Source organism: Amia ocellicauda, chromosome 4 (genome assembly GCF_036373705.1).
Source record: "Amia ocellicauda isolate fAmiCal2 chromosome 4, fAmiCal2.hap1, whole genome shotgun sequence".
In the NCBI taxonomy this organism is placed as follows: domain Eukaryota; kingdom Metazoa; phylum Chordata; class Actinopteri; order Amiiformes; family Amiidae; genus Amia; species Amia ocellicauda.
Genome location: NC_089853.1, coordinates 51,848,427 through 51,920,515, shown reverse-complemented (window position 1 = coordinate 51,920,515; position 72,089 = coordinate 51,848,427). Strand labels below are relative to the sequence as shown.

The following is a 72,089-nucleotide window of genomic DNA, read 5'->3' as shown; positions in this document are numbered from 1 at the left end:
TATTTTCTGTCTTCACAGGAGCCATCAACAATGAACGAGCTTATGACAGGCCATGCAATACAACTTCCTGCTGATCTTTGGGGCCCTACCGACTCCTCTGCCCTGTTTAAAGACTACCTCCGTGACTATGCCCGTGCCCTCTCTACGCACCTCTCTTCCCTTCTTCAAGATGCTCGGGACCAACTATGTATTCGTGATCTAGAATCCTCTCTTTCATCTTCTCGCACCCTCCCTCCCCTTGGGATCCTTTTATGGTTGACACTCTTCTTCCCCATCCCGGCTTGTGCCCCCTGTGGAAACACTGGTTTCAAGTAAAGCTACATGAAATGAATGCTAACCCTGTCTTTTCTTCCCGCTGACCTGCGACCAGTGCTGACCTGAAGCATATAACCACTTCCTCTTAAGATTTTAAAGGTGTTTTATTTTTATACTTCAGCACCCTTCTATGGCTGTCCACATCGGACAGCCAAACCAACAGCACATCTTCCCCAGATGATCTGCACGACAGACATAGTTCACAGGACGAACGGAACTCCTTCCATCAGATCACTGCAGCATATGGACAAGCATTACATGTGTCAAAATGTTGGGTTTGTATGTATTACATACAATTTAGGAGGGACAGGGAAAATTGAAGAGGGGGTGGGGTAGCATTATATGTCAGAAATGACATTGAGGCAGAAGAACTCAAATTAGATACCAGTAATGGAACAGAATCTTTGTGGGTTAAACTTTTGAATAAAAGATCTGGAGGATTAGTGGTAGGAGTGTGTTACAGGCCACCCAATTCAGATATTCAGAAAGATGTTGCATTGTACAGTGTAATCAGGACTGCATGTAGCAAGGATGTGGCTGTTATCATGGGGGATTTCAATTTCTCAGACTACAGAAGCAGAAATAGAAATGGTTGAGATGGTAAATGACTGCTTTCTAACTCAATTTGTCAGGGAACCAACCAGAGAGAGCACATGCATTGGCTTGATCTTTTCAAATGACCAAGATATAGTCAGAGGGACACTAGTTAGAGAACCAATGGCAAACTGTGATCACAATATGGTTAGCTTTGAGGCATTCTTTCAGAAAAAAAGGAGCAAGTCTAAAACAATGATCTACAACTTTGAAGGTATGAGGCGGCACTTAGAAGAGGTAGACTGGAGCACACTAGATACAGATTCAGTTGAAAATGGATGGTTATATTTTAAGAATATACTACTTGAGGATCAGGAGGAATTTGTACCAAATTGAGGACCAAAAAACATTGGCCAAAATGGTTTAATAGAGGTATGCAAAATAAAATAAATAGAAAGAAAAAGTTGTATAGCACATACAAAAAGGATAGAGATGAAACTACATACAAAGAATATGTTGAACTGCAAAGAGACCTCAAGAAAGGGATCAGGAGAGCAAAGAGGGAAATAGAAACAGCTCTTAGAGCTATAACTAATGCATTGAGCTGTTTTCAATTCTACAGCAGCAAGAGGTCAATAAAGGCAGAAGTGAAACAGATAAAGGGCAAAAATGGAAAGTATCTTGGAAAATGAACAAGATGTGGCAAATGTTCTAAATAAGTATTTCACAGAGGTTTTTGCAAAAGAAAAAACATAACATGCCACAGGTTAACAATCAGTCCAGTCAAACCTTAAGAGAGATCAGGATAAATGAGGAGGAGGTACTAAAGGGACTAGCAGAATTAAAAACAAACAAATCACCCGGGCCAGATGGTATATTTCCTACAGTACATAAAGAAATGAAGGAAGTTATTTTTAGGCTGCTAACTCAAATATTCCAATTGACACTTAGAACAGGGGATGTGCCAACTGACTGGAAGACAGTAAATGTCATACCAATCCACAAGAAAGGGGACAAAACTGAGCCAGGAAATTACAGACCAATCAGTCTCACCTGTAAAATGTTGGAAAAAATGATTAGACAGAAAATAGAGGAGCATATTCTTGGAGATAGTCAACATGGGTTTAGACGAGGCAGATCATGTCTTACTAATTTATTGGAGTTTTTTGAACATGCAACTGCAGCTGTAGATCACGTGAAGGCATATGATATGATATACTTAGATTTTCAAAAAGCTTTTGATAAGGTTCCACACCAAAGACTAATCCTCAAATTGGAAGCTGTAGGCATTCAGGGTAATGTAAGTAGATGGATTATGAACTGGTTGATGTATAGGAAACAGAGGGTGTCGATTAGAGGAGTTGCTTCTAACTGGAGTGAGGTTGTTAGTGGAGTTCCACAGGGATCAGTACTAGGGCCTTTGCTATTTCTAATCTATATTAATGATCTGGACTCTGGGCTAGTTAGCAAACTTGTCAAATTTGCAGATGATACTAAAATAGGTGGCTCAGCAGATACAATCTTGGCAGCACAGGCTATTCAAAGGGACTTTGATAATATTCAGTTGTGGGCTGACACCTGGCAGATGAAATTCAATGTGGAAAAGTGCAAGGTAATACATGCAGGTAACAGAAATGTCCACTATAATTACACTATGGGAGGAATAGACCTAGATGAAGTAACACAGGAGAAAGACCTAGGAGTCTATGTGGACTCCTCACTTTCTCCATCCAAGCAATGTGGGGAAGCAATAAAAAGGCAAACAGAATGTTATTATTATTATTATTATTATTATTATTATTATTATTATTATTATTATTATTATTATTATTATTTATTTCTTGGCAGACGCCCTTATCCAGGGCGACTTACAACATAAGTGCAAACAGTGCAAAAATGCATCAATCATTACAAATTCAATTTAACTAAAACATAGCAATTCAAAATAATACATTTTACAAATTCCAATTTACAGTTTACACAAAAGGTTATAGGGTGTTAGGGTATATTTTCAAAAGTGTAGACTTTAAAACAAGGGAAGTAACGTTAAGACTGTACAATGCACTAGTTAGACCTCATCTGGAATATTGTGTACAGTTCTGGGCACCACACTTCAAGAAAGATATCGCTGCTCTAGAGGCAGTTCAGAGAAGAGCAACCAGACTTATTCCAGGTCTGAAGGGAATGTCCTAATTGGAGAGACTGAGGGAACTGAACCTTTTCACCCTGGAACAGAGGAGACTATGTGGGGATTTGATTCAAGTCTTCAATATAAGGAAAGGCATCGACCACATCAAACCAGAGGAGCTTTTCCAGATCAGCATGGACACATGCACCCGGGGACACAAATGGAAATTGGGCTTTAAGGCATTCAAAACAGAAAACAGGAGACTTCTTCACACAGAGAGTAGTCACAATCTGGAACAAACTCCCCAGTTATGTGGTTGAAGCTGAATATTTGGGAACGTTTAAAAATAGACTGGATAGGACCCTTTGATCACTTAGTTATTAATGTACACCAGATGAGCACAATGGGTCGAATGGCCTCCTCTCATTTGTAAACTTTCTTATGTTTTTATGTTCTTATGTATGAACCTGCAGCGGTTGACAGTGGTGCCCATTAATAGCACAACCTGTTGAGTGTGGCTTTACATGGGTCAACACAGCATTTGGAGGACTTAGAGACAATCTTCCCAACGACACCATATGTAAAACCACAAGAAATTAAACTTGGCCCGTCCGCATAACCAAATCTAGGACCGAATTGGGGAGGCGGTACACCCCCAAAGAGGAGAAGTACTCTCTGAAGTTAGCATATTCTCTCCCCTCTGAAACCTGTATATGTCAGAATGCTTCCTGTAAGTGGATGCTAGGCTTTAGCAACTGTTCTATCATTGGCATCCTAGGTCCTCGCAACATGTCACACATAACTTTCCAGAATAGCTTCCGCCCACGTACCACATCCCATAGTCACATGGTGCCCTTTTACTCATCCATCCCTGCCACCAATGGCACATATTGGATTTGCGGCATCAGAGCCTATTGGGTCCTTCCAGCAAATTTTACAGTTTGCTGCAACATCTCCATACTCCCAGGTATCCCTGTCAGCCACGTGCATGTTTCTACACGAGAAATTTATGAAAGTACTAGATTCTTTATGATTTTGTATCCTAATTTTGGTGTTGCCCGAAATACTAAAGAAATTTGCTTGGTTTCATTTGTATTGGAATCTGTTGCTAATAATACTGCTGCAGCACTGTCTAATATCACTACCAAAATGATGGCTATACGTACTGTTGCCCTCCAGAATCGCATGGCCCTCGATTATTTACTCGCTGCCCAAAGGGGGACTTGTGCTATTATAGGCAAACAATGTTGTACATACATACCTGATTCCTCTGAACATGTCTATGACTTAGCAGATCATATACAGAAGGAAGCTCAAAAACTCTGGGACTCATCCACCACCACAGGAGGGTGGTGGTCCTGGTTAACTAATACTTTCGGAAGCTCTGTATTGTCTTTTGTTGTTTATATTGTAGTACTCCTCATCTGTATCTATATTGTTATTCAATAGTCTGTGCCTGTTTCGAAAAGTCTCTGATACCCTCTTTCCTGTCTCCTCTGCTTTGGCCCAACCACTTTCCAGCACCCCTGGGAATTGCAAGGACAAAAACAAGTATCCAGACTGTATGTACCATATAAGGAGTTGTTTTTGTCTATGGTTACTCAAGAGAAACCGTCAAAATGTTCTCGGACCCTTCTTGTGTTATATGTTATGATAACGGACAAATTCCCTGTCTGCCTAGCAACAAGATCTGTAATATGCCCTAAAGAGACTGGCATGTCTGAAGAGATTGAAGAAGAGTCTGTCACACCATTACCCATTTTGTTTAAATATGTGTGTCTGTGGAAAGTGCCTTTGAGAATCTGCTATCATAGAGACTGCCTCTGTGACCACATTCTTCCGATCTTCACGTACTTCTGGTTCATCGGTCTGACTTATTGGGGAAAATCCATGAACAGATAAGAGTTGGATTCAACAGAGAGTGTCGTAGATTCCAAGTGGATTTAGATGGAGAGTTCAGCAGAAGGTGAGGAATAGGGTGGGGGGGGGGGAGGTCAGATTTGGAGAGGTTGAGCTTGAGGTGGTGCGAGTGCATCCAGGCAGAGATAGCAGACAAGCAGAAAGAGATGTGAGAGGGGATGAGGGTGTTGGATGAGGGAAAAGACAGGAAGATCTGGGCATTATCTGCATAAAAATGGTAAGAGAAACCATGAGATGCGATGAGGGGGCCCAGGGAGCGAGTGTAGAGAGAGAACAGTAGGGGGCCCAGCACAGAGCCTTGGTGGATGCCTGTGAGGAGAGGTTGGGTGGTGGATGGAATGGATGGAGAAGGTGAGGAATCCACATAGACTCCTAGGTCTTTCTCATGTGTTACTTCATCTAGATCTGTACCTCCCATAGTGTAATTATAGTGGACATTTCTGTTACCTGCATGTATTACCTTGCACTTGTCCACATTGAATTTCATCTGCCAGGTGTCAGCCCACAACTGAATATTATCTAAGTCCCTTTGCATAGTCTGTGCTGCCAAGATTGTATCTGCTGAGCCACCTATTTTAGTATCATCTGCAAATTTGACAAGTTTGCTAACTATTCCAGAGTCCAGATCATTAATATAGATTAGAAAAAGCAAAGGCCCTAGTACTGATCCCTGTGGAACTCCACTAACAACCTCACTCCAGTTAGAAGCAACTCCTCTAATCAACATCCTCTGTTTCCTGTTCATAACCCATCTACTTACATTACCCTGAATGCCTACAGCTTCCAATTTGAGGATTAGTCTTTGGTGTGGAACCTTATAAAAATTTGGAAATCTAAGTATATCATATAATATGCTTTCACCTGATGTACAGCTGCAGTTGCATGTAAAAAAAAATCTAATAAATTAGTAAGACATGATCTGCCTCGTCTAAACCCATGTTGACTATCTCCAAGAATATGGTTTCATTAAGATGCTCCTCTATTTTCTGTCTAATCATTTTTTTCAACATTTTACAAGTGATGCAGGTGAGACTGATTGGTCTGTAATCTCCTGGCTCAGTTTTGTCCCCTTTCTTGTGGATTGGTATGACATTTGCTGTCTTCCAGTCAGTTGGCACATCCCCTGTTCTAAGTGTCATTTGGAATATTTGAGTTAGCGGCCTATAAATAATTTCCCTCATTTCTTTAAGTACTGTTGGAAATATCTCATCTGGCCCAGGTGATTTGTTTGTTTTTAATTCTGCTAGTCCCTTAAGTACCTCCTCCTCATTTATCCTGATCTCTCTTAGGATTTGACTGGACTGATTGTCAACCTATGGCATGTTATCTGTCTTTTCTTTTGTGAAAACCTCTGTGAAATACTCATTTAGAACATTTGCCACATCTTGTTCATTTTCCAAGATACTTCAATTTTTGCCCTTAAGCTGTTTCACTTCCTCCTTTATTGACCTCTTTGCAGCTCAACATATTCTATGTATTTTGTTTCGTCTCTGTCCCTTTTGTATGCACTATACGACATTTTCTTTCTCTTGATATTTTTTTGCATTTTGGCCAATGTTTTTTGGTCCTCAATTTGCTAAGTTTTGGTACAAATTGCTCCTGAGCCTCAAGTAGTATATTCTTAAAAAATACCCATCCATTTTCAACGGACTCTGTATCCAATGTGCTCCAGTCTACCTCTTCTAAGTGCCGCCTCATACCTTCAAGGTTTACTTTTCTAAAATTGTAGACCATTGTTTTAGACTTGGACTTTGTTTTTTGAAAGAATGCCTCAAAGCTAACCATATTGTGATCACAATTTGCCATTGGTTCTCTAACTACTGTCCCTCTGACTCTGTCTTGGTCATTTGAAAAGATCAAGTCAATGCATGCACTCTCCCTGGTTGGTTCCCTGACAAATTGAGTTAGAAAGCAATCATTTACCATCTCAACCATTTCTATTTCTGCTTCTGTATTCCCAACTGGGCTTTCCCAGTCTAAGTTTGGGAAATTGAAATCCCCCATTATAACAGCGACATCCTTGCTACACGCAGTCCTGATTACACTGTAAAATGCAACATCTTTCTGAATATCTGAGTTGGGTGGTCTGTAACACACTCCTACCACTAATCCTCCAGATCTCTTGTTCAAAAGTTTCACCCACAAAGATTCTGTTCCGTTACTGGGATCTAATTTGAGTTCTTCTGCCTCAATGTCATTTTTCACATATAATGCTACCCCACCCCCTCTTCGATTTTGCCTGTCTCTCCTAAACTGTGTGTATCCTTCCAACTTGTATTAATAAAACAAAGGTACACTGACTATGCTAAATTACTAAAATACTAGATGAAATAGGCAGTTAGATCAATTGTATGACAAAAGGGATAAAAGTTATTTTAAGGAATTTTAATAACCATGACAATATTGTACTTAAGAGGCAGGTTACCTCCTAATATGCAATATTGTTACTCCAACCTTTCTGATAATCAAAATAGAAACTGAATCACTGAACATTCCCATAAAGTATCAAGGGTTAGAAAACTGCTGGTAGTCATTGTCTTCCCAGCTGTACTCCTAGACATCATCTTGTTACCTTAAAAAGCAGCCCTGAAGCAGGTTTAAATGTAAATGTGGTTAATACAGTATGACTGTCCATGGAGGTATAACCAGTCTATAAACTGGAAACAAGAGTCAACTTTGAACATGAGAATCAAATTAAGCAATCTGTTTAGTTTTAATATATTCCATGATTTAAAAGTTAAATTCCAACACCCAATGTTATAAGATCAAGTATTTGTATTTGAATGTGCTCTTAAAATATACAACTTTAGTCGTGATTATAATAAAATATTCTATCTTCTTGCTCTTACTGTAATATGTTTCTTGAAATGTGTATATTGTGTGACAACTATGAGCCACCCTGTATAAGAGCATCTGTGAAGATGTAAATCTGACTAATACATTATTATTAGGGGGCCAAGCAATGAAGTGGCTGGACCACCTTTTGTAATTGTTCTGATTACTGCTGGAACCCTATTGTTTTTGTTAGGATTTTTCTTCTTCTTATTATTTTTTTCATTACTCAGTAACTTCAAATGCCCCTAAAACGCTCAGATATGCATGAAAACTCACGAAACTCGCAAGTGTTGTAGATACCACTTATAGCTACAAATGCAATGAAAACTACACGTCGGTCACATGGTGCTGCCGCCATATTGCGTTTAGTGGCAAAATTGTGAAATGCTACAAAAATCTTCTTCTCCAAAACCAAATGACACATGCACATGCCACTTCATACTCATGCATACCTTATGCTGCACTATTACGCTTGTTAAAGAGAATTACATATTTCCAGCACACTGGAATGCACTACACACATGAAACTCTGCACCTATGTCTATGCCTGTGCCTTGAACATAAAACCAGAGAATTATGTTTGTGGGGTACACGGTTAAGCTGCAATGTTAGATTTAACATGAGTCCGTGTGAGAATATGAAAATGGCTACTGCTCCGGAACTCTAAAGTCCAGTGTTCTGAAACATTGCATATCTTACATAGATACTGCTATTTATCACATGTGTAAGAGGCAAGTGACTGCGTGCAAAAACATGGCAGCCACAAGCAAATGACTGTGCACATATGCAAAATACGCATATTTATAAAAGCATGAAATTTGACCCCAGAAAAAAACAACGAGCCATATTCAAAAACTCACCAAACTTGGTACAATAATAAATGACAATTTTATGCTTGATTGTGATGAGTTTTGTCACCAACGGTGACACAGCGCGGTGGCCATGATGCTTAAGGCCAAGTCACATCCAGCAGCAAATATCCACAGAACAGTCAAGCCTAAGGTGTTCATATTTTCAGGGATTAACACTAGTACAAACATCTGTCAATGTTGAAGCCAAGTTGATAGGCCACAAATCATGGCTGCTGTACACCAATGAAAATGACAGCTTCACGTTTCAGACTTATACTGACATTCCTTTTGTAGACCTCTATCTCCATCATGTGGCCAAACTGGGAAACATGCATTTAAACTACAAATGCCTGCTAAAATCTTGGAAGCCTTAAAAGTTGCATGTAACTTCTAGTTATTATTCTGCCATATATTTCAAATGGACATAAAATGAAAACTACTGGACAGAATCTCACCTTGGTATGCTGGTAGATGCCTATATGATGTTGTCCCTCAAGAAATTTGGAGGTCATACGTCATATCGTTTGGTGCCAATATTGGATTAATGACAATTATTAGACAATATTCAATCATCTTCTTCTCCAAAACCGCTAATGGGACAGATTTGAATTATGTTATGACCTATGTTCAGATTTGTTCAAAACAAGTCAATCCGTCACATGGTTTGGCGGCCATATTGGATTGGTCAAAAATATTCAATCATCTTCTTCTCTGAAACCGTTAGGTGGACTGAAGTGAAATTTTGCTCACATAACCTTGGCTTGGACTCATTAAATAACATGTCTGCTATGACCAAATCAATTTATAATTTTTTGTCCCTAAATTTCAAACGACCATGAAATTAAAACATCATAACAGAAACTTACCAAAATTGAGACATTATTCAAGCCTCTTCTCCTTCCGAACTGCTAATGGAACAGATGTGAAACTTGGTGCATGACACTTCATGCTATGACCTATATTCAGATTTGTAAATGTAAATTCATAAAAAAAGGATAAACCTAAACTAAACCTACATTTGTACTTTCACAAACTTTTATCTACTTCAATTACATACCACACTGAATGTACAGCTGCTCTTGAGACAGAGCACATCTATCAATCACAGACAATACCACCACTGACATAGACTTCCAGTACAGACCACATACTCTGAATCTCAACCATCATGCCAAGCTTGCAGGGGGATTCAATCACAGGAACTCAGACACATGCAAGTGTTGACATATACAAGATACAAGAACATCTCCACTAGGGAGCTTGATAATAAGGTTTGGATTTATGATAGGGTACATTTATGAAGCGATACATGTTATACATTCATGTGGACCTGAAAAAGAGAGGGTGCTGTACTACCAATACAACTTTAACCAATAGTAATCTTTACAAATATTGAAATAGTTAACAATTTTGTATTGTCTATGTATTCATTGTAAGAATAAAAAAGACTTTAGTTTAGTAGTATATTGCAGGGTACAAAAAATATCTGTGTAATATATCACACTCATTATAAATAGTGACTCATATTACAAGCGATGAAGATATGATCTAATTACTTCCTTTCACAGGCATAGGATAGTTTGGTGAGACATAGACTAAGCTGAGTATGGCACAGACGTTAAGATCATTACACTATGGCATAGCAGACCTGGGTGCGAATCCCGCCATGGCCAGAACCCAAAAGTATGTTAAACATGATATGTCCCTACACATATCTTTGGGTGCTTATAACTTTATTAGTTTCAATATTCATGTACTAACATTATCATATTGTAGCAGTTCTGAAGGCATACTATGAAGCAGGGGCCATTTAGTGTTGGGTGTTGGAGACCTGGGTTTGAGTCTCATCATGGCTTAAACCCTAAAGTATGTTATATATGCCATATTCCTACATATATGCTTGGCCCCCTACATTGCTGCTTGCAGCTATTTTTATTATTATTATTAACAAATAAAGTTAAATTAGACATATATAGGCTTGATGGAACTTGGAGATATCGCCTGAAGAATCCAATCCAACAAGGCAAAACTTCATGGATTTTCACATGAATATATGGTTATTTAATTTTAATGAGAAGATTATTATTAATTGTTATTAATTAATCATTATTAATTATTTTAATATTAGATTATTAAACAGTGCTATGAAGATTTAGAGCTGTGAGCATACAGCACTGACTGAACCACTGAATGGGGATATCAGCTCACCCTACTTGACAACACTTCAGATCCCCCCCCACCCTGTAGATAATGGTGTGTGGCATTGCAACCAGGTAATTTATAGTGGTTTCAGTAAATCTCAGGATGCACCGCTGAATAAGTAACAAGTTTATTATACAAAATAAGAAATACAAGTTAACTCGGAGCCCTCTTTTCACATGAAGTGGCGAAAATAACTAGAGATGTGAACTGGAAGAAGCCCTTTTGTATCTCTGACAGACAATAGGTTACAGCAAATCCAGCTCAATCCAGCTGTATGAGTTCAATTTACCCCATGGATACCGACAGTTGTTGATCAGGTATTCAAAAGACAATAGCTGTAGGCGTATATATTCAAGAAACAGTGAGTCTTGAGGCAGAGGCAGAGTGACTTGGAGACAATTGTTTTGTATACAATCCAAGAAACAATTAACTATGAGGGGGAGGCAGGGTAACATGATTTTGGTAGATTTCTGTAGCATTCTTGCATGAAAACTAATATTTAAAGTAGTTCCCATGAAGGGGTAAATACAAACAAATGATTGCTTCATAGACAAAACTGAAACAATTAGTACTATAACAACATGAAACAATTAATAATATAGAAATAATATACAGAACATTATAAAAGTAAATTTTTCCACTACACCCCCATCCAACACCCTCAACTATCGGTCTCACAATGAAAGTTGATCCCCTTCTGGATCGAAAGTAATGCCATTACTTTGCACTCTCAACCTTTGCTCTTTTGCTCTTTTGCTCTCTGTTCTGTGTTCCAAATAAGTTGTTTATGTTCTTAACCAAATGTCCCAGCTATAGAAAACAGTCATAATAGAAACTTCCTCCCCAGATTGCTATTTCTTTTAAAGAAACAAAAAAAAAACATTAATTTTCTGAATCTGCCTAAACATTGACTTAAATAATTAAAAACTAAACAAAGATGATGTCACAATGTATGTGAATGTCAACATGTACATTGCTTTACATTGTGTGTGCAATGTTCATACGCCACTAGCAGTGTAGGTATCGATTTCAATAATTAAGTATGTAAGGTACTTTTGCTGTTCCTTCATGGCAAGAGGAAAGAAACCCTGTTGCTGGAAACACACATCCTTCTCTATTGATGCCCAAGCATTAGGGATAAAAAATAGCTTTAAAATGCTTCTTGTGTAAGTCACCCTTGATAAGGGGCATCTACTAAGAAAAGTAAATAATAATAGTTAGGATACGCTTACATCACAGGAATAGACTTGTGCAATAGGGTGGAAGGTTAGGCATAATTTGAGAGACCACCAAAGTGGTTCTTTGACATGTGCAGCAGTGATTTGGTCCCCCCAAGGCATTAAAGAAGAGACGTGGACACCTAACAGGATCAGAAATAAGTGAAGTTGCCCAAAAAAAGGTTGCTCTTTTGTGACACCATTTTATCTAACTATAAATGCCTTATAAATATGCACAAAGGAAGGGGAGGAAAGTGGGCTTCTTGTAAAAAGCAGTGTCCTTAGTGCATATTTTGCAGTTTTTTTCCATCTGTGTGGGAGGGAAGGAAGTTCATGGTTTCTCAGATTTTAAACTCTACACATGTCAGACAGCCCTGCAGCCCCAGATAACATTGTGTAGCACAGTATAGAGCATTATATAAGTTATTACCATAACTGTTTTTGTGGTAGATGATACCACCTTTATTTGGGGGTTGGGGGGGAGGAGGAGTTACCAGAACCATTTAACACCTATGTCAGTTTGCCCAGTGCTTGCTAGTCATGCAGTAAAGGTCAAGTGACATTGGAAAGCTTATATTTTTAAATGGCTTTCTTCAATCAAAATTTATTCAATCCTTCTTTGCAAAAGTAACCCTCTTAGTCTGTTATTATTATTTCAATATTTTATTTACACCACCGGTATATGTGTGTGCTTCATACATACCTCCCTAAGTCATATATCATAACATTTTACAGTTGATTAAATAAGGTATTAGTGCTGCTGTCTGCCTGTTGATGGATAGTTATAATATTGTGGTGCATTAAAGGGCTTTGTAAACGGTCATGTTTACAAATGGAAAATGTAAAATACACACTATTATATAATAAAACAAAGAGAACATGGAAAGTAACACATTTCAAAATAATATGTAACAAAGACAATATATTTAAGATTGTGTAACTGCTATTCATTCTTATAGAATTGATCTATAAACGCCACAGAACTACAACATTAATACTTTATGTACTTCATCTGAGTTCTGCTGTTAGTCACACAAGGTTACAGACTAGCGTTGGAGTAATGGTGTATACATGTGGTCAACATCAGAACTCAGTGGAAGTTCATGAGGCATTCATAAATTATTCTTAAGGGATTCACACATTAAATAATTAAGGTTCGCCACCCATTATTCTAAAATGTTACCAATAAATGCCATGTTTCTTGATTTATTTGTATAATTAGTTTAGTTATTTTCCCTTCACATTTAAATGGCACTTTTACTCGGAGACTTGTAGCCTAGAGCTTATTTTGAGATTATGGCTCCTAAATGTATCCATTCCATTATGTGGTTTAATTAAACCAATGAGGTTATGGCTGTATTGGTGTGAGAAACTTCCTCGACCCTATTTATATATTGCAAGTGGAAGCATTACACAAACAGCGTATATTTCCTCAATTAAAGGTTTTCTTCTTCTTCTTGACTATTATTAGATTTGCTTTTGGATAATTTGTACAATGCATCTTTTTATGTATCCTTATGTAGCCTATTATTTACATTTTTTAAATGGCATATCTCACCAATATTAAGTGCCTAAGAATGAAATACATTCTGATCCCAAACAACAACAACAACAAAAAACATTACACTTACCAAAATCTTTTAAACCTAAAAACTTTTGTTGAAACTCACGTTAATATTGTTCCCGTTTTAACTTTCACAGCTTGCAAACAAGTGCACTATGAGGTTGTCTTCATTTTGAAGTGCAATAGGACAGAATAACAAACTATTTATAAGCAGAACTGCCAGGGTGTATATTTATGTTTGCAGGTTATACGGCATCAAACAATTGTTGCAGCGGCACACATATTAACATAGTTATTTAATAAATTAAAAAGTATTTACAAAGGTTTTTTTTTTTTTTTTTTACGCCGAGTTGTATTGCTTGCATTCACTTCATTTGCCGAATATGATGATTCCTGATTCCCCGGTGACCTTGGAAACACAGAAAAGGTTTTCATTATACCAATGTGTTATTAATAATAAACTTTGATAATCAATTGCCTTTACACCATTAATTTAAAGCTAATTGTTATAGACGAAACACTACATGTTTGAAGGAGAATCGAAACCTAAAGCTGAGGTGTCACATTGGGAGGTATGGTTACGAAAATGCAAGTGAACTTTTCAACAGAGTATCTGTTTGACCATCAGAAGTATAGGAGGTCGTGTCCTCGCTGTTCAAATGAGTTCAACACTGTCACTGTGTTACTGGGGTGAGTATTCACACGTATACGTAAAATGTATATACATTAATAATTAATAAATTAACAATGAATTATGCTAAGTTTAAAGCTTTGTCTGTGTTTTGTTTTTTTTCCTTCCTTAGATATAACTGTTTAATGCCCAGCTAACACACAACGTTGTGGCAACGTTGTGTGTTAGCAGGGGTGCAGCCCAACAGTGTAATAAATATGACAAATTATTCTTCTTTTTATTGAAACGTGAACTGTGCTGAAATTTAATTGATTTCTTGACATTTTATAGACCATGGTCCGTATTTAATTAAAACATTGACACACCCGCTAATAGACAACTACAACACTGTATTCAGTTGCGGCTTCATTTTTAATAAGATGCCACTTTCTTCTAATCATACATGTAACCGCTACTATGTATAGATTTGTAATTTAATATACTGATCAAAAAATTAATGGAACATTTAACATTGATTTCTGAACTTGGAGTGTTCCCTTGCCCCATGTCTTGTTTAGGCAGAAGCTGTGTAGTCAAGATTTCCAATGGAATCCGTGACAAAAAACTAGACTTGATTGTACCTTATGTTTGCTTTTTTCTTATCCAGTTCATATTGTGAAAATAGTTTGATATTTGTTTTTGTAAATGTGGTTTCCTGCATCTTGATGAATGTAACCTGCTATTCAGAATTTTTTAACCACTAAAAGTTATTTTGAAAATTGTTACATGAAAATATAAATCAGCACTCCCGTAAAACTGACATTTGTGAAAGCTGCGTACTATACTTCAAATGAAAGATTATTTGATAGTCAGAATTTACATTTGGAAAATTATAACGATTAAAACATATTCTCTAACAACAAGCGAGATTAAATAAATCCTTTCCATTTTTGGTTTTACCTTAATTCACATTACTGTGTGTAATTTAAGACCTCACACTTTAATTTTGTTCTCATTATATATATATATATATATATATATATATATATATATAGAGAGAGAGAGAGAGAGAGAGAGAGGACGGACAGCATCATATATAGTGTGCAAAAAAAAAGTACACAAATGTCAGTATTCACTGTGAGTAGAACACATCAGTTTAAAAAGTGAAGATATGAATCTGGTATACAGATACATTATTATTATTATTATTATTATTATTATTATTATTATTATTATTATTATTATTATTATGTATTTATTGGCAGACTAGCTAATACATCTTAAGTTGTTAATGGTGCCTTGTCCACAGTCACTATGATATGTATCCTTTTCAAGTTTGTCCTGTAATGTAATTAATAAGCTTTGATTTTGTGGTCATAGTGGCAGAAACTTACATATCATTATATGTTTGCTATCAGGTTGTGAGAGTATGTTTGGTCCAGAGGACTTTCATACCTTGATATGGTTTTATTTATAAGATGTATGTAGAAATGTGAAAGGTATCTTTTCTCCTTTCACATTTTTTATGAGCAACTAGTGTGTTTCAAGCTTTCTTTGCCGCTTGTTTGGGTTTCCATTGCTCAATAAATCTCACAGGATGAATAATATCAAACCTGATACTCCAATGACTGCAGCCAGGTTTTCTCTTCTGCTCGTATGTTGTGTAACTAAATTAATGAGATCAAAAGTTTAAATATCTATCCATCTATCTATCTATCTATCTATCTATCTATCTATATATATATATATATATATGAGATAACACCATAATACAAGAGACAATATCCCTGTATGATTTTTTGCTGTAAAGTGTGTAAATGATCAGGTTAATAGTGTAATTTGACCATGCACATAACAGGTTTAAAACATTGTATAGCATATATAGTGGATAACTATTGAAACATATATGTTCTAGGCTTTTCACACGCATTATGATGCATTTTATAGCTATCTTCCTATGTTTAGGATTTGGTTGACACACATCAGATTTTAAATATTTTTGTTAGTAATTGTTATAAAAGGACAAAGGAAGCAGGGGCAGAGGAGGGAAGTTCAGGGGATGGGGCCACTGGGGAGAGGTCAAGGGCAACAGAGGGTGGAGAAGGGGCGGCATAGGAGATACAAGGGGCAACAGGGAATGGACGAAGGGGAAAGGGTGTGGGCCGAGGGTCAGCACGTGGAGGGTCCAGGAAGCTGGGGCGGGCCCGGCCGCGATAGGGAGCAAGGCGGTCCCGGAGCAAAACCACCGCCTTGCCTTGGGGGGGGAGGCGAACCCGGTACACCACCTCCCCAACCACCAGCCTCCAACTGCTAGCTAGCGAACTGGTGGGCCATCTCGAGCCGGTCCTGCAGCTTTCGGGCGTACTCAGGTCTGGCGTCGGCCGTTGGTGCGTCTGGGGTTTGTCCAAATTTGATAGCCGTGGGGGTCCGCAGTTCCAGTCCCAGCATGAGGAGTGCTGGGGTGCAGGCCGTGGACTCTTGTACGGCTGTGCGACAGGCCAGGAGGACCCGGGGCAGATGGAGGTCCCAGTCTTTCTGGTCCGCTGCCACCACCAGGGCCAGTTGAGCTCCAAGGGTGCAATTGAACCTCTCGACGAGGCCATCACTCTGGGGGTGCAGCGGGGTGGTTCTGGTCTTCTGAATGTCCAGGCAGTTGCACAGCTCCTTTAACACCCGGGACTCGGAAGTTTCTTCCCTGGTCCGAATGGAGCTGCATGGGGACTCCAAATCTGCTAAAGAACCCCTCCACCAGGGTGTCGGCCACCATCTCGGCCTCCTGGTCTGGAAGGGCGTAAGCCTCAGGCCATTTAGTGAAATAGTCGAGGGCCACCAGCACATATCTGTTGCCCTGGGCTGAGCGTGGGAAGGGGCCCAGCACATCCACCGCCACCCGGTCCATGGGTGCTCCGACCATGTGCTGTTGGAGAGGGGTGCGTGACATCCCGCCGACACTGTCCCCAGTAAAAGGCCTGTCGCAGGCAGCGGAGTGTCTTGGTCACTCCGAAGTGGCCGTCCCCTTGGGTGCCATGGTGGGCCGCAAGCACCTCCTCCCGGAAGGCCTCTGGGACCACAACCTGCCACCGTTCCTCCCCGGTGGCTGGCTCCACCCACCTGCATCTCAGCACTCCCTCATGCAGAGCCAATCCCAGCCACTGGGACCACAGGCTCCGTAGGCTAACCGTCCCTGCGACGACCTCTTCCCAGCTGGGTCGGCGAGCGCTGGCCACCCATCGTCGGACCTCTCTGAGCTCAGGGTCCTGTTCCTGGCGGGCCTGCCAATCAGGCCCCGATGGCGAAAGTAGGACCCAGCATGTGAGTGTCACCTCCCTCGTCAGCTCCTGCTCCCGAGCCTCCCTCCGTGTACAGCCAGCACAAGGATCAGCATGCAGGGTCTTCGGGACAGGCTGGCGGCGTTCAGATGAGCCGCTTCCTTCCGGTGCTGGATAGTGTATTGGAAGGTCTGTAGCTTCTCAATCCAGCGCGCCACCTGCCCCTCAGGCTCCCTGAAAGACATAAGCCAGCGTAGCGCTGCGTGGTATGTCCTAATGGTGAATGGCAACCCACACAGGTAATGGTGGAAATGACGGATGGTCTCCACCACAGCAAGCAGCTCCTGGCGGGTGACGCAGTAGTTGCGTTCGGCTTTGCTGAGCGTCCTGCTGAAGTATGCCACCACCCTCTCACCTTCCAGCGTCTCCTGAGCCAGCACCCCTCCGATGGCGTCATCACTGGCGTCCGTGTCGAGGACGAAGGGTCTCTGGGGATCAGATGCAGTCAGGACAGGGGCAGTGCAGAGGGCTTTCTTAAGGGCGTCGAAGGCCTCTTGGCGGGTGGCTGTCCATTCAAAGGGGGCGCCTTTGCGGGACTGACTGTGAAGGGGGGCAGCGACTGTAGCAAACCGGGGGACAAACCGCCTGTAGTAGGAGGCGAGGCCGAGAAAAGCCCGCAACTGGCGGAGATTGGCAGGGGGGGGCCAGTCTCTCACAGCCTCCACTTTGTCCTCCTAGGTAGCGATGCAGGCCTGGCTGACTTGGTGGCCCAGGAATCTCCAGAACCTCCGGACCCTGCCTCAGTCCTATGGCCGTCTCCCAGACCTCCTGACCCTGCCTCTGTTCTGTGGTTGCCTCTCAGACCTCCTGACCCTGCCTTGTGGCCACCTCCTAGACCCCCCAACTTTCCTTCTGCCACTCCTTCTACGCCTGCTCCTCGGCCCCGTGGCCATCTCCATCATGTCCGGCCCGTTTCAGCTGCGCCGATCGTGGAGGCGGGGGTTCTTTCATGGTTCCCAGTTTGTACCCTCTATCACCTCTAGAGGCCACTGTTTCCCTGTTTTTCCTTTCCCCTCACTGTTCTCTTCTAATCTATCATTTCATTAACATTCTTCTCACCCATGTGCATGCTTGTTCCTTACCTCTGCTTCCATTGGCCTTGCACCTGCCTTCCCAGTTCCTGCTCCCCTTTTTAAACCCCTCACTGCCCTCACTTGGGGCGAAGTTTTGTCAGTACTCCTGCGATTCCAAGCCTTGTCTCCTCGCTCCTTTATGACCATTGCCTGTGACCTCGACCACGTCCTTGCCTAGCCCTGATTCACCACCTCCACAAGTTCTGCACCTGGGTCCCCTTTTCCCGTGCGCTGCGGTCCTTGAGACTGCGACACCTTCATTCAGCAGTGAATCAAAGGCTGATTAAAATAATGATGATGGTCATACATATATGAAATGAATCTTACAGCCAGTTGTTACATGTATTTTCATGTAGATAGACCTCTAAAGAGTCAAAATGAAATTGGTATGAATGTGTTCTTCTTTCAGAAGTCCTAAATATGCCCCTGTGGAAATCCAGGAGTTTTCTTTGTTTGAAAGGCTTGTTGCAAAAGAGTATCGTCATCGTATGACCCAGTAGACTAAAAGTAATCTAGGTTTACAGGAACAAAACTGAAAACAGAAGAAGTCCAAATAATTTTTTTCCAGTCCAAAATGGCACATTGTATTAATAATGATAGGTTATTATCATAATGGCTGTCTTTCTTTTTCAGGGAACCGTGGTTATGATAATAACCTATCGTTCCCTTTCAAACTGAAAGACAGCCATTACCGAATGGAAAGATTATACCAGAGCTGTCGCAAGTCCTGACACCTGATTTAAGCCCCAATCCCATCATGGCAAGTGCAGCAGAGCCTCACGGTGCCTGAATGCAAGCTGCTTATAATGCCCAGTGTGGGTTGGGGGTTATTGCTACAAGGAATGCCACCTTGAACGAGAGAAAACTGAGCTCAGTTGTGGAAATGGGCTCAAAGGGAGCTCCGCTTAGCCCTTGTAGAACTAATTCCAAGTGCCAGGCTTGGATCAGGAAGACTTGGGCTCCTTCCTGGTGAATCCTTTCCAGTGTTAGTGGAAGAAGTGGCAGTGGGGCCCCCCTCCTTGTCTCCAGTGAGAACCATAGAGGGCAGTGGGTCATCGCTTGTGTAGCGAAGAGGTCATCCCGAGTTCGTCCCAGCTTCTACCAGATCTGTTCCACCACTTGAGGATTCAATTTCTATTCTGAGCTGTCCAGACCTCCCTGGGAGAGAATGTCCGCTGCCGTGTTGGACACACCTGGCAAGTGTATTGCCTTTATCAATCGGAGATTGTACACGGAACCAAAGCACACAGAACTCGTACGTATGGCCCTGCAAGGCGAAGCGCAGGTATTTCCTGTGCGCTGGGAGAATGGGGACGTGGAAGTAGGAATCCCTGAGGTCGAATGATACGCTGCACAGTCAACATGCGGAAGTTTATTTTCGTCAGAAACATGTTGAGGCCCCTCAGATCGAGAATGGGGCTGAAGCCTCCGTCCTTCTTTGGCACTAGGAAATATCCCAACTAGAACCCTGCTCTGTAGGCCTCTGCGGCAAGTAGTAATATCACTAGTTTTTCCCGCATCACAGAGATTTCCTGCGACAGAGCTCTCGCTCTTTTGGGGCATCCGACAGTAGTGGTCAGCGCTACTGGGTGGCGGGGGGTAACATAGACTTCTCGGCATCCTGCAGCTTGGCCTGTGTCAGCCAGAGATGTCGCCGAGCCACAACCATTGCAACCAAAGACCTGCTCATTGCTTTCCCTTCTTCTCTGAGGAGGTCTGTCATATAGGCAGCCGTTAGTTTCATTTCCTCTGCATCTGCCACTGAGGGGCGCTCTCGTTGCCACCCGGCCGTGTAAGCTTTTTTCAGCATTAGGTCTGTGGTGCGGCACTGCTTGTTGGGGCACAGGGCCTCTGAAGAGCCAGTATAATATTTTATATAAACTGTACAATGTTTTATATTAATAATAATATGCAGACCGAGCAAATTAGATTTATCGAGCTAGCGACTGCCACTAAGTCAGTTGTTCAGGGCATACCTTCTAGAAATTCCTCTCTCCACTTCTGTTTATTATTTATTTATTTATTAGCAGACGCCCTTATCCAGGGCAACTTACAAAATATAAGTGCAATACAAAGAACGCAAAAATACAGTGCAGTACAAGGCATAACATATTACAAATTCCAATTCACATAATAGTGCAATTCAAAGCATAATACATTTTACAAATTCCAATTTACACAATATATGAGATCTTACATCCTGGACTGTAAAAGTTGATAAGTGCAGACAAGATGTTAGGTTACAGTTTGCTTACTATCTGTTCGTAGATTTGTTGTATTACTAGACAGGCAGGAGCTGTCTTTGATAATGATTGATTGACAGTTGCTAATGATGACCGTGGGATTGGACCTCTTGCACCTTCCCCCAGGAAGACAACCACAAACATTCCAAAGGTCAGTGACCTGACCTCAAAGCAACACTTCTTGGAAGCATGTGACTAGACCCTGCCCACAGAACCACTACATGCTTTGTATAAAGGCTGTCAAATTTTGTTGCTCGGAGAGACTCCACTCTGTTGGAGAGCTTCCATGTCGGGGCCTTCCAGGTCGAGCGTGTTAAATAAATAAATTATCCTCTGTGCTTCAAGACTTAAATTCTTTACTGGGATCTTCAGTTGGCGTCACGAACAGGATCTGAACTTGCCTCCATTCCCGGGACCAAAATGGGTGAATGTTTTTATTCTACCACCCTGTATATTTAAATATGGTCTTTCGAGGCTCTCAGAGTGTAATTTAAAAATTGAACCTGTGAAGGAGAGGTACAGAGAATAATGGGTAAATGTGTGACTGTACAGTTTGTTTGTTATGTGTGTTAAGACTGTATGTGGTAGGTTTCATTGACCAGAAACCACCTACAGAGACCTCCAGAGTGGGAGGTCAGTTTGAGTGTTAGTGACTGTTAAGGTACAATACTTCAGTTGAAGCAACCCTTCGGGTCCCAGTAAATCAGGCACCCCAGTGAGCTCTTCCAGTAACAGATGAGGCTTTTCAACAGGAGACAGGCCCGGGAAGTAAAGTCACTGACACAATGTCTGTTCGTTTATCTTCGTTTATTGAACGTTTCACACAGCCTTTTATACATCTACAAGCAATATTTCAAAGGAGGTTCATCCCGAACCTGGATGATATTTTCTTGGCATATGTCCCGGGGAAGTTCCGAGACACGGGAAGCAATAATTTATAAGGTATTCTTTCTAATTGGGGAAACAATATTTCATCCAGACATGGAAGCACTGGTACCAAGGACACAGCACACACTATACTGATAAGAACATGTTATATAGTTTTGGTTCGTTAACTAAAGAATGTCTACGGCAGTAGAAATTATCTCTATCTGCCACACAGATAAGTCTGAGCAGAGAAATCCTAATAAGAACAAGGAAACCCTTATAAGAGCAAGTTTTAACTAGTATCTTACTGGAAAGTAATTTTACCCCAACAGTGACTGTTCAGCGGAGGTTCTCAGTGAGGAGATCTCCAGGTTAAGAGAGATCTGAGGGGATTGATGCCAAGGGAACTGAATGGCATGGCAATGCCTACTGAGCACTATGGTATGCAAGGAAATCCTTGTATGCTAAGGCCAGTGCTAGTGGCGGTCAATAGCCAAACTGAACCTGAGGTACTGTAACACCAACGATTAGCCCCATCACTGGCAAAAGATAGGATTGACATAATGGTGTCCGAGGACATGTCTGTATATGAATACCTTCAAGACAAGTTTAAAAATGTTAAGCTTCAAATGAAAAAGGCTAATTGGGATCCTGACTGGACTTACAGGTAACATAGAGAGTAGTGGAATCAAGGAAAACAAGATAACACCAACAAAGTTTCCAGAATTATTTGTCAGAATAATAAGAATTTAGAGAAGAAATTGATCACTATGGATCAAGAAAACACAGAAGTAGTGAAATAATTGAGAGAGATTATTTTACATTTTATTCAAAATAAAAAGAAGCTTCATAAATAAATAAATAAATGATAAGGGCTGTTTGAGACACTGCAGGGTCAACAAAACACCACAAATCTGATATCTGAATGATCTTTTGGATATCAATCTGTAGGTGCTTTGTGTGTTTATGTATATGTATAGTCTGAAGGTTATGTAAGGTAAATGTCTATGTTTTGTATGTATTGTATTTTTAATATTGTGCATAGCCCAGAATAAGACTTAGAAAGGAAGTAACCAATAATTTCAGAATTATATTTAAAATTATGCAGTTATTTATGTTTTAACAGATTAATGAGAATCTAAACATTTAACTTTATACAGAGTGCCTCAGAAATAAGGCATCAGAAATAAGAAAGAAATAATATATTAAAAAGTAATACAAATAAACATTAAATAAATAGATCAATTAATAAACAATAAGAATAAATAAATAGCCATGGTGTCATCTAAGACTCAGAAGGACAAGGATTTGTTTGTTAATCATATTATGGACAAATTCTGTAAAATCAAATTAAAGGAAACGAAAGGATAGATTCTACATGAGCCAGCAACGAGCAGAGACGGTGCAGCCCTGACAGCCTGTGAAAACAGAAAATATGAGACAAGACTGCCTGATGTAAAATCCAGGCAGGAGAATGTAAACAGAATAGTGACATATTATAGTCTTACTTTCAGAAAATGTTTGGTTATTGGTGCCTAGCATAAAATACCTGAAATAAAAGTTTAAATTAGACCTTGGATTTAAGATGAGTGAAGTAGCGAAAGGGTAAGAATTTTAAGGATGCTATAGAAATATAAAATTACAAGCATTGAATAAGTGAACTACATTAATATTGAATAATTTATAGGAAAAATAAAAAAATACTATTAGAATAGGTTTTACAAAGCAGAAATAAAAATAAAATGTTGAAAATTTAATTAGAGCAAATTTTAGAAAAAGGAATACAAGGAGACTGTAATAATTTGGTGAAGGTTTCCTAGTGCTGAGAGTTCCTGCATAAATACATAACCAGGTGATCCAGAAAATTAGAAATGTGGTCATAAGTTCCACAATGAAGAGTTTTGAAATCCCAGAATTCCCTAAATACACTGAGTGCCTATGAGTCACGCAGGCAGACATAGTCTTAGTGCCCATGCAGGCTCTTTGTTTAGGAAATAATTGACTGGACATATTTCTTGAAAATGTGCTTTCCTGAGGTACCTGGGACCTGAATTCATTTCTAATAAGAAATTAGAAATAGGAGAAAGAACAGCTGTTGGGATGACAGCTGTAGGGGTGTGAAATTGTCTGTGGTCTGAGCTTCCCCTGCACACCTGTCAGACAGCACTCTCAAAGAAGAAAAAAATGTTTAAAAGACTGATAGAGAGATAAGAGAGCTGCCTTATAAGTAAATGCAAGTGTTCTACTACAAACAGAGCAGAAGTGTCAACCAACAGTAATGTCCAGAAATAAATAAGAATAGTTACATTACTAATGCTAATAATATTGATGCTGATACAGATTAATGGAGAAATAACTACTATTATCTGTCTTCACAGGAACCGACAACAATGAATATCTCTCACATTTATTCCACAGGTTCCCTACCCACATGCCATGACACATCAAAGTGCATATTCTCCCCTCTCGCATTGGCCTCCACTCTTAGTAGTGCGGCCCAGATACCGTCCTCATGACCACTGATACGTGGATGGACTGGAGGGAGGGAGATGGTGGAAGCATACTATGCTTACCATACTCTGGTAAAAGTAATAAAGAAACTAACTCTGCTGATTCCAACAGGAGGGTGGTGATGCCCAGGAATAGATGAACAGAGCATTAACAATGAATTTCTCTGCTGAAAATAACAATTTTATCTTTCAAGAAAATTGGAGAAAGGCCTGAAGAAATCTCAGAAAAGGACAATACATTGAAAAGGGAATTGCTGTGTATGCAAACAAATAATTATGGAAATAGATTAAAAGGAAACATGAATACTCATAAAACTCCAACCTCTTTTAAATCTAAGCGCAACTGAAGGATACAGAGTCTGGTGGGACTATGGGCATTTCATTAACTATCCTTTCCATAGTTTAATAGATTGACTACTGGATTTAAAGAATTGTGCTGTTTGTCTATATGACTGAAATGTGAAATGATATGTAATGTTTCAATGTAACTGTAAGTGGCTACACACTGAATACTACTACTATGGTGTATTGTATTATATATGGGAATAGTATGAAAAACTAGTTCTAAAAATGTATGTGGTAACAAAGCCAGTGCTTTGTAATGAACAAATATTTGCTCTAGTCAAAAATGTTTATAGCATAATAAGTTTATTGTGCAATTAGAATTGGCCTTAGAACAGTGTCAATTTGGTTCTAATTTTTGGGAATATATAAATAATAATGTTTAATTATTAGAATAAGGATGGAATTATGCAATCCATTATTAAAGATGAAGGTTTATTCGATGAAATTATATATTATATATATAATTTTTTTAGACAATGTCCATTAATGGATAAAATACAATTAAAGACATTGGTCTCAGATATTTAAGTTAGATAAAAAGGAAAGAGATAAGCACATTGTTTTGAAAGTTTGATAGCTCCACACAAAAACAGAATATTTACACTATGATGTAAAGTTGATTCAGTAAACACAGGAGATATGATGCTGCTGACGACAGCCGAGTACTATACTGAAATAATTTGTGATGAACCAGAACGGAGATAATTATGGTTTTTCATTGTCTCTATATTGGAAACCTTATAGATTGTGCAAATGTCAACTACTGTACATGTGATAGAGATGCCTTTTTTTAAGGAGGATCTCACATGTTGTGCGAACCACACATTGTGTCTTCAGATGACTGATTTATTCCACATGGAAGATACAGTGCCTTGTGAAAGTATTCACCCCGCCTTGGCATCAATACTTTGTAGAGCCAACTTTTGCAGCAATTACAGCTGCAAGTCTCTTGGGGTATGTCTCCATAAGCTTGGCACATCTAGCCACTGGGATTTTTGCCCATTCTTCAAGGCAGAACTGCTCCAGCACCTTCAAAGTGGTCCTATGGACAGATACTCCAATCTCCACTGTGGAGCTTTGCAGCTCCTTCAGGGTTATCTTTGGTCTCTTTGTTGCCTCTCTGATTAATGCCCTCCTTACCTGGTCTGTGAGTTTTGGTGGGCAGCCCTCTCTTGGCAGGTTTGTTGTGGTGCCATATTCTTTCAATTTTTTAATAATGGATTTAATGGTGCTCTGTGGGATGTTTAAAGTTTTGGATATTTTTTATAACCCAACCCTGATCTGTATTTCTCCACAACTCTGTCCCTGACCTGTTTGGCGAGCTCCTTGGTCTTCATGGTGCCGCTTCCTTGGTGGTGTCCCGGACTCTGGGGCCTTTAAAAAAATACCTATATATACTGAAATCATGTGACAGATCATGTGACAATTAGATTGCACACAGGTGGACTTTATTTAACTAATTATGTGACTTCTGAAGGTAATTGGTTGCACCAGATCTTATTTGGGGGCTTCATAGCAAAGGGGGTGAATACATATGCATGCACCACTTTTCTATTTTTTATTTTTTAGAATCGTATAAAACAAATACGTTTTTTTCATTTCACTTCACCAATTTGGACTATTTTGTGTATGTATGTGAAATCCAAATAAAAATCCATCATATCGTAGCATCATAGCAGCTTTAGTACATGTTTTCACAGATTGGCAGGTCAGAAGGCTCTTCCCATTCGGTAATGGCTGTCTTTCGATTTGAAAGGGAACTGTTGTTCTGTTCTGTATTGCATAATAAGGAAGGAAACAGACTATCACTCTCTGCAGTTTGCAGAACTGGTGTTGAAAAGAGTAACCTCTGCTGATTTAAGTTTAATTTCTCTTAAAAATAACACATTTCAGTATTACTTTCAATTATTCAAAAAGGGTATAATTTTCATCTACCAGTTTGCTTTGTTAATGTATTTTCTTTTCTGGTTCCAGATTATACAAGTTCCTTGAGATCCAGCTGTAATGGCAGCTTAAATCATTATGTTATTTTTTGCAGTAAAGATGTCCTTTCAAGACATTTTGCATTGACATTTTGAGTTGACAGCCAGGAAATTATTGCTAGAGGCAAAACTTCTCAAAGGGATTCATTTTGTCCTATAAGGCTAGTCTTTAAAAAATACACCATCACAAAATCCCCACTTTTTATGTACCGGTGTCACCCTTCAGTGTTTATTCTTTTTTCTGAAGCTGTTTTTTCTGAAACTGATGTTAATATGTAAAAACCTGTGCCATGAAATTGTGCATTCAATTTACTCCAGGACAATTGGACTGAGAGACTGTTACTGTGTTTGTATCCCTGCAGTGGCTCTCAGTGTAGCCTTGGCGCTGCAGTGCTTGCTTTGCGAGAGACATCATTCTGTGCAGGCAGACTGCGATGACACAGTCAGTCTACCCTGCTCCGCTACCCAGAACACCAAGACCTACCGATCCATCACCTGGTACAGGTGGTACAAGGTATAGGACTTTAATTACTGCATCTTAATATTTCTGTGGTCTTACTTAACTGAACTGCTTTATGGACTTTTCTTTGGTAGAATACAGCTGCACAACTCTGGTCCTGGAAGGCTGCAGTGTTTTCAGGTTTTAATTTCATTTGAGCTCTTCTCTGAACTCAGCTCACTATTGCCAGGTCTTAATAGTCCAATAATGCATACAGAGGAATATGGATATGCCTAAATTAAACATCCTTGTGAGTAAATGACTACAGTACACATTTCTGTTGAAGATAATTAATCCATATGAAAGACAAACAGTCTTAATCAGTCTCAAAGCTCCAGGCTACACACAACACATACACATCATTGAAATGCAATCACAGGGGTTTTCAACTATAATGATGTGTAGAAAACCACATCAGTGATAATATAACATACCTAAACATAAATAAAAAAACACAGAAAGTCCCAAGCAGTACCAGTGAAGAAAAGCTCAGAGTTTGCACTGATGATTCGGTACTGAGGGAAGAAATGAGGGATAAAATGAAAGCTGATACACCTGGTAAAAAAGAGAGAACCATAGAAAAACTCCTCTCCTCTCTGTCCTGGTGACCGCTTTCCTGTCATTTATTCCAAATGCATCATTGCACCGAAACAAACAATTGCAATTCAGTTTGAACTGTTAATCACCTCAGTGGGTGTCATTCTCTACCCCTCTAAGAAAAAATAGCAGAGTGATGTATTATTTGATGTTAAATATCACAGTATTTAATTTCATCACCTTTCATCATATTAATGCATGTTTTAATTTTCCTGATTTCTAAGTTAAGTGAATTGGAAAAACACAGTTAAATAGAGTAAGCAATCAGTACTTTCTTCATCTGCTTTTAATGCATTTGTGTATAAAAGGTTGGTGACCTGAATTTATCTACACGTAAACCACTGTTCTATGCTAGACTGCCCATTTCCTGCAGTCAAGTTTAGATTCAGTGATGAAGTGTAAGAATGTGAACTCAAAGTATAATATTGTTTGGCACATCATTGTTTCCTGCCTATGCTTATGGTAGTTTGTGGGTTTTCACAAGAAGCAAAAAAAACCACAATGTAGTGCGGAAGACACAACCTCAAACTCTAAAATATAGGTCTCATCCTCTTTTGTTTACAAACTGTCATTTTATACTTAATAATAATATAATCTTAACATATATTACACTAATAAACTATGAATACACACATAACACATTAGAAAAGGTATTTTGTCTGTCTGTAAGCCTAAATTCATCATCAAACAGTAACTAGCATTTGAAAGCACTTTGACAGTCTTCCTTGTGTGTAAAATAACATCCAGATCTAAATGTTGTCATCGTTATTTTCCAAGTTGTTGCTTAAATAAAATAGACGTGTTAATATCGTGTTAATAATTGATTGCTCATGTCAGAAACTGAATTTCCCATCCACGATTCCAAGTATTTATTTATATGTTTGTTTGTTTGTTTATTTTCTATGGGCAAGTTAGCGCCATAAGTAACGAATTCAAATAAAAAATATTGTAAACAAAACAAATAAAGTTGAGAAAAAAATAATGTTGAGATCAAAAATAAAACAATCGAAAGCAAAATGTATAGAATTGTAAACAAAAATAATGACATGAAAAGCAAAAAAAAAAAAAAAACCTGAAAGGAAATAATGTTAAAACGGGAGCATTGGAGTCGCTGTATTTGGTTGCGATGCTGCAATCCTTGCTTTCGCCGCCAGTTTCTTTGCTTTCGTTTTGTTTTTGTTTTTTTTCGTTTACGAGTTTTGGCACGGTTTTGTCGTGGGGGCGGAGCTTAGAGGGAGCCGTAGGTCATGGCTCTCCATTGGTCCACTACGTTTGAATGACGGTTCTCCCTAACCCAATCAGTGATCAGGGTGGGCTGGTCTCGGATGACTGTGTGATTTGGTGATCGATGTCTCGCTTTCAACAGCAGCGCTGATTCTAGCAACTCCTTAAACATGCGTTCCAGTAAAAAACTGGAAAATCCCCACACCGGATCTCACCGGCCTCTTCAAAATAGCCTCCCCCGATACAACACTGGATTAACCTGCTACGTGCAGAGTATAATGTTTAATATGTTCATATTAATTTAACCTGCATGAGCACTTTAATTCAGCTGCTCAGACAACACAGCGCCGGACTGATGGACCTCACATCATTTAGCAAGAGGCAAATCGAGGGCCAACGTATTCATTAATAGCACTGTGATGTCCCAGTTTATGTTTAGGTAAGACACACACACACACACATACACATATGCACAGTCATCTACAAAATCACTGGCACCATTGATAAAGATGGGAATAAAGGCTGTATAAAATAAACACATGTAATATGTAGAAAGCGACTGCCTATAACTTTCATTAAAAACATGCTTTGTTTATAATTAAATTCCGAAGCCATGTACTGTCAGACCAGCTCACTTGCTCACTGATTGGGTTAGGAAGAACCGTCACTCAAACGTAGTGGACCGTCCTCACGACAAAACAGTGCCAAAACTCGTAAACGAGCGTAAGCATCGCAACCAAAGACAGGGACTTCAGTGCTCTCGCTTTAACTTTATTTTCTTTTTTATTATTATGTTTTTGCTTTTGATGTCATTATTTTTGTTTACAATTCTATACATTTTGCATTCGATTGTTTTATTTTGTTTCTCATCATCAATTTTTTCTCAACTTTATTTTTTTGTTTACAATAATTTTTATTTTGAATTCGTTACTTATGGCGCTAATTTGAGCCTATAATTTTATTAATTGGTGCTCTCATCCCAGGCGACTCATGTTTAAAGTCAACACAGCATTCTAAAGTTACAGGAAACTGTTAAAAAAGTTTCTAAACAGGTACTTCCTATCTGATCATTTGCAGAAGGTGGATGCAACACGTTTCCTACTTGCACGGGGAGATATGTACGGTGGCCCTGAAGTGCAAAACACAAATGCAAAAAGAGAAACAGAATTGCAAAAAGAGAAACACAAATGCAAAAAGAAAAACAAAACGGTTTTTTTCAGTTTCTACATCCGCCAGCCGCATTATTTTAAAGCCCACCATTCTTATGGCAAGCTACACAGGACAGAAGCGCTGCCATTGCTCAGCGTCTGTTCTCTGCTCTGTGCAGGAGAGAAGCGCTCGACTTCAAATATAAGTGTTGATGCATGTTATATTCCAAAGGTTAGAAAGTGATGTTAGCCTACTTTAAGTGCTTCTTAAAGCAATCGCCATGCACATGTGTATGTGGGTCTGTGTGTGTGCACGTACATTTAAATTTTAATACTGTAACGATACGGGCTTTTTGTTTGCCATATCGTTGTTAGACTTCGCCACTAACGGCAAGAATGATGGAGAGGACGCAGGGTAAACCACACACAGGAACTTTTATTGAGAACACAAGATCTTCAGGCTGGAACCACCGTCTGTCACACTACCCAAACTACTCCCCTGTACTCCTACACACACTGAACTCTTCCCTGACGCCTCCGGACGGGAACCGGGCATCCCTATTTATGTCCTCTGGCCCCGTGACTGTCTTCTCCCCAATCACGGCGCCTACCGTGTTCCCTAGCAGGGCTAACCCCGATAAACTAACCCATAACAGCGGTGGGGGATGAAGAGGCGGGACACGTTTTCTATTGGTAGGACTCTAGATGACGCAATTTGGTAATAAAATATATATTTTTTTGTATTTCTCGTTTTTTTTTTTTTTCATTTCTGTTCTTGCTTTTACGTTCTCCTTTTTGTTTTTGTGTTTATCTTTTTCATTTGTGTTCTTCCTTTTGCATTTGCGTTCTGCTTTTTGTTTTTGTTTCTCTTTTTGCATTGGTGTTCTTCCTTTTGCATTTGTGTTTCTCTTTTTTCATTTGCGTTCTGCTTTTTGTTTTCCTATTTACAGTTGCGTGTTTCTTTTTGCATTTGTGTTTTGCACTTAAGGGACACCGTAAATATGCCTCTCAATACATGAACGGGATTTCCTGTGACATGTTTTTAAAGTAATTATAGACAAATGCGTTGTATAAAGTTGCTGTTTTAAGGCTTTTTTTTTTTTTTGGCCTGAAATGCATTCCTTTGCAGTGTGTCTTTCTGTCGTGTTTTCTGTACCCACATGTGGATTCCTAAAATACATGATGAGCCTGAGTCCAGTGAACATTACACTACAGTTGGAGTCTCTTTTCTTTTAAAGGTGCAGGTCATTGCTAATGTACCACAACACTTGAGGAATTCGCTTTCTTGAACTCCTGTAGCTTTTAAGGGGCTGAGACTAAGCTGGGTCTGAACACGTTCCTGAGAAGCACTGTTGGATTTGTATCTCAGATGTGATTTGCTCCTTGTACAGATGAACAATCGGTCGGGAATTCTCAGGAAGAGGAAAGACATCATAATGCCTTTCAACTTCTCCCGGAAGGCCGAATTTGGACCAATGGAAGCCCTCATTCTGCCAAATGTGAGGCCTGAAGACTCTGGGAAATACCAGTGTTTCCTTTCAGCTGAACTTGGATCCCCTAACCAAGAATCAGAAATCACCATGACTGTGCAAGGTCAGCGAAACAAAATCATCATCATCATTATTATTATGTAGGACGATGTATTTATTTGTCTTATTGTTATTATTAATATATTATTATTATTATTATTATTATTATTATTATTATTATTATTATTATTATTAAGTAGTAGTAGCAGTAGTAGTGGTATGTATTGTTTTGATTACTTATTTATTGGGTATATTCCATGGTGACCTGTGTTCAAAATGATTTCATTATACGTTTTTTTAGAATTGAAAAAACAAAACAAACTAAACCGTTTTATAGTATGACATGTAAAAGCATTGCAAAAAACTATTTAAAGTGATTTAATTGCTGGAAAACACTGTACTGTTTTATACAGTAAAAGCCACAGTTGATAAGGTGTAAGGGTAACTACTGAATCAGGTAGAATTAGTCTGATCGCAAAGCACAACATTTCCAGCTGTATCAGGGGGCCCTACCTGCAGAATTTCCCTTCCAGAATTCCAAGCATTTATCCAGATGGTTCAAGAAATGGGCAGCACCAGCAGTCGACTACTTATTTCATTTATTAAGAGCCATTAATACAGAAAAGTTTAAAATGAACAAACGCCTAACGATTTCCTGCCTGGGGGGCTGATGGGGGATGTTTTGTCTTTTGCAGAGTGTGTAACCCAAATTGTCTCCACCACCATCACCCTTCCTGTTGAGTGGACATCCAGTGGACCCTTGGTGGTGCAGAGGAACTCCAGTGTGCACTGCGGAACTCACATGACCGAAGTGTCTGCAGTTTTGCTGGTATCCGGCTTCACTGCCCTTGGCCTGGTTAAAGCAGTATTGTCGTTCTTCTTTGCAGCGGTAAGTTCAGCTGAGTTTACAACTACCTTCGCAGAGTGGACAGACCTGCAGATTATTTGCCTAATTTATTTCAACTCTGCTTCGTGCTCTGTTTGACCAGTGTTCAAATCCAGACATGGGGGGGCCACAGTCCAGTGGGTTTACTTCATCGCCTGTGTTAGATCTAAGAAGGGGGTTATATGTTACATGAGTCAGTTCAGTTCATGTAGCTAATTAAGAGCTCAGATGGAATGCAAAGCCCTTGAGGCAGCAGATCTGAAGAACATTGTATCAGACTGTCCCTACTCACAGTGACCATCTCTTGTGAGCAAATTTTTTACATCTTGTATTTATTTAATTGATTAACATCACTGGCTTTGCAGGACATTTTGGTTATATCTCAGTTGGGGGTGCTGTAGTAGTGTGATGGTATTGGGTTGTGGTAATCTGGAGCCTTACCTGGCACACAGAGGGCACAAGACAGAATGCCACTCCATTGCAGGGTGGTACTAACAAAAACACTCAAACACATAAGTATACATACACACAGAACACACACAAACACACACACACAGGGCAATTTAGAGTGGTTAATCAACCTAAACAACTAGTTTTTTGATGTAGGGGGAAGCCAGGGCACCCCATGAAAACTCACAGAGGGGTCATACCGGGGTCGCAGGAGCTGTGAGGGGGCAGGGCCACTGTGCCTCCTACATGACAACATGACCTGTTGACCCTGTTGTTTTTGAGAATGCTACTTGGCTGCTGTGTCCTTGAGCTGAGTCGAAGCAAGTGAACTTCCCTTGAGACCCTATTGTTTGTTTTCTTGTCGTCTGTGTGAAGGTGTATTTCAAGATTATAGAGTGGAGAAAAAGGAGATGTCAAAGACAGCTCTGGAGATAGAGTGTGGGACGTGAGAAGAGATCCTCAGCTCAGCCAGCTTGTGTTTGTGACCTGTACTGAGAACAAGTACAACAGGACTGTCAGACTCCTTAGAGGCACTACAGGAGATCACAACTTACTCATTACTCATATCTAAGTATTTTAGGGGAATATTTTTTCTCTTAAGCACCACTGCAACCACACAAATGGGGAAAAAAATCCCGTTAATATGGTTGAAAAGTCACATAATCGTGGTAGTCAAGGCAATATCAGTATGCTGGCTTGTAATTTTGTAATTAAGGAGATATGAGCAGCAGTTTACAAGACACAAAAAAGAGGGAACACAGGACCTTGGTCCAACAAGTTATATATAAGTGTGTGTATGTGTGTGTATGTATATATCTGTATCCTTTTCGAATGGGGTGGGAGGGTGTAGGACATTATTTTGTGTGTTTTATTATTCATTTGCAAATTGACAAAATATATTCACATAGTAGCCAGCATCCTGAGAATGTGAGGTCTTCAGAAAGTAATTGGGCTCAATTGAGGACTAATCATTTCTTTTACAGACCTAAAGCATTTATGTCTGGGTGTAGCACCTTACCAGGAGTCAGTTGAAAAAACACAAGCAAATGAAGAGCAAATAAACAGACTGAATTGTGTTTTGACAAACTCAGAATGTTTGATTGTACATCAATGACACACATTTGGCAAAACACAACATACAGGTGAGTACTCCTGTGTTTGGAGAACAATGGAAGTTAACTACAATGTCACCATATCCACCGCCATGCCACCCTTGGGCCACACTACCCATCTTCTTAATTTCCTGAACACACTATATAACCATATTTTTCAGCAAGAGCAGAGAAGGCCAGGGGATCCTGAGCAGCACATGTATGTTCTCATTTGGGGCAACATGAGCTTCCATCGGGCTGCTCAGGTCCACCACTGGTTCCTTGACCATCTCAGGTTTACACTTCTCTATCTCCCTCCCTATTCCCCATAGAGGACTTTTTGTCAGCATGGCAGTAGAAGGTGTACAATTGCAAACCCCATGGGTAAATGGCCTTTCTCCAGGCAATGGTGGAGGCCTGTGGAGACCTGTCAGCGGTTGATGTGCCTTGATAAACAACATTTCTCCCGCTGTCTGTCCAAGGAGAACATCACCTGTGATGTTGGTGAACATCTGTTGCTGGACCAGAATTTTGAAAGTTTCTTGATCTATAATCTACAATTTATCTAATAAATCTACAATTGATCTAACACAGTAATATGTCTGCATGTTTACAGTATGTTTTCTTACAACATGCTGTTTGAAATGTATGGAATCGTGGAAATATAAAACTTTTTTTATCAAGGTTGTCCTTTCTTGTTTGAGTACATACAAACAATATATAACAAAATCTTAGTATTTACACTGAAATAGGTTCTAATATTAGTGTTTTAAATATGTGATATTGTTTGTCACTAAGTTCAATTAATTTGATTGTGTGTCTCATTTGGATGCAGTTTCAATTTGAGCAGAGAGTACATGCTTTTCCTTGCTGTGTTTCATTTTGCAGGATTTCTGTGCAGCTTCTGGAAATTGGATTTCTGTTAGATTTGAGTACATGAGACGTAGTTTCTGAAAACATGTTTTAACGTAGTTGAAATATTTGTTCAGCAGCATTTGAGATGTTGCATTACCTTTAGTGTCCACAAGATGCCCCACTTGCACTAGCTAAACCAATTAGCAATTAGCAAAAACAAATAAGCAGAACCTGGGCGAGCAATGTAAAAATGGGAAGTTTTGGCATTTAATTTTGGAAGTTACATAATATATGAAAGCTACATAATGTATTACATGTAGTAGCTATTGTTGTATAGTAGTAGAATCTGAATCTCTTTGCCCATCTGTAATGTCCCTCTGATTTCTGAGTTTTGGGACAAGTAATATAGCTAAATCTGTTTAATTTTGCTGAGTAAGTAGTGTGTTGTGTTACTCTTGGAATGCTGCCCTGTGGGTCTGCAACAGCAACCTCACACCGAAGATTATATATACTGCCTGGAGGGGAGGCAACCATTAGGCCTAGGCCCTAAGCCGTGGACCCACAGAGATTCATTTTCTCCTACATGCCATCCATAGGAGTTTTTTTGTTTTTCTCTCCTCTGTGCCTAAATGGTTTATTTACTTAAATGTTCACTCACTTTATTCTAGATCATGTAAAATGTTTACAGGTCTATATTTTATTTTATTGTATTTATGTTTTTTATTTTGCTGTATGTTTGTTGTATGTTTACCAGTCTGTAAAGCACTCTGTGGCTACCCTGCGAAGGGCGCTATACAAATAAAAATTGATTGAATTGATTGATTGATTATTTCCAGTTTTGCAGTCTGGTCTGTTTAGGGGAGGAGGGGGAGCGGGATGGAAAACAATGCAGCTTTTCCTTTCCTGTGTGTTATTGGGAATGTGGCGAATAGAAACTTACCAGCAAAAAGCAACCTAGAATCATGTTAATCGTGAGAAATAATAATAATGATAATCAGCCTTTTTGTATTGCAGGGCTATCATCAGGGACATGCAGAGGGGCACAAGCCAATGCTGCTTTGGTCAAGTTGCCCCCCACACCGCCACTCCTCCCTGGTCGACCCCTGACCTCTCCAAAATTGGCACATCGTCAGCACCTGCCAAAAAACGTTCACAAATGGTTGTGGTTGTGCAGAAACAGGGTATGAGTCCCCAACACAAACCTACAGCAAGGCTGGAGGAACATTTAATTGAATGTATCAGTCTTGCTAGAGTAAGATTCAGGGTTGAATATCCGGGAGTGTGAAGTGTGAATTGAGTCACATTTGAGGATCAAGAAGGAATATGCCTGACTGAAACCTCTGGGCCTGTGCTTCTGCAAGTTATTTTTAACTTAATGTGTTAATCTCAGTTTTGTGCCAATGAACACCACTTTAATTTTTACATCCGTATGCAGCAGAGATTCCCTGATTGCAGTGCCCAAAAGCAGGACGGTGTTATTCTTCCTCTTAAAGACATGAAAAGCAAACAAATGTACAAACGCCTACTGTCACTGGCCACCTCATTCTCGCCCCTTTTTTAAGCCATTTATTGCTATACTTTATCCCCACTTAGTGTTTTATGTTTAGGATGTCAATAGCAACAGCACAAATAAGATGGGCCCCCAGGAGAAAATACACATGGCATTTAAAAATACGTGTCTCAGCAATGCATTAATAACTAGGCATGTGATGCAGAGGTTTCCATGGCAACAATAAATTATAGTTCATGTTCTCTGTTCTGATAATGTGTACATGTGAAAGACCTGTGTGATTTAATCATTTTAATTCCTTCTTTGAATGGGTTTAATTTAACTATGTTATTGTAGCGAGGGCTATTGGGTGCACGATTGTGTAGCCAACTACACCACTGATGGCACCACCTTCAGTTTAGGTTAATTCAGGTTGTTTTTTTATCTGGCACTGGATTAACAAGTTAAGTTTTAACCATACAAGTTTAATAAAACACCAGGGAATAATAAGACAATGGATTGCAGTTAAAAGTTATAAACAATTCAAATATTAAAACCATTAAAATAAATTAAAAGTCAAATATAGGGGACACACATTTAGGCTCTGAAGCACCCTATCAATCCAGCTAGTCACTATAAGAGTAACTGAGCCACCACCCAAACCCACTTACTTTTTTCTAGGCGCCTCTAATACTCTATGCTTTTAGCCTATTTTCAAATTCAATTCTATAGCCAATTCTGCCTACAGATTGTGGCTGCAGTACCACCACGACCCGCTACAGGCAGGGGTGCTAAAGAGCACTGGAATCGGCTTTAAGAATTGTGGATAGTGAATCCCCTAAAATGAACCATAAAATACACACCATAAAATAATAAAAACAAAGATACAATAAAAGCTGCTAAAATCCCCACAAATGCCGCCCTCTTCACGATCACTAATGAACACAATAAAAACACTTCTTTGCGCGAATTATTTTCCCTCAGTCAGTCTCTTGATCGTGCGGTATACAAACCAAGTTCCTTTTAAGAGGGTACCACCCCTGGTGTAGGAGTCGCAATCAGAGCCCAAGCCAATCTAGTAATTAGCACTCTCACAATTAACTACACGTGAATATATAAAAGAAAAGTGCGCTGAAAGTAAAGAAATAACGTGATTAAATAATTAAGGTAAAAATATCAAATAGTGCACAAAAACAGTGTTACATTATACTTCACATTTGTTTCCCCCACTATTTTACACTTGGTTCCTGTCCTTGAATTTATATGATATTATGTCACAGTTTGGATCTACAGAGACACAAAGGGATGTCACACAAATAGAATTTTAAACACTATGGGTCTGTGTTTCACAAAAGTAATTTGTATTTTAGAGCTTCAGATAACCAAACTTGAAAAAAAGTGAAGGTCTGAATAATCGTTTATGTTTATTTATTTATTTATAACTGCAGTTTACCATTCAGGGTTTCTTGAGTTGACAGTCAAATAAACAAGGTAAATGCCACACCACAGGACCCAGAAACCAGACTCTGTGTGCTAAAACACACTGACATCTCCTGTGACCTTAAGGAACTGAGTGCCCTTCTAGGTTCATATTCCAATGAATAACGTTAATCCAAAATAAGGAGAATGGACAGCAAAGTCAAGTCTCTTACTACTGGGGATTTGAAGTTTATTATTCCTGATGTCTGGAAAAAAAATTCACCTCACAATCAAAAATAAAAATGTACCAGTAACTCAGAAATAACTCCTTCAGTGTGCTGTTTATCACGTTGTCCTGAAGGACCCCACTCCAATAGGTTTGTGGAAGTTTCCCCTGAAAACAACTTGGTAACATTAAAAAAATATAGAAGTAACTTCAAGATCTTTTGGACCAAATGCATGGAGTTAACTTGATATTATATCACAAGTAGCAGATTTGACTTTAAAACCACTACTTCCACAATTTAGCAATAACTTAAATGTGCCCCCCAGCTTTAAAATCTAGCAATTTACTTGATAGGGATTGTATACTGTTGCCCTACTCCATGTACACCACCATTGTAATGAGAAGATTATACTACAGTATTGTATTTCTCCTGAATGAAAAACAATATCATTCAAAAATAGAACAGAAACTGATAGCAGTGTTTCTTGCTGGTCATGTTCCTTAGTTACTGGGATTTAAGCTTTTATTGTTTGATTTTTTATTTTTATTTTTGTCGGTTAGTCATCACTAGCATTTAAGTCTTGGAAAAAAAGATTAATCTTGATATTCCAGGTTGTATATTAAAAGAGTTGGCTGTGCACCTTGACTAGGTGTGTACAGTTTATAAACAAAGTTGGCCTGTGTTTGCTGCATAATGTCCTCAGAATGAACACTTGAAAATAAATCCACAACACAGCTTGATTGTTTTTTCTCCTGCTCTTTAAAACTGTTATAGCTTTGCTTTTTCTTAGAACTCCACAAGCATGTGAAACCTGCCACATCAAAAATGGTATACCAATGTCTTCTTGTACTCTTGAAGCTCAAAAGTAGACTCTTTTTGTAGTGGCCTTACTTTTAGGAGTGGTAAATTGAAGCCTTACATGTCTGCCAGGAAATGACTTGTAATAGCAGAATCTTTAGATAATTGATCTATTATTTTCATTTATTTATAAGTAAATCATGATTTGGTCATGGCTTTATTGAACCATTAGTTATTATTCTACCCTATATATATACACTCACCTAAAGGATTATTAGGAACACCATACTAATACTGTGTTTGACCCCCTTTCGCCTTCAGAACTTCCTTAATTCTACGTGGCATTGATTCAACAAGGTGCTGAAAGCATTCTTTAGAAATGTTGGCCCATATTGATAGGATAGCATCTTGCAGTTGATGGAGATTTGTGGGATGCACATCCAGGGCACGAAGCTCCCGTTCCACCACATCCCAAAGATGCTCTATTGAGTTGAGATCTGGTGACTGTGGGGGCCAGTTTAGTACAGTGAATTCATTGTCATGTTCAAGAAACCAATTTGAAATGATTCGACCTTTGTGACATGGTGCATTATCCTGCTGGAAGTAGCCATCAGAGGATGGGTACATGGTGGTCATAAAGGGATGGACATGGTCAGAAACAATGCTCAGGTAGGCCGTGGCATTTAAACGATGCCCAATTGGCACTAAGGGGCCTAAAGTGTGCCAAGAAAACATCCCCCACACCATTACACCACCACCACCAGCCTGCACAGTGGTAACAAGGCATGATGGATCCATGTTCTCATTCTGTTTACGCCAAATTCTGACTCTACCATCTGAATGTCTCAACAGAAATCGAGACTCATCAGACCAGGCAACATTATTCCAGTCTTCAACTGTCCAATTTTGGTGAGCTTGTGCAAATTGTAGCCTCTTTTTCCTATTTGTAGTGGAGATGAGTGGTACCCGGTGGGGTCTTCTGCTGTTGTAGCCCATCCGCCTCAAGGTTGTACGTGTTGTGGCTTCACAAATGCTTTGCTGCATACCTCGGTTGTAACGAGTGGTTATTTCAGTCAAAGTTGCTCTTCTATCAGCTTGAACCAGTCGGCCCATTCTCCTCTGACCTCTAGCATCAACAAGGCATTTTCGCCCACAGGACTGCCGCATACTGGATGTTTTTCCCTTTTCACACCATTCTTTGTAAACCCTAGAAATGGTTGTGCGTGAAAATCCCAGTAACTGAGCAGATTGTGAAATACTCAGACCGGCCCGTCTGGCACCAACAACCATGCCACGCTCAAAATTGCTTAAATCACCTTTCTTTCCCATTCAGACATTCAGTTTGGCGTTCAGGAGATTGTCTTGACCAGGACCACACCCCTAAATGCATTGAAGCAACTGCCATGTGATTGGTTGGTTAGATAATTGCATTAATGAGAAATTGAACAGGTGTTCCTAATAATCCTTTAGGTGAGTGTATATGTTGCCTTTCTACTTGATTAAATTGACATTTTGCAGTGTCATAGTTGGTATTTCAAAGATGACTATTAAACACCAAATATGACAACAGTCAGATGAGATGAAGGAAGAGAAATACACACACTCAATGTATCCTAGACAGTTCAGTCTATGTCAGCCAATCTTGGATCATTCTTTGCAAACAAAGATGGAAACCTAGGCAACCAAACTACTCTCTCTCTAACTCTATGTGTAGCTCTTTACCTCAGCAACATTGCAGATACAGAGAACTCAGGTGGGCAGAATTATGAAAATAAATGGTCAGGTCTCGGAAGATGGTTAAGGGAGTTTTGTTCCTATTATTTCACTTGGAGTGCAGTTTGCATGTTAAGTGTGATTGAACCTTACCACTGGCATCTCTGGAATAAAGTTTTTTTGCTCTTTGCTTAGCTTTATTGATCGTTTTGCATATATTTCTCCACTAAAATAAAGAATGGGTTTAAATTGATGATCATTGCTTCTAAATTAGGATCAATTAAGTTTTTGAATGAGGTCAGAAAGCCGAGTCCCAGTTGAAAAATAATATAGTCAACTTTTTTTCAATTTGTATTATTAGTCTCTCTGTTAACATATGGGAAAAGGTGCTAGTGAGACAGTCTTGATCTATGACTATTTCCTCACTTCAGTGTTATTTCTTTGCTACTATGCACCTTCTCGAATTTTTGCCACTGATCAACACACAAAATATCCATAACGTCAAAGTGAATAAAATATAATCTGGAAAGCGGGGGAAGTTATTGAAAATGAATTTTGGCTTTTGCAGTAACATTTTAATATTGTCTGTGAATGTGCATACAAGTATATGAAAATGAAAATGAAAATGATTATTAAATTACAGATGCTCAGATGTGTGTGTACATTAGTGTGATGACTTCACCCTGAGTTTCCTTGGCTTACCACCAGAGGTCGCGGTTGTCCACATTTTTAATTGCTGCGCACCTTTAGCTTGATCGGTTAATTCCCTCATCATCATATCATTTAGCACACTTGTCTCCAGTTAACACTGCCCTTTCCATCCCTATTTATCCCCCTCCTTTCCCAGACACCTTTGCGAAGTCTTGATTTCTTTACTGTGTAATTTCTGAGACTTTTCTACTTGTATTGCCACACTAGTGTTTTGACCCTTGCTAGTTTTTCCTGTATTACAATTCCAGGATTCCCTACTATGGTTTGTTTGCCTGATTGCCTGACCTGACCGAATTACTGTCCATGACTCTAGTCTCATCTCCTTTGTTCCTGTTGCTGGCCAACAACCCTCTGTTTGCCTGACCATTCTGTCTCTCTCCACACCTGCGTCATTCTCCCTTGTGAAAGTCTAACATCACAATTAGATAGGTGACAAAACTTTAGCTGAATTACATGACAATAGCAAAAAATCTGAAATGAGCCAAAATGCAAAAAGGACACAATGACTCCAAAAGAAAGAATTAAATTAAATTAAATTAAATTAAATTTGAATTTTAACAGTACCAGATTGTCATGCCATCAAAAGCCTATACGTATGACTGAGTTATTTGCATTAAAAAATCTTTCCAGATGTGTCTTACAAAGCCATATCGATATATTGTAAAACTGACAATTCAGGAAAAAAAAAAAACCTACAAAAAGTATACAAGTGAGATGTGAAATTTTTAATTTCCTGTATCTGGCATTTACACTTCAGCTCTCTATAATAAATTATACTTAATAAGTGCAAGCTATACTTGTGTTTGCTCATGCATAGAATATGAAGAGCACCTGAAATATGTTTTGTGTTATAAATAAGGAAAACCTTTGAATGATAAAGAAAAACAGACTCGGACAATTAATGTAAGTGCAGTGCATTAACTGAAAATGTCCACAAGTATTTCACATTAAGCAGCAACTATTATAAATGTTTTCATGTTGGAACCTTGCCCTTTTCTGTTATTAAGTCTCTTTGAATTCTGTCTCAGTCTCTGCTCTCAGATGCTGCCTTGTAAATTATTAATTTTTTTTGTGTAGTATTGCTTTTCATTTTCCAGGGAGTCCACTGTGCAGTTAAAAAGCAATTGATTGTGGAGTGAGATCTTTTCTATCTTATAGGACAGTGGTCTTCAACCCTGGTTATGAAGATCCCCAATCCCCACACCCTCCCCTGGCTGCCTGAACAAACTGCCATCAAAGGATCCACACAAATTCTGTGTATCATGTTTATGGACATGCAGTTGAGGCAGCGCCCAATCCTGCTTCTTTCCAGATCTGTGCTGGCTTTGATGCAGGCACACTGGAGGACATACTGAAGCATGCCTGAGGCAGGCTCTATGCTTAAGCACAAAGCTCCATCATGGTCACTTCGGTGGGCCTCCCACCTTTGGAAACACTCCCACAAGGTGTGCGCCACTGCCTCCTCCAGGGAATAGTGCAAAAGTAAAAATATGTCAGAATCACCAGGAACTCAATTTGTTTTATTACTGTTCTGCTTAAGTTTTCTTTTCTGGTACTATCCTGCAGTATCGAGTATCATGATATTAAAATACCGTTGAGCAAAATGTTGGTGCTGCCCACCTCTACTTGAGTCAACCCAATTGTGATCCAACAAAGGGACCAGGAATTTCCTTAAATCTAGATAAAAGTCGTGGGGTCGATGATCTGGCGAACAACACTGAGAGGGCAATTCAAGAGGTGATGGATCGATGAGAGGGAAGTGAGTGTCAATAATGGGGAAACAATTCAAAAGGCAATATGGATCACAGGGATGGAGAGCTTGGGAATGCTACAGTGAAGTAAACAAGACTGAGCATTGAATGGAAGTCACTGAGGGATTTATATGCAGTGAAGAGGGAAGCAGGATACCAGTGGTGGAGATGCTGAACGAATGGGGAAGAGGACAGGACAAACAAGTACACATGGTGTTGTGGAATGTAATTGAATAATAGGACATGGAGCAGACTAAGGAAGTGTGGGGCATAGATGTGACAAAAGAGAGGATTGACTATGATATGATGAGAAACTTATGTGGTGTTCTGTGTGTAGAGCACACCATTCTATACCATAACCCAAGCAGTTTCAAACTGGTACAGACACATTTACATTGAAGGACTTTCTTTAACAAATGCACTAGTGTAAATGTATTTACGATTTTATGTAGTTTTTGTCACAATGTGGTGAAAATAATTAGGGATAGTAATATTATTGTTTGGCTAGGAAAAAGATCAGGCTAACCAAAATCCTTAAATTCCAGGTCTGGTTATGAGAATCTGGAAATGGTGTAAATAATACCTAATTTAAAATGTTGATGTATTTCCTTTTAAAGGTTATTTTAAAACCCCACCCTGTCTCAAAGGTTTCCGTTGAACACACAGTCATGTGATCACCCTTCCACTGATTATTACCCAAATTGCTGCAAAGAAGACAAACCCTATGCTCTAGATTTAATGTTGTCTGCTCTATAAGTATAACTATCAACATCATGTCCTGAAAAAAATGACCTCCTTTGGATATTTACAGTAGCTATGATTGTGATGGTAGTTAAAGTTCTTAAAGTTACTAAAAATGATAGAATGAAACAGAATAATCACAGATAATTCTTGATGTCTGCAAACTAATGTGCAAGCTTCAACTTTGCACTGGGAGTTTACACCCCAGAAATATAATTTAATCACACACTTTTCATCATGGACATTTCATCACACACATTTCATTACAGGGTACATTCACTTACAAATTATATACAGTGAGGGAAAAAAGTATTTGATCCCCTGCTGATTTTGTACGTTTGCCCACTGACAAAGAAATGATCAGTCTATAATTTTAATGGTAGGTGTATTTTAACAGTGAGAGACAGAATAACAACAACAAAATCCAGAAAAACACATTTCAAAAAAGTTATAAATTGATTTGTGTAGCGTAAGGTACAGTTATAAATTTCAATTAAAGAAGTGAATTTATAGTATCACCTTATCACGAATCCTGGAATCTTGTAGAACTCAATTTCTGTAATAATTGGACGCAGACACCAAAGATATAAATTGTCAAATTTATTCAAAAACAAAGACTAAATGTAGCACTACACTAATTATACAAAAGGGAAAAAATAATTAAAATTCAACTCTAGATCAACAAATCAAAGACAAATCACTTCCGTGACCAAATCAAAGACCATGGGATCGCATATGATAACACACAAATCGTTAAAAAAAAAGGTTATAAACACATTGACTACAATACCGGTTAGTAAGACAAAGGTGAGTCTCTCATTAGTATTGTTAGTCAGACATTAAATAACTACGCAGGTTAGTATTTATGTCAGGTAACTTCTCGTTATATATATATCAGTCTAATTTACGTTTAGGTGCCGAGAAAGATCCTATCATTACTTGTTACCACAATTTCCCTTAACTGATTATTATTCAATGATTAAGGATAGGCAGGGCCACCTATAATCTGGTGTCTATTAACTTGTGTCAATTTCAGACTAAACAGTTAAAGAGGAATGAGAAGATATTTCTCGGCGTTGACAGATTTTATTTCTAACACACATTTATATTTAAGAAAACTAAATTATATAACACATTCTAGAGTTATGAATCACAGATTAACATTTCTAATTGATTTCTCAAATGTCATGAATCATGAACTCCAAACTGTTAAACTTATCTGAACTTCGTCGCAGAGAGGCCTCTCTGTCTTCGGGCTCAGATAACAGCACACGGCACGAGGTCCGTGTGGTTGGAACAAAGGCAGTCCGGTTCGGCTTTGTCCAAGAACTTCCACTCAGTCGATGCACCTGGAAGTTGGGGTTTCGCAAATATAGAGTCTTTTCCAAACAGATTTTCCACTGGTTTGAAGGCTCCAAGGTTGTGCACAAAATCTTCTTGGCAAGCAGGGTCTCTCACCTTACTTATTTGAAGACAAAGTCTTTGAGGAAAGCAGGGCCCTGTTTGGTTCCAAGGGTCAAGTTTCTTAAGACTCAAATAGCTATTTAAATGACTGACACTTTCGTATACAGTTGAATTGTCCAGCTGTAAAACTCCACTGATCAGGTGGGCACAGGCGGGTATGCGCAGTCTGTAAAGTTCTTTATTTAATAAAGTCCTTTAAAATAATTCTTCGTACAGCTCAATCTCCTTCTCCCAGTTTAACTCTTCTGTTGCCGGCAAAGACTTGGTTGGTTTCTGGTTCCGGTTTGGGCAACAGAGCTACAGGTTGAGCTGTGGCAGCGAGTTTCTGGTTCAGGTGAGAGAGAGAGAGAGAGAGAGAGAGAGAGAGAGAGAGAGAGAGAGAGAGAGACCATGTGCTGTTCTTTATACGCCTGTCAGATCAATAGGTGATTGGTTCTTGAGTTTTTGAGATTGGATTTCGGTTTCAGCCCGCAGTGTCCTATTGGAGGGGGGCTTGATTTATGACTGATGTCAATCCATGCCATCTTTTGGAAATGCTGGTTGGCCCGGGTTCATAGCTCTGTGTCGGGATTTCGGCTCTCGTCCATTTCAAAGAGTTTTTATTACCTACAGGCCTTCCCCAGACATCTCACAGCAGGATTCCAAACTATTTGGCCTATTCTCGGTGCCATCCTCCGAGACTGTCACTTTGATGTAAACCAGTCCCACGCTTTAAGGAAATCTGATAACTTTGGGGGGAGAGGTCTTCTTTGGATCAGTGCTTCAGCTCAGAGCTAAAATGCTCTTATCAAAATAACCCATCATAACGCTACATTTGCATGTTAATGAGTGGAATAAGTATTTGACCTCTTCGACTTAGTACTTGGTGGCAAAACCCTTGTTGGCAATCACAGAGGTCAGACGTTTCTTGTAGGTTTGCACACATCTCAGGAGGGATTTTGTCCCACTCCTCTTTGCAGATCCTCTCCAAGTCATTAAGGTTGCGAGGCTGACGTTTGGCAACTCGATCCTTCAGCTCCCTCCACAGATTTTCTATGGGATTAAGGTGTGGAGACTGGCTAGGCCACTCCAGGACCTTAATGTGCTTCTTCTTGAGCCACTCCTTTGTTGCCTTGGCTGTGTGTTTTGGGTCATTGTCATGCTGGAATACCCATCCACGACCCATTTTCAATGCCCTGGCTGAGGGAAGGACATTCTCACCCAAGATTTGACAGTACATGGCCCTGTCCATCGTCCCTTTGATGCAGTGCAGTTGTCCTGTCCCCTTAGCAGAAAAACACCCCCAAGCATAATGTTTCCACCTCCATGTTTGACGGTGGGGATGGTGTTCTTGGGGTCATAGGCAGCATTCCTCCTCCTCCAAACACGGCGAGTTGAGTTGATGCCAAAGAGCTTGAATTTGGTCTCATCTGACCACAACACTTTCACCCAGTTCTCCTCTGAATCATTCAGATGTCCATTGGCAAACTTCAAACGGGCCTGTACATGTGCTTTCTTGAGCAGGGGGACCTTGCGGGCGCTGCAGGATTTCAGTCCTTCACGGCGTAGTGTGTTACCAATTGTTTTCTTGGTGACTATGGTCCCAGCTGCCTTGAGATCATTAACAAGATCCTCCCGTGTAGTTCTGGGCTGATTCCTCACCGTTCTCATGATCATTGAAACTCCACGAAGTGAGATCTTGCATGGAGCCCCAGACCGAGGGAGACTGACAGTTATTTTGTGTTTCTTCCATTTGCGAATAATCGCACCAACTGTTGTCACCTTCTCACCAAGCTGCTTGGCGATGGTCTTGTAGCCCATTCCAGCCTTGTGTAGGTCTACAATCTTGTCCCTGACATCCTTGGACAGCTCTTTGGTCTTGGCCATGGTGGAGAGTTTGGAATCTGATTGATTGATTGCTTCTGTGGACTGGTGTCTTTTATACAGCTCCTAATCTCAGCTCGTTACCTGTATAAAAGACACCTGGGAGCCAGAAATCTTGCTGATTGATAGGGGATCAAATACTTATTTCCCTCATTAACATGCAAATCAGTGTATAACTTTTTTGAAATGTGTTTTTCTGGATTTTTTTGTTGTTATTCTGTCTCTCACTGTTAAAATACACCTACCATTAAAATTATAGACTGATCATTTCTTTGTCAGTGGGCAAACTTTTTTCCCTCACTGTATGGACTGTCTCTTTTGATTTAGATTGAGTATGTCTTAATGACCTACGATTCCAAAACAGACTTTTATTAAATCCTACAGTTACCCACGGCAGTTGTAGTCAGTTTTTCAATGTACATATTCAATTCGATAAATAAATATGGAGGGTAATCTGTATAAATAAATAAATACAATATGAAATATATACACCGATCAACCATAACATTATGACCACTGACAGGTGAAGTGAATAACACTAATAATCTCGTTATCATGGCACCTTTTAGTGGGTGGGATATATTAGGCAGCAAGTGAACATTTTGTCCTCAAAGTTGATGTGTTAGAAGCAGGAAAAATGGGCAAGCATAAGGATCTGAGCGACTTTGACATGGGCCAAATTGTGACGGCTTAGAAGACTGGGTCGGAGCATCTCCAAAACTGCAGCTCTTGTGGGGTGTTCCCGGTCTGCAGTGGTCAGTACTTATCAAAAGTGTTCAAGGTGTTGACTCATTCCAAACGAGCATCTGTGGGATGTGCTGGACAAACAAGTCTGATCCATGGAGGCCCCACCTCACAACTTAGAGGACTTAAAGGATCTGCTGCTAACGTCTTGGTGCCAGATACCACAGCACACCTTCAGAGGTCTAGTGGAGTCCATGCCTCCACGGGTCAGGGCTGTTTCGGTGGCAAAAGGGGGACCTACACAATATTAGGCAGGTGGTCATAATGTTATGGCTGATCGGTGTATGCCTACATGAATAAATAAATAAATAAATGAAATATATATGTATATATTTCAATGTATTTCCTTTTTTTCTTCATCTATGTATTTATTTCTATATTTATTTCATATTTTATTTATTTATTTATTTATTTATTTATACAAATTACCCTCCATAAAACCCAGTCACTGACTTGAAAGCCAAATGTAACCCGGGCAAGGCTCCATCAAACTATACCAGACTGTGTTATCTTATCTAATATATCCCAGACTATAAGTAGAGTATGCCAACTTTATTCGATTATGTATATAAGGGACATTGAGTATTTAACAAGTACTGGAACCACCACAGACTGGTCCCCTTCGGAAGAATATTGATGTGTAATTCAAAAAGATGCCCCAAAAAGCAGTTTATTAACACAATATAATACAGTTAATAAATAGGTCAGATAAAACAAGCAGACAATAACATTACAAACACTGGGTTAGTAGAAGACCATACAAGATCATGATTTACACCTAACAAAGCAACTGTATCTCCAATATCCAGTATCAAAGTGCAGGTGCAAGGATGTATCAGTTGATACATCAGTTGATACTTGCCTAACGTCCTAATATGCAAGTTTGTGGAATTGCACAGGGAGCAGCAATCTTAAAAAAAATAAAAAAAATAAACCAAAATAGAAATATGTTTAATTAAGAACAAAATCAAGCAAACTAATAACACATGAAAACTGTAGCATGTAAACATGTAGTGCAACCCCCAAGCAGGTTGCCACTCGGGTTCGTAACTAAAACCACTACCACCGAAGGTAGCAGGGTAGCGTAAATGCTGCCACCACCTTTTGTGACCCAGTATAGTCTGGGAGGTAAGTGACCAGGAGGAGGCTAACAGACAACCACCAGGATAAGAAAAATCAATTTCTCTTTATATTAAAATGGATAAAAGACACATACAATTAAAAACAGCTTATCACAAACAAACTCCTTCTGGAGAGAACCAAACTAATTTAAACAATCTATTACCACCATTCAATACCTTACTAAACACCCCGTCCTCCCTTATTGCACATTGATTGATTAATGTAAACCATATAACTATTTAGCAGCCTTTATCCCAGTAGGAAAGATACTAGCAGCATAAATCAGATCACACACCTATATGCAGTACCACATTCTGTATCTTCAAAATATAACCCCATAAATATATAACTTTATCCACAGAATGCAAAACTCCCATATGCAACTCAAATAAAATACACGCAATAGTAAATGATAATGATAAATATAACAGGAACAAAATATATACAATACAAATAGAAATAAACCACTATATAGGTTAGGTACTAATCAGGACACTGTCTTAATTGCTAGATAACAACTTTGGGAAATCGTTCACGAATATTTCTTTACAATAGAAATGTGTATAGTATAATATAGAATTATGGGGGGGGGAGTTAATATAAATAAAATAGGTTTATCAGGGAGAAGGAAATAAACTAAACAGTGTAACCCATACAACTTTAAAACAGCAGGGATAAGAGGGAGGACAACTGTCTTATGGTTGCAATTCAATGCAGCGTCTTTTAAGTCACTTGTCTCCACAGCAGAAGCCCACGAGTTTTTACAGTTCAGAAATCTGTTGAACAAGTTCTCTGTGCCAGTGTTTAACTTAGCTCTCTCTCAGAGGTCAGCATCTCCACAATGCACTCCACACTACTCCCCAGTCTGTGCAGTCTCTCCCTTTCTTATCCCCGCTCGCCTTCTGGCAAATCACCCTGATTGCATACCAATTATCAACTGTACATTTTGATGCAGAGATTACAGTTCAATTTGGACATTACATGGCTCCCTCATCTTTTTAGAGTGTGTTCCACACTCATCCAAAAAAAACAACCCCATCAAATGTCCAAAGCTTCGGAATACCCATTTCCCTCAAAATATATAAAAACATTTCCACACCGATTTTCATGGGAGCAGGGGTTTGTGATTTGATTTGATTTGGTTTGTTCTCTTGGAGCCGGGTCCAGACCGTCTAACCCCCAAAAGTTTAAACGGCTCCCTGTATCACCTGTGCAGAATTTTAAGAGGAAAGTCTAGCATGAACTAGTTGGATGTCCCTGATGTCGGATCAGATATAGTTTTGGTAAGCTTCAGAAGACCAATGTCCGAGAGACATAATGAGGTGGCTCCGATATGAAATTAATGTCCAGAAAAGTGCTTGGCGGCGAACCCGGTTAGTGTCAGAACCTGGCGGAGATGAAAGAGGAGCCAGTGCTGGGTAATGACATGTCTTTTCTTGTCTATGGGTTGGTTGGGTGTGGCTCCTTGGGAGTGACGGAGTTGAAGGAAGGAGGTGAGAGGTTCATAGGGGCTGATTGCGGAATTTGAGTCTGAACAAATAAATTAATGCACAGTCTCCTAGTTGATCCATTTTGCTTCAAGTCTGTGGAATAAGGAAAAAGGTCTGCAACACAAGGATGAATGGTTGGGATGAAATGGGAAGTTTCAGGAAACCGAAGAATGCTATGACGAACTTTGTGAGCCACGTGTACAGAGGATGATTTATGGGAATATTATGTCTGAGTAGGGAGGTATTGTTGCTGGGAGCAGGTCTGCTTCCGGAGCAAATGTTCTCAATATCTGAAATTTCTGAAAGTGTTTAAATGGCCAGGGATGTGTTGTGCTTGAATTAGAAATTGGTTTCTGATGGAAAGCCATATGAGCCGTTTAAACAGTTTCATTATGTGTAGTGATTATGAACGTCCTTTATTGATGATGTATACAATTGCTAAGCTTTATGTGCAAGAACTGATTTGCAGGACCAGGATGAACCCCACATAAATGCAGCCACGATGAGAGGGTATAATTCACATAACGCAGAGGAGAGGACCGAGCAGGGAAAGTTCGGGAGGCCTGGGGGCAGCAAACCATTTGCCCTGGTAATAGGCACTGAACCCGACGCTGAGTCAATGAAAAGCTGCAAGTCCTTCAGTGACAGCAGGCAATTCACGTAGAAGAAGGAGATGCCGTTCCATTGCTGCAGGAACAGCTGCCACATGCAGAGTTCCACGATGCAATTGGCTGTGAGGACGACATGGTGATGGAGAGAGGGGACAGAAGAAGCGAGGGTGAACAGATGGGAAATTAAGGCGTGACACTGGGGAATGATGTGCATGGTGTAGTTTAAATGGCCGAGGAGGGAGAGCAGCTTTTGTTTGGTGCAGTCACAAGACCGGGAGTAAGTGGACAGGTATAGAGAGATATGATGCTCTCGAGTTGGAGGGAAGTGTTGAAGGTATGTGACAGGACAATGCCCAGGAATTCCAGTCACATGGCGAGTCAGAAGTTCTTTTCAGGGCTGAGGGGCATGCCGAGGGCAGAAAAGATAGACGTTAGGGTGGTGATGGAGCGAGAGGGGGAGGGGGCTGGAAGGGGGGTTGATTAGAAATAAATCATCGAGCAAAAGAGAAGGGAGTAGGATTATTGAGGAGGATCCAGCATAGTGCCTCGGCGAGAGTGACGAAAATCTTTGGGCTGCTGCTGCAGCCGAAAGGCAGGTGGACTCATAAGTAGAAGTGGCGCTGTCAGCTCATGCCAAAAAGGTGCCATGAGTCGGGAGCCAGGAGTAAAACTTTAAAGACATTTGAAATGTTGGCCTTTGCCAGCCAGGCCGGAGGCTTTGATGAGGGAGATGGTGTGATCGATTGTGGCATATTGGAGAGAGAAATCAGCGCTGGTTGATACTGGGGACTGGGGAGTTATGGGGAGCAGAAAGGTCAATGATAAGCCTCTTTTTGACTGAATATTTGCACGTGGTGATGCCAAGGGAGTTGATGTGGAAAGAGCTGAAAGGGGGATGCTTGTATCATGGGACATGACAAACCATAATTTAATTTATTGGTTGTGTATGTTTTTTTGTTTTTTTTTATTGCGCAAATGCGCCTTATATTGTTTTTCTTTTTTTTTTCTTTTACATGTTTAATTGATTAATTGGGTTGTTTTGAGCACATGCACTTGTACTAGTCGTGTGGCATCCATGATTGGTTAGTGGGGCTTTTTGGATATTAATCCCACCCCCCGAAAAAGAGGCCCCAGGGTTAAAAGTGGGGTAGGAACAGACTGAACGGAAGGACAGAGCAGAGCACAGATGGTTAGCAGGTAGAGGTGAACAAAGAGAATCAGGAGGGTGGGGGGAAGGAGAGAAGAGGAGGAGGAGGAGCGGCAGCAGCCGTGGCGGCCCCGTTATGTATCCAGATGAGTGAGGACCAGAGAAGAGAGGATACAGGGGGTAAGAGGCGAAGGGAAGGGGTGAGACACGGCTCCCCGCCCTGGGCAGAGCAGGCAGAAGATGAGTGAGCAAGGGGAGGTTGCTAGCCCTGACAACTCCTGGTAGCGCCTGCGTAGGCTGGAGTGGGAGATGGACTACACCTCGGCTCAAGTGCCTCTGACCGCTGCTCTGGGGCCCGGGATTGGGTGGGGAGGGGGCGGTGTACCCGGTGTCACCGTATCACTGCCTCCGTTGCCTGGGGTCCGTCACGCCAGGTAGAGATGCTCCTCGTATGGTGAAGACTCTGTATAGGAAGTTGAAGAAAGTGTTTTGTGATAATTATTTAATGTTTTGTATTGGTACTAGCATTGGTACCAGATTAGATTTAGCAGGACAAGTAAAGGGTCAACAAGGTCGATTTGTTAGAAACTCCTGTCAGTAATGAAAGATTACACAGTGCCGAAATAGCCTACAGATGTCTGCTGTGAATTTGTTTATGGCTTAATCATTTCTCCAGATTAGGCAGGAATGTTTCTGTTACTGAGCGATTGACACTAGGTAAATGACCACCGTGGGATCGCATCTTCCTAGTGCACATCAAAGACGGACATCTGCTTTTTGTATCCATCACCTCTTCACGGGAGGACAGATCGTAAACGGACCCGGACCTGTATCTTCTGATTGGATGAACGGCCATAAGATGTTATGTCATTTTCCCTATAAAAGTTGTACTCATGTCTGTAAATATTAAGCCTCACTGAAGGAATTATTTCTGACAGTGGAGCTTCCGAGCCGGCCTGATTAAAGTTCTATTTGCTTTATCTCCGCGACTTCTCCACTTATTTCCAAGACGGTTCTACATATGGGCTTCCTCCCCTCCCGACTTGCATTGGAGAGTGCAATGCAAGAGGGTCGGGGTCAGCTGGCACTGGGCAGCAGATGAGTGGAGGACAATGAGATGGGATCGAGATGCAGTATGGGAATCCTGGTGTGCAGAGGGGAGAGGGCTAGAGTGGACGGGGATAAGTGGATGATGGAGCAATTATTGGTGCTTGTTGCGTGGAGGCGTGACTGAGACATGCACTGAGGTAATTACTGATGTATTGGTCAGATTGAAAAAGGGCCATATTGGAAACTGTGAAAAGACTTGAATCCAAATTAACATGTATTTATACTAAAGTAATACAAAAATGACTACAAAAGATTTAGAAGTGAGTAGTTTTTCGAGATTTACGATTATACTGTATTTGGATTGGGATTCATGTTTTTTTTCTGACTTTATTTCCTTGTTATTTTTATAAAGTTAAAAATAAAAGATGTATTTCAAATTTTGAGTTTAATACAATAATATGTATAAATAGTTTTATGTTGTAAAATATAACATGTCAATAATTGTGCTATAGCCCTATTTTAAACAAGCCCTCTTCCCTGTCTGTCTCTTTCTTGCTTGCGACTAGTTAAAATAAATGCAACACTGGAATATTAGATCTTGTGAACAGTTTTTCTTCATACTTACTGCAGAAAGCCTTCATTGAAGAAGTGGTCATATTCTGTGAAGAATGAGGAAAGTCTGCCAACGTGAACATGCCCTGTATAAACCATCTGACAGAGTGATTCATTATTCGATAAAAAGTGAGAAATGAAAGAGTTGAAAAACATTAAAACTAAGGGATTAAATGAAATACCGATGCTGTGGGTAACAGAAGGAGTCTGTTTTGAATCATAGGACATTAAGAAATATTCAATCTAAATCAAAAAAGACAGCCAGTGTGTAATTTGTAAATTAATATGCAAATTGGTGATGAACTGTTGCTGGTGATGAAATGTCCCTGACGAACAGTGCATGATGAAAAAGACAGGATTCCTTCAACCCTTTAATAAAAGCTAATCCAGGTTTGAAAGGGGAACCATACCATCAATCAACTAATACCCAGGAATGGACAGCACAACATTAGTTTTGCCATATAACAATATTTTATTCTTTAATAAAAACAAAGGTTACTTGTTGCTGCCTGGATGCTCTTTGTAATGTTACACATGCATTCTTGTGCTTTTGAATAGTCATCTACCTTTTGAAAAGTATTGGTTCTTACTGAATTGTCAACTGGGGGGTGGGGGTGCTGCTGAATTACTCATTTCAGACTTCAGCAACATTTAATTTAAATGCCAAAGCCCCATTTTCTGAAGTATCCCTTTAAAATAGCTACATATCAGATCAGACATGACCCTAGTTATGTTCTTGGATAGAAGTGGTAATTTTGGTATTGTAGTTAGGGAAGGAAACCGCTAATGGAAGCATAACATAAAATGTCTCTGCTAGGCTGAATGTTTTCACCAATTTTACAAAATATTAAAATAAAACCTGTAAGACAATTTCTATATGAAAAACTGTAATTCTGCTCATAAGCTTATCAGAAGATTATGTGCAAGATTAATAGTAGGAGTATTCTATTCGTACTCTAAGAATTCTCAAAAGCAAAAGTGTCTGAATTAACAGATAAATCAAATGACACCTCCAGCCAAAGTGTGTTTCTTGATTCACACCTGTTTCTGGCAGATGACACATTGCATGTCATTATTTTTCCCAGCACGCATTGCACAAAACAAAATCCTTACATCCAAGCAGCTTTACTTTACTTTCCTGGTGTGGTTTCTGTGAACTGTGAACTTAGTCTGGATTAAGGGTTTTGATAATTGCAGTGTTCTTCCCATCTGTGTGATCTGTCCATTACCCTTTGGTTACATATATTAAGTATAGTGTCTAATGTCTCCCAAAAGTCTTTAAATCTTTCAGACCAATATCACTTTGTACCTTTTAATTTCCCCCCCTCCATCACTGGAAATAATTTTGTATTCAACATTTTGGTCTTGGTATTTCTCCAAAAATCTATTATTATGCACTAATGTTCTTGTTTCATCACCTGTAACCTTTGCAACAGTACTATTTGTGTTCAGTAAATAGATTTGCAAAGAATTTGCTCTCTTTCTGCTGCCCTGGGACCCACTTAAAAACTAGGTTATATGCTTTTCAAAATAAACCACTTGGTTCAGAGGTCTCAAGGTGCCTGTGGATGACGAATTAACTGCAGAGAAACAATTAGCCCATAAAGTGAATGCAGGCCTCAATACGAAGCTCAGTGAAAAGCTTAAGCAAATAATTAATCAATTAATCAATGTTAATCTTACCAGGTGCAGGTAGTGATAAACATTGGCATCATTCCTAATGTATGTAACTATCCAATTAGCTCCAAAAGTAAACAAATCTTTAAAATCTGTTGAAAGATTCTTCTGTGGATTGTGTGTGTGTTTGTAAAAGGATCTCTGACCTTTAGTTTACTTACTGTTACAGCTTTGAGAAGCAATAATCTCAGTGTTCCAGATTGCCTTGGCTTCATCAATGCAATTCACTTGGCCTGGGGGTTGTCCCGACCCATTAAAAAGCAATTCATGTTTTTTTGTTTCATTATGAGGTACGTTATGAGGTTGATTGCTGTGTAATTCTGCCAGTGTACAGAATTGCAGCCAACTGTGGCTCTCCTGTCTCGTTAGACTGCTGACAAAACAACACTACAGGGAGCAAAGCACTATCACTGTGGGCAGTGTGTAGATATTAAATACTTGGGGAACCCAACATTTGGTAAGCATGGGAATTTTTGTAGGTTTTGGAGCTGAGGTAATTTTGAACTGTTTGGGACAGGCATTGTAGGATTGGAAGATCTAGCTGTAGTGTTTTCCACTTTGCAAGGGAGATTTTAATATTAGAAATATATATCAATTTATTATTATTATTACGATGATTGATTATGATGTTATTATTATTATTATTATTATTATTATTATTATTTCTTGGCAGACGCCCTTATCCAGGGCGAATTTCAACATAAGTGCAAACAAAGTACAAAAATATAGAAGTACAAGGCATCAATCATTACAAATTCAACTTAGATCAAACATAGCAATTCAAGATAATACATTTTACAAATTCCAATTTACAATTTACACAAGTACAAGTAAGAGACTGCCTACATCCTGGACGGTGAAAGCTAAGTGCTGTCAAGATGTAGGGTTACAGACGAGGGCTACGGGAAAGGGAGCAAGGAGGAAAACTATCAAGAATGCAAGGAGCATTATAAAACTGAAGTGCTATCTAGCAGGGATAGAGGACTAATATTACAAGTGCTGTCGGAAGAGATGCGTCTTGAGTAAGTGCCGGAATGAGGTCAAGGACTCTGCTGTTTTGACTTTGGTGAGGGTCGTTCCACCACTTAGGGGCCAGGGATGAGAAGTGGGCTCTGGAGGAAGGAGAGTGGAGAGGAGGCAGAGTTAGCCTTCTGGCACTGGAGGAACACAGTGGTCTGGAGGGGATGTATGGAGAGACGGGTGACTGAAGGTAGCTTGGTGCAGTGTGGTCAAGACAGCGGTAGGTGAGGGTCAAAGTCTTGAACTAAATGCGTGCCGCTATCGGGAGCCAGTGGAGGGAGCGGAGCAGTGGAGTAGCGTGTGCGAATCGTGGCAGAGAGAATACCAGACGAGCCGCAGAGTTCTGGATGAGCTGGAGTGAGCGGGTCGTGGATGCAGGCAGGCCGGCCAGGAGGGAGTTGCAGTAGTCCAGGCGGGAGAGGACCAGTGACTGGATGAGTAGCTGAGTTGAGTAGTCGGTGAGAAAGGGACGGATCCGGCGTATGTTGCTCAGGAAGAATCTGCAGGTGCGTGTCAGCGTGGTGATGTGTTGGGAGTAGGAGAGCGCAGGATTGAGGGTGACTCCTAGATTTTTAGCGGAAGAAGAAGGAGAGAGTGTGGTGGATTCCAAGGGGATTGAGATGGGGAGGTCAGCAGAAGGTGAGGAAGAGTGGGGGAAAAAGAGGAGATCTGATTTGGAGAGGTTGAGCTTTAGGTGGTGAGAGTGCATCCAGGTGGAAATGGCAGACAAGCAGGAAGAGATGCGTGAGGTGATGAGAAGGTCAGAAGAGGGAAAAGACAGGAAGATCTGGGCATCATCAGCGTAGAAGTGGTAGGAGAAACCATGGGAAGCGATGAGGGGGCCCAGGGAGCGAGTGTAGAGAGAGAACAGGAGCGGGCAAAGGACAGAGCCTTTCACCTTGTTTTGTCAAGATGCGTAAGAGAGCCTCTATGTTTGTGTAAAACCAGAAAACTGCATTTTTTGGCTGCCTGGCAGTACATACTGTGCTTTGCTTCCACCGATTCGCTACAGTTGTGTGTGATCGCTATTTTAATTTATTTAAATTAGCCACGCTGGTATGTTCTGTCCATGCCATGCAAGTCCGTTGGCGCCTCAGTTCATCAATAAACTTGTAAGCCACTAAACTTGTTAGCAATGTTAACATGTTTTTGCTAAGATAGCGCTAGCAAAGATTCTATAGTTAACTTTATCAAACGTCTGTGGCGCTAACTTTAGGGTTTTTGCATGCACTAACCGCCTTGTATGTAATTATACCTTTGTGATAATGTTAATTATCGTATTTGGCAGATATAGTGAGCATGAAAAAAAGGGACAGACACAGGAAGCCATTCAGAGGTTTTTTACAAAATTAACCTATGATACCACTGAAAGTGAGGGTTTAAGCAAGGAGAGGTCAGAGGACAGAATCAACCAGAAGGCAGCTGAGGACCAGGGTAGCCCAAACCCCTCTTCACCAGGTCAGAGAAAACATGATGTAGGCAAAGCCAGATGATAGACACAATGCAATGGATTAAATGGTATTCATTGAAATTGCAACGAGGAGAAATGTACTGTTTGCTGAGGGTCTGAAAATGTGGTTTTTCGTGGTTTATTAGCTCAACTTGATGTTAGTTTCATTGGTGTTCTAGTGACATTCAACAAAGTCCTGGGACAGTGAATCATTGCTGGACACATTAGAGCAATACAGGAGTGAGGCCTATTTTGAGGCTATGTGGAAAGAGGTTGAGGAAATGGCTGTAAAATGTGACCTCGGCTTGGAAAAGACTGAGAAGAGGCAGCCAAAGATGAACACACGATTGTGTGATTACATAATAACTGCACCATCTGGTGAGCGTAGAGTCAATAAAGATGATGGGGAAAGCTTTAAGAGACATGTGTACTACCCGGTGCTTGATTCAATGGCTGGTGAGTTGCAAAGACGGTTCTCTAAACTGCATAACTGCAAAATTATGAAGGGAATTCAAGCACTTCACCCACAAAGTGTTACCTTTTTACAGGAAGAGGCTCTTTTTTCCTTTGCAAAGATTTTTGACTCAAATGTTGAGGACTTGTCAAATGAGATGTATCAGATCAAGAGAGTGCTGGATAGGAAAGAGAAAAGTGGAATGCAGAGATTGACCACGCTCCTTGAGTTTGTTGCTTTTCTGGAGCCTTTCAAAGAGGTGTTCCATGAGCTTTTCAGGCTTTGCAAGATTGCTGTAGTAATACCGGTAAGCAGTGCTTCTTGTGAGAGAAGCTTTTCAGCTCTAGCACTTATTAAAAACCACTTGAGGACAACCATGGGTGATGCCCGTTTGAGTCACTTGGGTGTCCTAAGCGTTGAATCCCGACGGGCCAGGTCATTAGATTTGGATGAATTTGTCAGGCGTTTCAGCTCCAAGCATAGCAATCGGAGAATTCTTCTTTTTTGAGGTGTGTGTATTTGTGAATGAGCAAGTGAAAGAAATTGAGTGAGAGAAAGATAAAGAGAGAGAGATGATTAAGCTGGGAGGTGCAAGTTGTTGCTCCTACTACAGTATGTTAATGCTGCTTTGCATGTTCAAAATTGTTTATCTCATCAAAAAAGGGCTTAAATTGCAATTTGTTTTTCTGACAATGTGAAAAAGATGAGAAATAAGAAACAAATGTTTAGGTAAATATATCCACACTGTGAATTGTATTTGGAAACCGTGTTATGGTAACATACGTACATGTTAAAATACCTCTTTTTCTGTTCTGAATTTGCTGTGCTCTGCTGCACTTTACCTTATTGTTTGATTTATGCATTGTGTCCTTTATGCACAGTATAAATAAATGAAAAAAAATCATTAAGAACTTTACTGGCACATATTTTTTTATTAGAGCATTTGAAAAAGGAATGACTGCCGAAGTGTATTTGCACCGTACTGAATACATTATTTTGTGTGCTTGAATGTACCCTGTACTTGGCCCCTGAATGTAACATGTGGCCCCTTAATGGCCCCTGTTACAGAAAAATCCTAGAACCACCACTGGGTGTCCCTGATGGGCGGCACCCCAGCCACCAGCTCATAGTGTTGCTGCAGTTCCCGCCCTCCCCCCGTAGTTTACTCCCAGTATCTTTGGTAGCTATGGTGATGTGTGTGTTTATATGGGATTATCCAATTGTAAAACATTAATAAAAATGAATCTGCCAATTTAATTATTGTTTTGTTTTCTATGTTTGTGTGTGACGAATACAATTAGTGATTAAGGCAGTAGCCTAACCTAGCCTGCTAACGTTAGATAGCTACTACTAGTGGATATAATTTTTGCTAAAAGTAAGCTATAGAGATTTGAAACAATTTGATGCCATGACTAAGAGACAAGCGAAGCGATTATTAAAAAAAAAGAGGCACAATCTCTAAACCAAAGAAATTTGCTGCTGAAATTTATCAGCATGCAGCAATGTCCATCAACTGGTGTGGTAAAAAATGACATTATTATTATTATTTTATTATTTGCCTCAGAAGACACAAAGTATGTGCAAAATTCCCTTACCAGTTCTTCCACCAGACTCATACCTTTTCAATGCGTCCTCGGCTATCAGTCACACCTGTTCCCTTGGTCTGGAAAGCAATTGGATGTACCAGTTGTTGACGAGTGGTTTCAACGTAGTGATGAGGTCTGGCAGGCAGCACGCGTGCACCTTCAAAAGGCCATTAATCATCAGAAGATTCAGTCCGACCGTCATCGACGACCAGCTCCGCAGTACCAGCCAGGACAGTGTAGCGTTATGTTGGGTGTATTTTGATAAGAGCATTTTAGCTCTGAGCTGAAGCACTGATCTAAAGAAGACCTCTCCCCCCCAAAGTTATCAGAGTTCCTTAACTCATCAGCTTGGAACTGGTTGACATCAAAGTGACAGTTTTGGGGAGGATGGCATCGAGAATAGGCCAAATAGTTTGGAGTCCTGCTGTGAGATGTCTGTAGAAAGGGGCCTGTAGGTGATAAAAACTCTTTGAAGTGGACGAGAGCCGAAATCCCGACATAGAGCTACGAACCCGGGCCAACCGGCATTTCCAAAAGATGGCATGGATTGACATCAGTCATAAATCAAGCCCCCCCTCCAATAGGACACTGGGGGCTGAAACCGAAATCCAATCTCAAAAACTCAAGAACCAATCACCTATTGATCTGACAGACTATTAGGAACAGCGTACAGTCTCTCTCTATCACCTGAACCAGAAACTCGCTGCCACAGCTCAACCTGTAGCTCTGTTGCCAGAACCAGAACCAGAAACAAACTAAGTCTTTGCCGGCAAACAGAAGAGTTAAACTGGGAGAAGGAGATTGAGCCATACGAAGAATTCTTTTAAAGGACTTTATTAAATAAAGAACTTTACAGACTACGCATGCCCGCCTGTGCCCACCTGATCAGTGGAGTTTTACAGCTGGACAATTGACAAGTCGACTGTATACGAAAGTGTCAGTCATTTAAATAGCTATTTGAGTCTTAAGAAACTTGACCCTTGGAACGAACAGGGCCCTGCTTTCCTCAAAGACTTTGTCTTCAAGTAACTACGGTGGAAACCCTGCTTACAAAGATTTTGTGCACAACCTTGGAGCCTTCAAACCAGTGGAAAATCTGTTTGGAAAAGACTCTACTTTCGCGAAACCCCAACTTCCAGGTGCATCGACTGAGTGGAAGTTCTTGGACAAAGCCGAACCGGACTGCCTTTGTTCCCAACCACACGGACCTCGTGCCGTGTGCTGTTATCTGAGCGCGAAGACAGAGAGGCCTTTCTGCGACGAAGTTCAGATAAGTTTAACAGTTTGGAGTTCATGATTCATGACATTTGAGAAATCAATTAGAAATGTTAATCTGTGATTCATAACTCTAGAATGTGTAATATCATTTAGTTTTCTTAAATATAAATGAGTGCTGCATTAAACTGTTTTGTTGATAATTTTAGAAATAAAATCTGTCAACGCAGAGAAATATCTTCTCATTCCTGTTTAACTGTTTAGTCTGAAATTGACACAAGTTAATAGACACCAGATTATAGGTGGCCCTGCCTATCCTTAATCATTGAATAATAATCAGAAATTGTGGTAACAAGTAATGATAGGATCTTTCTCGGCACCTAAACGTAAATGAGACTGATATATATATATGACGAGAAGTTACCTGACATAAATACTAACCTGCGTAGTTATTTAATGTCTGACTAACAATACTAATGAGAGACTCACCTTCGTCTTACTAACCGGTATTGTAGTCAATGTGTTTATAACCTTTTTTTGTGTTACGATTTGTGTGTTATCATATGCGATCCCATGGTCTTTGATTTGGTCACGAAAGTGATTTAACTTTGATTTGTTGATCTAGAGTTGAATTTTAATTCGTTTTTCCCTTTTGTATAATTAGTGTAGTGCTACATTTAGTCTTTGTTTTTGAATAAATTTGACAATTTATATCTTTGGAATTGGTGTCTGCGTCCAATTATTACAGAAATTGAGTTCTACAAGATTCGTGATAAGGTGATACTATAAATTCACTTCTTTAATTGAAATTTGTTTGCTACAACAGGAAGTTTGGCTCTCAACCAGGAACATCTGAGTTTGGCTTCTAAACTTTCTAAACTCAGTATGGATATCCACTGGCATGATGCAAGCATTTTCCAGCCTTCAGAAAACACCAAATAAGTTACATAAGGGGAGGTTAAGACTGGTGAATGGGATTACTTTTTATTTGAATCATGAGTCATGATCTCTTATAAGGTCAGGGTTTATTAACAATTAAATAAGTGACTAAGACTATGCAAAACAATAAAGGTGAAAATAATTTAATTTGGCACCAATTACAGCCTCAAGTCTTTTTGAGTATGATTCTACAAGCTTGGCACACCTATTTTTGTGCAGTTTCTCCCATTCTTCTTTGCAGGACCTCTCAAGGTCCATCAGGTTGGACGGGGAGCGTCGGTGCACAGCCATTTTCAGATCTCTCCAGAGATGTTCAATCGGGTTCAAGTCTGGGCTCTGGCTGGGCCACTCAAGGACATTCACAGAGTTGTCCTGTAGCCACTCCTTTGTTATCTTGGCTGTGTGCTTAGGGTCGTTGTCCTGTTGGAAGATGAACCTTCGCCCCAGGCTGAGGTCCAGAGCGCTCTGGAGCAGGTTTTCATTAAGGATGTCTCTGTACATTGCTGCATTCATCTTTCCCTCGATCCTGACTAGTCTCCCAGTTCCTGCCCCTGAAAAACATCCCCACAGCATGATGTTGCCGCCACCATGCTTCAATGTAGGGATGGTATTGGCCAGGTGATGAGCGGTGCCTGGTTTCTTCCAGACATGAGTTCAACCTTTGTTTCATCAGACCAGAGAATTTTGTTTCTCATGGTCTGAGAGTCCTTCAGGTGCCTTTTGGCAAACTCCAGGTGGGCTGTCATGTGCCTTTTACTAAGAAGTGGCTTCCGTCTGGCCACTCTACCATACAGGCCTGATTGGTGGAGTGCTGCAGAGATGGTTGTTCTTCTGGAAGGTTCTCCTCTATCCACAGAGACATGCTGGAGCTCTGTCAGAGTGACCATCGGGTTCTTGGTCACCTCCCTGACTAAGGCCCTTCTCCCCCGATCACTCAGTTTGGCCGGGCGGCCAGCTCTAGGAAGAGTCCTGGTGGTTCCAAACTTCTTCCATTTACGGATGATGAAGGCCACTGTGCTCATTGGGACCTTCAATGCTGCAGAAATTTGTCTGTACCCTTCCCCAGATCTGTGCCTCGATACAATCCGGTCTCGGCGGTCTACAGACAATTCCTTGGACTTCATGGCTTGGTTTATGCTCTGACATGCACTGTTAACTGTGGGACCTTATATAGACAGGTGTGTGCCTTTCCAAATCATGTCCAATCAACTGAATTTACCACAGGTGGACTCCAATCAAGTTGTAGAAACATCTCAAGGATGATCAGTGGAAACAGGATGCACCTGAGCTCAATTTTGTCATGGCAAAGGCTGTGAATACTTATGTACATGTGCTTTTTTGTTTTTTATTTTTAATTAATTTGCAATACTTCTTTCACGTTGTCATCATGGGGTATTGTTTTTAGAATTTAGAGGAAAATAATGAATTTAATCAATTTTGGAATAAGGCTGTAACATAACAAAATGTGGAAAAAGTGAAGTGCTGTGAATACTTTCCAGATGCACTGTACAAACAAATAAAATAAACTAATACAGTAATAATAATAATAATGCATGGAAATCAAAGATGACCATTTCCCATTGAATCGTAATTCTATAGTATATTATTGCACTTTTGTATTGCTGTGACGAAGGTCTGTGGTAGAGGTAAAGTACCCAGGTGCACAGTACAGAGAGAAAGTCAAACACACAAGGGGTCATGAGCCAGCAAAAGCAACAAAGAAGGCAAGACAAGAATCATGATTGGGTTTCTAGCAGAAGGTCAGGCAATCACACGTACAAACTAGAGCAGGGAATACAGTCAACGGACAGGGTAAACAGGCACAGGTCGTGCACAGAGGTAAACTAGAAATGGAAATGCTCAGTGTTGATACTAAAAGTATGCAAGACTTCGCAGAGAACAAAGGGAAACGGGTAAAATACAGGCAGCAGGTGAGGCAATGAGACAAAGGACAGGTGTGCTTAGTGAGTGCATAACAACAGGAACAATTAACTAATAATGAGGTAAAATGGAACATGGAGCCAGATAAACACAACTGATATTCGGGTGATCTGTAGGCAAATGGGGGAAGTGTGCGGGGTAGATATAACAATTGCTCTTATATTCTGTAAGTCATCCTGGATAAGGTCATCTGTCAACAGTGGTGGTTCTAGGATTTTTCTGTAACAGGGGCCATTAAGGGGCCACATGTTACATTCAGGGGCCAAGTACAGGGTACATTCAAGCACACAAAATAATGTATTCAGTATGGTGCAAATACACTTCGGCAGTCATTCCTTTTTCAAATGCTCTAATAAAAAAATATGTGCCAGTAAAGTTCTTAATGATTTTTTTCATTTATTTATACTGTGCATAAAGGACACAATGCATAAATCAAACAATAAGGTAAAGTGCAGCAGAGCACAGCAAATTCAGAACAGAAAAAGAGGTATTTTAACATGTACGTATGTTACCATAACACGGTTTCCAAATACAATTCACAGTGTGGATATATTTACCTAAACATTTGTTTCTTATTTCTCATCTTTTTCACATTGTCAGAAAAACAAATTGCAATTTAAGCCCTTTTTTGATGAGATAAACAATTTTGAACATGCAAAGCAGCATTAACATACTGTAGTAGGAGCAACAACTTGCACCTCCCAGCTTAATCATCTCTCTCTCTTTATCTTTCTCTCACTCAATTTCTTTCACTTGCTCATTCACAAATACACACACCTCAAAAAAGAAGAATTCTCCGATTGCTATGCTTGGAGCTGAAACGCCTGACAAATTCATCCAAATCTAATGACCTGGCCCGTCGGGATTCAACGCTTAGGACACCCAAGTGACTCAAACGGGCATCACCCATGGTTGTCCTCAAGTGGTTTTTAATAAGTGCTAGAGCTGAAAAGCTTCTCTCACAAGAAGCACTGCTTACCGGTATTACTACAGCAATCTTGCAAAGCCTGAAAAGCTCATGGAACACCTCTTTGAAAGGCTCCAGAAAAGCAACAAACTCAAGGAGCGTGGTCAATCTCTGCATTCCACTTTTCTCTTTCCTATCCAGCACTCTCTTGATCTGATACATCTCATTTGACAAGTCCTCAACATTTGAGTCAAAAATCTTTGCAAAGGAAAAAAAGAGCCTCTTCCTGTAAAAAGGTAACACTTTGTGGGTGAAGTGCTTGAATTCCCTTCATAATTTTGCAGTTATGCAGTTTAGAGAACCGTCTTTGCAACTCACCAGCCATTGAATCAAGCACCGGGTAGTACACATGTCTCTTAAAGCTTTCCCCATCATCTTTATTGACTCTACGCTCACCAGATGGTGCAGTTATTATGTAATCACACAATCGTGTGTTCATCTTTGGCTGCCTCTTCTCAGTCTTTTCCAAGCCGAGGTCACATTTTACAGCCATTTCCTCAACCTCTTTCCACATAGCCTCAAAATAGGCCTCACTCCTGTATTGCTCTAATGTGTCCAGCAATGATTCACTGTCCCAGGACTTTGTTGAATGTCACTAGAACACCAATGAAACTAACATCAAGTTGAGCTAATAAACCACGAAAAACCACATTTTCAGACCCTCAGCAAACAGTACATTTCTCCTCGTTGCAATTTCAATGAATACCATTTAATCCATTGCATTGTGTCTATCATCTGGCTTTGCCTACATCATGTTTTCTCTGACCTGGTGAAGAGGGGTTTGGGCTACCCTGGTCCTCAGCTGCCTTCTGGTTGATTCTGTCCTCTGACCTCTCCTTGCTTAAACCCTCACTTTCAGTGGTATCATAGGTTAATTTTGTAAAAAACCTCTGAATGGCTCCCTGTGTCTGTCCCTTTTTTTTCATGCTCACTATATCTGCCAAACACGATAATTAACATTATCACAAAGGTATAATTACATACAAGGCGGTTAGTGCATGCAAAAACCCTAAAGTTAGCGCCACAGACGTTTGATAAAGTTAACTATAGAATCTTTGCTAGCGCTATCTTAGCAAAAACATGTTAACATTGCTAACAAGTTTAGTGGCTTACAAGTTTATTGGTTTACTTCGACAGTGCTTCTTCCACAATTTAGTTAACAAACCTAAAATATGTAAGAGCAGCAGCTAAATATCCTTTCATATTTTAATGACAACCAACACGAGGATTTGTGACTCACCAAGAATTGTTTTCAAGTTGGATAACTGTTCTCCCGCATACTGGCATAACGTCAGAGAAGAATGTTCTGGTATCGCTCAAGCCAAAGCATTTCTTCTTCTTCCTTTTTTTGGCGCTTCCCATCGATTTCGTGCATTAGTTTCAAGCACTGCTTCTTCTCCCAAGTTACATCGACACATTACTGCCGCAGTGCCGCCAATTGTTTGGGGGTGGAATTGCATCTGTGATCGTTGTGAAGAATTCTCCGGTTGCTCTTCTTGTCGACGATTGATGGAACGGGGGCCAATCAGATTTCAGCAGGGGCCAGGGCCCCCGTGGCCCCGCCTCTAGAACCGCCCCTGGGGGCACCAATTGTCAAAATGCCTCCTCAAATTCAAGTGACACCATAGGTGGCTGCCTAATCTTGACTAATGGGAAGGCCGGCCCTGCCTTCAAGCTCATTGTACAGATTTATACAGATAAATACTAATTCACCAGGACTGTGTTTAGCTGGGTCAGCATACTCTCTGGTATTGACATCACCTTGATACATGAGAAAAAGAAACCCTAGGTATTCTGCTGTCAAGATCATTCATTTGGATTTAAATTTGAGCTCTGAGCATCATTTCTAGTGTGCCTGACACAACAATGGAGTGTGAAAGCAAATGTGTGATAAAAGTGAGAAAATGTAGGATAGCGTAGGCTTTTTAAATGAAGGTACTGCCTATGGGCTGAAATGCTTGACATTTACACAGGGGTTGCAAGATCTATTATCAAGGATTGTCAATTCACAAATACTGGATTAAATAAAGTCAGGAGACCTGTAATGCTTTGGCTGTTCTCCTGTAAATATCACACTAGTAGTAGACCACCAGCCGTAGCGGGATCTAAAACCAAGGCTTACACTCACAGACCAGAAGGGCTAGCAGTGCTCGTTCTCAGCGAACTGAGAGAGCTGTAGTGTGGCCGCAAGCCGGCGGAGGAGCACCTCACGTGGGCGAGATCTCTAACGACACACCGAGGCTTTTACTGCTCCTGCTGTGGAGGAAAAAGCCCTGTAGATAAAAAACCAACACAGCAAGCAGTCGGAATATATAAGCCACTATATAAACACGACTATTATTTTTAAAGTGTGCTATTTGAAACCGAAGCGCACCGAAACCCTGAAGCGCACCGGAGCCCCGGAGCGCGGATGGAACAGAGTTGGATTAGCTATCAATAATAATAACTAACAGTACAAATAGACACAGAAAATAAACGGTGGTGACAGCACAGCCATGAAGTCAGCCAACCGAATAGTAATAATAATTATTGTAAAACAATAATAATAAGGTCTAATGCATGGACAAGACACAGAGAGCTCACGTTCTCGGTCCAGGTGAAGTAGCAAAAGAGGACGAACCTGCACTGACGTCACGTTTTATGGAAAAGGATGTGGGAAGGGACCTGTTCTGAGTGACGAGCGCAGGGGCCAATGGCAGCTTTAATAGAGTGACGTTTCGATCAGGTTCATACAGCAGTGCGCAAAAACACCTCCCTCTTGGGCAGCGCTTCCAACTTGAAAGATAACCAATTAAAAGGTGGTTCCTTAATAAGATAATCATTTCCTTATACAATTTTATAATGAACTTAAAACCCCTACTGTTAAAAATCCTTTAAAGGCTCTGATTTAGGAAATGATTAGTTCAATTAAGGATTAACTTGATAACTTGCAATTAACTTGAGCTCATTGAGAGGGAACAAAAACCAGTAGGTTTGGTGTTGAGAACCACTGGCCTATAAAGTCCAAGTAATACCAATGACTAGATCAAATCAAAATCTTTAACCTTCCCCCAAATTGCAAGTTACAAATGTCTACCCTTTCTATTCTTTAATTTAATTTGTAGAAAGTGACTTCTGAAAACCACTTGTTCGGTCAAAGTTATTTGTTCAACGTTAGCCATGGTACAATAATAATAATAACTATAATAGTTTCAAATTACATTAACATTTACAGAATTAAAACAGTACTATAACAGATTGCCTCTCATTTAATTTACAAAGATATGTGTGTTGGTGTGGCTCATTAATACATAGTTCAGTGAGAGATGTGAGAGCTTAATGCTATGGACAGTTTGAATAAGCAAGATGAATCCATTACATTTGGAGATGTCATTCCCGTATACTTCATCTGAGTGCAATAATAAACCATGTTCATGCTGAACTACATAGCAGTCTCTGACAGGAGATATTACTAGTTATCAAATGCAAACATATTTTCTGGCAACTGCATTTCCAACTCTGGCTAATTCATTTCATAACCCTGTATATGCACGAGAGCTGTTTTATGCCCACACCAGGCTTCCAAGCTAATGGTGTGCAACCTGTGTGAGTGACTTTTCACTTCCGATTGTAAATAAATTGCATATGATGCATTACATTGCTTATTGATCACAAACAGTTTGACTGCTTTGCAGGTTTTTCATAAACTGTGTATTTGGATAGTCGATTTTTGTAACCAGTCAAAACTACACAAGCAATAGCAATGACTGAATTTGCAGCAAGAGACATCTTGTGCTGACTTTTTTGTGTTTCTATACAGTTAACTGTATACACGCATGAACGTCTGTAGCAGAGCCATTGTTTTACCTCGGGTTCACTTTCCTATTTTGGTTATTCAAAAATTATCAAGGTGAAGATGTACATTTAATAATAATATTTTGTATTATGCTACAAGGGTGAATGGTGAATTCCAAAATGGAAACCAACTGAATGGTTTATATCCATATACCAGACATAGCTTCAATTCTGTTCAAATTATTTTTATAAACTGGTTTTATTTATTATCATTTTATTTTTTAAATGCCAATTTTCCAAGCAGCTTCAATGAGTGAGTTCCAGTATTCTCTAGGGCTAAATATACATACACAAGTAAACAAATAAATAAATGGACTCTGTGTTGTTTCTAAAGGTCAGCTTATCTCCTGAGGAGATTCTCAGTGACATTGCTGGAAAATATTTCAGTTTATTTTAGGATACTGCAAGACACTAAGGACACTAATACATCAAGGCTATACAATTCTATCAAGAAACAGTGTTTGGATATCAGTACTCCCACACAGACTGCAACAAATATCTTACAAAAAACTATCCAGGAGAATATACAGTGCCTTGCAAAAGTATTCAGTCCCCAGACCAATTCTCTCATAGTACTTAATTACCAATGGTACATTGAAATTTCGCTAATTTTGATATATATATAAAATATATATTCAACCCCTGTGCTGTGGAAGCTCCCAGTTTACATAGATGAAAGACCTTGCCCTAATGAGGACACAATTAACTTACCATTGGCCTCTGCCTGTGAACCATTAAAGTTGCAGCCCAGTTTCTGGATAAAAACCCCACTGTTGAAGGATCATTGGTCAGGCTGTGAATCTTAAGGCAAATTTAAACCAAAGAGCATTCTACAGAAGTTAAAGATAAATTAATACAAAGATAGATTAGGAAAAGGGTACAGAATAATATCCAAGTGTTTGGATATCCAACTGAGCACAGTTGCATCAATAATAAGGTAGTGGAAGCTACATCCTACCATCCAGGTACAGCCAAGAAAAGGCCATCCCTCAAAACCTGGTGACTTGACAGACTTGTGAGAAGGAGACTTGTGAGAGAAGACACAAAGAGGCCAGCAATCACTTTGAAGGTGCTACAGAGTTCAGTTGCTGGGAGTGGAGTAATGGTGGCCTGTATGGGAAGATAGCAAGAAGAAGCTGTTACTCAAAAAGTACCATCTGGGCATCAAATTGAAGGAAGAATGGATGGAGCAAAATACAAGAAAATACTGCTGTAAAAACTGAAGCTTGGGCAGAAATTCAAATTTCAGCAGGACATTTATCCCATGCACAAAGCTAAAGCAATATTGGAGTGGCTCAGGAACAAAAAGGTGAATGTCCTACAGTGGCCCAGTCAAAGTCCTGATCTCAATCCCATTGAGAATCTGTGGCACTATTTGAAAATTGCGGTCCACAAACGTCTTCCAACCAACCTGAACAACCTGGAGTAAATCTGCCAAGAAGAATGGGCCATAATCAATCTGACACTGTGCAAAGCTGGTACATACCTACCCCAAAAGACTTAAAGCTGTTAATGGAAAATATTAATTTGTGGGGTTGAATACTTATGCAAGCAATATATATATACACTCACCTAAAGGATTATTAGGAACACCATACTAATACTGTGTTTGACCCCCTTTCGCCTTCAGAACTGCCTTAATTCTACGTGGCATTGATTCAACAAGGTGTTGAAAGCATTCTTTAGAAATGTTTGCCCATATTGATAGGATAGCATCTTGCAGTTGATGGAGATTTGTGGGATGCACATCTAGGGCACGAAGCTCCCGTTCCACCACATCCCAAAGATGCTCTATTGGGTTGAGATCTGGTGACTGTGGGGGCCAGTTTAGTACAGTGAACTCATTGTCATGTTCAAGAAACCAATTTGAAATGATTGGACCTTTGTGACATGGTGCATTATCCTGCTGGAAGTAGCCATCAGAGGATGGGTACATGGTGGTCATAAAGGGATGGACATGGTCAGAAACAATGCTCAGGTAGGCCGTGGCATTTAAACGATGCCCAATTGGCACTAAGGGGCCTAACGTGTGCCAAGAAAACATCACCCACACCATTACACCACCACCACCAGCCTGCACAGTGGTAACAAGGCATGATGGATCCATGTTCTCATTCTGTTTACGCCAAATTCTGACTCTACCATCTGAATGTCTCAACAGAAATCGAGACTCATCAGACCAGGCAACATTTTTCCAGTCTTCAACTGTCCAATTTTGGTGAGCTTGTGCAAATTGTAGCCTCTTTTTCCTAATTGTAGTGGAGATGAGTGGTACCCGGTGGGGTCTTCTGCTGTTGTAGCCCATCCGCCTCAAGGTTGTACGTGTTGTGGCTTCACAAATGCTTTGCTGCATACCTCGGTTGTAACGAGTGGTTATTTCAGTCAAAGTTGCTCTTCTATCAGCTTGAATCAGTCGGCCCATTGTCCTCTGACCTCTACTTTTTTTTTCTTACAAATATTTCCCAACATAAAACCAATGTCACTTGACAATAATTGATTTTTGACTTAAAATATAAAATATCAAATTGATCGAAATTTCAATGTACTGTTTGTAAATCAGTAATATGAGATAATTGGTCAGGGGTTTAAATACTTTTGCAAGGCACTGTATGTATTCAGCACTGCAAACTGAATTACTGAATTACTGAATCAAATCTCACGGTCATTAACTCTTTTCAAGCCTGAAGAAATTCCGTTTCCTTAATGTGTGTGCCTTCAAACCAGGGATAAACTTAGTTGCCTTTCATTGAACTGCATTTAGAGAAACAAAATCCATTTTGTAGTACAATGATCTACATTAAACTCACCACTCTACCTGAGATCATTTTACCAGTATCATTTTAACATTGCTTCCCTTGACTGAAATTGAATACTTTCCACTTCATATCCAAGCACTCTGTTAGCATTTTAATAGCTTCCCCACATTATCTAAAGGAACACTAGTAACTAACATTTTCTCCAATCTGGGCAGAAGGTAACCCAGAGACAACACAAATCCTCACTGACCTTTATGATCCATTCAGTGTCACAATAATCACCATACAGAAAGTGTGTGGCTAGCAGGGGACCAAGCATGTCAATCAGATGAGGCAGTTCTTCATTGCGCCCATTGGGAGCATCGATTTCACAATGTTTAGCTGTTCATGCTTACCATCAGATATAGCTCAATAATAATAATGATGGATGAATAAATACATTTTATAAATAGAGTTTACTCCTATATCCAAGAAAGCAAATTACATTGTATATA

General features: G+C 40.0%; 1 protein-coding gene across 4 annotated transcripts; it reads left to right on the top strand.

The window, feature by feature from the left end:
* Positions 1–14,155: 14,155 nt before the first annotated feature.
* LOC136748732 (uncharacterized) lies at positions 14,156–35,622 on the top strand. Of its 4 annotated transcripts, none has more exons than XM_066702734.1 (5): positions 14,156–14,256; positions 26,888–27,039; positions 31,385–31,586; positions 32,218–32,411; positions 33,234–35,622. In XM_066702734.1, exons 1-5 carry the CDS (start codon positions 14,226–14,228, stop codon positions 33,291–33,293), a joined length of 639 nt encoding a protein of 212 aa, XP_066558831.1. In that variant the 5' UTR covers positions 14,156–14,225; the 3' UTR covers positions 33,294–35,622. The 4 variants fall into 4 exon arrangements, 3 of the variants coding, with proteins under 3 accessions (XP_066558831.1, XP_066558830.1, XP_066558829.1); XR_010816614.1 differs by lacking the exon at positions 14,156–14,256 and having other exon boundaries at positions 22,973–27,039; positions 33,234–34,000; positions 34,282–35,622; XM_066702733.1 differs by lacking the exon at positions 14,156–14,256 and having other exon boundaries at positions 22,972–27,039; positions 33,842–35,622.
* The last annotated feature ends 36,467 nt before the right edge of the window (positions 35,623–72,089 follow it).

What these genes read in the sequence shown, in the direction of transcription:
- LOC136748732 (XM_066702732.1), top strand. Translation starts at nt 26,791, where the DNA reads ATGTTAATATGTAAAAACCTGTGCCATGAAATTGTGCATTCAATTTAC. An exon ending in CCTGGTACAGGTGGTACAAG is followed by an intron (nt 27,040 to 31,384) that starts GTATAGGACTTT and finishes CTCCTTGTACAG; the next exon opens with ATGAACAATCGGTCGGGAAT. An exon ending in TGTCGTTCTTCTTTGCAGCG is followed by an intron (nt 32,412 to 33,233) that starts GTAAGTTCAGCT and finishes GTCTGTGTGAAG; the next exon opens with GTGTATTTCAAGATTATAGA.